The following is a 72,089-nucleotide window of genomic DNA, read 5'->3' as shown; positions in this document are numbered from 1 at the left end:
ATACTCTTTTAATTTGATTTTGGACAAATAGAGAATACTGACCAAAAATATATATGTTGGACTTAGGGAAATTGTTGCACTTATACTGGTTGGATAGGGATAGGAGACTCAAGTAGTGACATAGAGAATTAATGTTCTATACATCGTCTAACCCTGCTTACGTTGGCGGACTAGGAATAGAAAGCTCATGTTAATGGTTAGTGAGTTATTTCGCGAGGGACCGGCTATATTGTTAATTTGCTGTGAGGTTATAACGATTAGATAATTCACACATGGCATCAAATATCAACAAGAGGGGGATAAGGGATTCTACACATAACCTGGTTGCTTTTATGACATTGTTTACTCGTTATTTACTTTTCGCACTGAAACTTGAAAATCCCCTTTTTTACTAATTTTTAAAAATTGCACACATTTTATCTTGCTAAGAGGCAGTCCCAATGGACTCGATCTTTTTATTACTTCGACAGTATCGATACACTTTCCTTGAAGTCATAAATGACTCAAGAGATTTTAGAAAAATATTTAAAAAGATGTTGGGGGAATAAAAGATTTTGGACTTAAGGGTAAAGAATCGTGGTGGTTGAATGAAATTATTTAGAGTAAAGTTTGAGTAAAAAATGAATGTTTTAAAGAATGATATAGGTGTAAAAATGTCAAAATTTGATAAACATGTAAGAAAGCTAAGAAGGAGACTAATTAGACGGTGAGTGAAGCAATAGTTTAATCTTTTGACAGAATATATCAATATTTAGGAACCAATGAGGGAGAAAACTCTATATATAGGCTTCCCAAGAAAAGAGAAAGAAATGAAAGATATTTTTATTAGTGAAGAGTGTAAAAGATGAAAAAGGCAAAGTATTGGTTCTGGAAGAGGATATAAAAGATATAGAAAAGATATATTTATATAATTTATTTAATGAAGGATATGATATCTCACCGAACACTAATAAATTTGACATTAGATAAGAGGATCAAAATTATAATTATTATGGTTGGATTCAAAAAGAGATAAAAGATGCGTTGAAAAGGATGAGTAATTGTAAGACAGTTGGGGCAAACAACATACGTGTTGAAGTAGGGGCATTTAGTGGCTCACCAAACTCTTTAACAAAATTATGAGGTTAAAGGAAACTTCAGATGAATGGAGAAGAAGCATTTTAGTTTCAATATATAAGAATAAGGGGGATATACAAATTTGTGTAAATTATAAGAGGATTAAAGTTATTAGTCATTCAAAGAAGTTATGGGAAATAGTGATTAAACAAAGACTAAGAAAAGAGACTAAAGTTATTGAGAATCAATTTGGTTTTATCCCTAAGAGGTCGACCATGAATACAATCTATCTACTACGATGTGTGATGGAACAATATCTAATTGACCAATAAGACTTACACTTGATTTTAATTGACTTGGAGAATGTGTATGATACGGTGTCTAAAGAGTTTTTTTGCAAAGCCCTGGAGAAAAAAGGGTTTAGGATTACCTATATTTGATTTATTCAAGATATGTATGAAGGAGTATCGACTAGCGCGCAGACACAAGGCGGAAAGACATATGATTTTCCCCATTACAATATGATTGCACCAAAGTTTAACCCAAACCTCTACCTTTTTACTTTAATTGTGTATGTAATCACATAACACATCCAAGAGCTAGAACTAAGATGTATGCTTTTTGAAGATGATATAGTTCTACTTGAAGAGTCAAAAAGAGGATTTAAATGAGAGGATGTAGACTTGGATATGATTCAAAACACATGGTATTGATATAGTTCTACTCTAAAAATAGATGAAGATATAGCAAAAAATATAAGAAAAACTATTTGAAAAGATCTCAAAAAAATGAATTAGATATGGATATGGTATTAAATAGACCATTATGGCGAAATTTGAACATGTAGTTGACCCCCACTTAATGAGATAAAACTTGGCTGTTATTGTTGTTGTTGTTGTTGTTGTTGTTGTTGTTGGTTACAAGATTACTCAATGAAGGAATCAAAATTGAAAAATTAAACATAGAAAATAGAAATTCAAGTAGTGTTTGTTGCTAGAATGTGACTATTGTTATATATTACACTTACTTGATGTACACGTTTCTTATTTTTCTATTTTAGATAGCTCATTAGTTTGTTAGGAAGTTGGTTAGTTTGTTAGTAAACTAACTTCCTTTGATCTCTTTATATAAGGAAGATCATTATTATAATCTTGTATGCAATGACCATTCATTCATCAATAATGATGAGTTTCTTCATTTCCAAGTTATTGCGTTAACGTGGTATCACGAACATATTCCGCCTCTTTTCTTCATATATGATCTCTTATTCTTCCTTCTTGCTTATTCCTCCAATGGATCTCGTTAACTATGGATATTTTTGACCAATTCCTCTAACCCTTATTATCTTCACCCTAACTAAAGTCGCTCTCTCATTCTTGTTTCACCACCATTGGATACCAAGAATTATCACCCTTGGGCTCGCTCAATGCACACACTACTACAAATAATATATTTTATGACAAAGCTTTCACTTCGCGCAACCAAAAATCGAGGTAAAATGTCAAGGCGCTCCATTTTTTAAAAAATAAATACCATATATTCTCTCGGTTTCGTAATATAACCGAGGAGGAATATAATTCAGGACATGCTTTGATTTCCAACAACAACAAATTATGTTTTTATTTCTTTAAAAGTGACATCTTTCTTTATTTTTTTAATTAATGATCCATTCCTTTGGTTATATTTAATAACCGATGAATTAAATTATCATATTTTAGTATAAAAGCACTCATTAATCAAATTTTACCCTAAACCTAACTTATATGTAGCCACTCCAAAGTCTTACACATCATTCTTTGGGATGAATTGTAAAACAGGAAAAATATTTAATGTTCTTCAATCTTGAACAAAATTTTTTCCGCCCTAGCAATCTATCTCCCATAATGATGTTGATGTTGATGTTGTTATTGTATTTTTGTAATAACCTTCCTATGTTGTCAATCAAAGAAAACATTGAGAAATTTATTGTTTTCCTCGATTTACAACATTGAAAAATTTATTCCTAAACACAATCATCCATTTCTCTTTCATGTTCTCTTTCATGTGAAAGCATTTGCCATGAAAATATATGCTCAAGATAATGAAATCTCTCTGGGATGGATTGCAAATATAATTTTTTTTTTCTTATTTGGAACAGACAACTTATCGGAAATTTAAAAATATATGTTGTTCTCCAAGAATCCATTGTCACCATCTTGATTTTTTAAAATAAATTATTTTAATATTTTGCGTAAACAATGTAAATATATATAAAAAAATATTTTTCCCCTCGGGTTTTAACTGAAACCGAGAGATTTGTGTGGCTTGGGGTGGAATATATTTTATTGTATTTTTTTATCTAAAAAAAGACATTTTACCTCGGTTTTAATTAATAACCGAGATAAAATTTAAGCATGTTTATTCAGTTTCTTAATCGTTCTTAAACAAATCGTTGTCGTTCATTTAATGAGTATCAATGCTCAAGACATTGCCATGAGTGATCCTCGTGAAACCTAAAACACTCATTATAAAAGCATTATGAATATTAAATATTGACAATGAAACATTTGACATGAAAACTTTGAAACTTAAAAAAACATCCTTAACATTGTTTGGGAAAAGTTCTCAATAATGGATTGCAAAAGCAACAAATTATTTGGATTCAAGGTTTGTGTTCTTAAATAATCATATAACTGGACATTTATTTTATTTATCTAAATTTTTTTTGTTTTATATCAAAAACAAATAAACTCAAAAGTCGTAGAGTATATTCAACATCCAACATTTGTTCTTCCTCGAGATCAATGAAATAAGGATTTCCAATATTTGCTCTTCTCGAAGATATCCAACATTTATTCTTCACCGACAGCGATGATGATGAAGAACAAATGTAATATAATGTGTAAATAATGTAATACTCTATTTAAACAATGTAGTTTATAAACAAATTAATTTATTAATATTCTATGTAAACAATGTAATGAATATGAAAAAATACATATATTTCCCCTCGATTTTGTTATTAAATCAAGAGAAATATGGTGCTAGTTTGGAAATATAAAAAAAGTTATTGTCGGGGATCAAACCCATGACCATTTCAACTAACCCCTAAGTTATTATTAAACTGAAGGGTAAAGTGGCAGCTTTTCATGACGCCCTTAGTTACCTTGCCTCTTTAACCGAGGTTAAATCAACTTTGCGTCTGAGGTTACATGTATTTTTTATAGTAGTGACATTGTATTAATATCCAATAATAAGGAAAAGTTCATAGATGGGACTCTCCCTAAACCCAATGTATTTGATTATCGTATGCACCATGGATACGTTGCAACACCATGGTTCTTGTGTGGCTTCGTCGTTCCATTGGTGACTCTATAGAAATATCAGTTATCTAAATTGAATCTACAGCTGGAGTTTGGTTAAACCTCAAGAATCATTTCTCTCAAAGTGACATCTTTCTCATATCAGACATTCAGGAAGAACTCTATAAGCTTCGACAAGATACTATAGACATTTCAAATTATTTCACCAAGATGAAGGTCATTTGGGATGAGTTGGAGAATTATCATTTAATTCCTCATTTGAAATGCTCGATTTAGTGCAGCTACAACGTTATTGGTTCGTTGCAGGTTTATCGAGATAAAGATTATGCCATTTGTCAACTTAAAGGTCTTAATGAGAAATTTAGGGCCACTAAATCTCAGATAATGTTGATGACTCCTTTACAAGGAATTGACACATATTTCTCAATGGTCATCCAACAAGAATAAGAACTCTCTCTTCCTCTTCTTGATCTTCCTCCTCCTGATGCGTCTGACTAATCTTCCACCTTTACATCGTTATTGGTCAATAATTACCAAGTTAATCCTAAATGGAAATGATTAGGTCCCCTTCGAGACACTAATCGAGTTTGTACTCATTGTGGAAGGACAAATCACATTGTTGATACTTGTTTTGTGAAGCATGGATACCCTGCATGAGTCAAGAACAAAGGTAAGGTTTCTCAATCAAATGGTTTTGACCATTCCAAGGGCAACAATGACACATCTGATGCAGGTTCTTCAAACTCCAAGTCTTTTTATTTTACTCAAGATAATATTACAGTCTCCTTGGCTTGTTACAACAATCTCAAACCAATTCCAACCCCAAAGCCAATGATGTCTTTAGCGTTCATCTTTCCTTGAACTCCAAGTCCTCTACACCTATTGGTAAGCACCCTAACTTTTGAATCTTTGACACAAGTGCCACCAATCATACAACTTTCACTATCACTTCTTTTTTGTCTTATCACACCATAAAACCAATTTTAGTTCATTACCTAATGGTACAATTGAAATCACTCACATCTTTGGATTTTGACTCTTTCTCCAACCCTTACATTGCATCATGTCTTATATATTCCTTCTTTTCATGTTAATCTCATTTCCATTCCTAAACTTGTATTGTCTAATAATTGTTTTGTACAATTTACTTATGACTCTTGTCATATCTTCCAGACCTATACCAATGCACTGATTGGTATAGCTAGAATGCACAAGGGATTATATGTTATTGACAATGCAAATATTAGGTCTGACTCATCTATTTGTAATTTTTTTCATAATGCAAATTCTACTGTATGACATTATATGTTAGGTCACACCTCTAATAATGGTTTGCATGCCATTTCTAAGTTTTTTTCCTTTGTATCTACTAAGAATACTTGGTCTCCTTGTGACTTTTTCAATTATGATAAACAAAATAAATTATCTTTTCCTCTAAGTACTTCTATTTCTCATGCCCCATTTGATTTATTACATGGTGATCTTTGTGGGGCCTTTTCAACTATATCTCTCTTAGGCCACAAATACTTTCTAACTTTGGTAGATGACTTTAGCCGATATACTTGGATAATTATCCTCAAAATAAAAGATGAGACTAGGACCAACATCATTATCTTTATCTCCTACATAGAAAACCACTTTTTCACCACTTTAAAATGTTTTAGAACTGATAATGATTCTAAAATTTCAATGGATTCCTTTTTTCAATCCAAAGGTATCATTCACCAAAGGTCATGTGTTGAGACTCCACAACAAAATCGTGTGATGGAGAGAAAACATCAATACATCCTTAACATGGCTAGATCTTTTTCTTTCCAATTCAACATACCCTTCACCACGTGGAATTTTAGCACTCGACATGTTATTCACATCATATATAAACTCCCTACTCCCCTTCTCAAATACAAAAGCCCATATGAAATTCTTTATAATGAACCACCCTCTATTAAACATCTCAAAAGTCTTTGGATGTCTATGTTATGCAACTTCCCTTCAAGCTCATAAAATCAAATTTGATGCTAGAGCTAGAAATACTATATTTATTGGTTTTAAATATGGCACCAAAGGATACATCTTATATGACCTTACCTCAACATTTATGTTTCAAGACATGTCATCTTTTATGAAACACATTTTACCTTTCAAAAAATATACAAATGTCACATCCTCTCTACCTTCTGACCAAATTTCATCTCAAACTCCTACACATTTAGACCATCATCTTGAACCTTTGGCCAATCACCCTGAACTTATACCTACTCACCCATCTGACCAGGCAAATTCTTCTTATCACACATCTGCGGACCTTGACTAAATCCCTACTCTACCTGACCCTTCTCCTTCTGTCATATCTACTATGTCTTCTTTAGATAATTCTAGCAATGACTTACATGCTTCATCTTTTCCTTTGAAAAAGTCCACCAGATTAGTCAAACAACCTACATATTTACAATACTTTCATTGTAATTTTTTTTACGTACTAATCATGTTGCACATAATCATATTGCATATCCATTATCATATGTTATTTCTTATCAGCATTGTGCACCTTCATATCAGGATTTTTGTTTTTCCATTTCCACTAACACTGAACCAAAAACCTATAAACAAGCCTCACAATTTGATAGTTGGAAACAAGCCATGGAAACTGGGTTACTTGCTCTTAATCAAAATCATACTTGGTCCTTTGTTGGTCTTCCACTAGGTAAAAGTATTGTTGGTTGTAGGTGGATTCAAAAAATCAAACACAAAGCTTATGACACCATTGAAAGGCATAAAGTAAGACTAGTAGCCAAAGGCTACACACACTTGGAAGGAGTAGACTACTTTGAAACTTTCTTTCATGTTGCTAACCTTATAATAGCTACTGTTCTTCTTGCATTAGTCGTAATTAATCATTGGCATCTTGAATAATTAGATGTCAACAATGTCAGTTCTTCTTACACATTTGGAAGACGTGACATGTGAATTAGGTAATCTTAATTATAAGAGACGTCAAATTTGATCATTAAATTGTCATATTGATTGTCTTTGCGAAGAATATCAATTTTGAGACAACTATTTTCACATGATTTATAATTGATATATTGAATCAAAATAGCATATTTGTGATACTTATTGATGAGAGTCTCAACAAAGTTGTTGTGGAGGAATGTTGTAATAAATTGAGTCATTGATACTCATGTCTTTAACAATTGAATGTCCTTGTGGATGAAATAGAATTATGCCAATAGAATATATGATATTCCTCGTATGTATTTAGAATATCGTCCTAATTAAGCACCAAAGGAGTTATCAAAATAAATTACTCCTTCCGATCTTTTTTATAAGAAATATTTCACTTTTTAGATTCATTGAAAAACTAATATATATATATATATATATATATATATATATATATATATATATATATATATATATATATATATATATATATATATATATATATATATATATATAGATCAAATACATTAAATATTCAATAAATTTAAAAATTAAATTGTCTCTTATAAAAAGAAATGAAGGTTGTATTAAATTTGATATGTCTAGATCTAACAAAAATATAAGTGTGAAGAGCAAAAATTTCCAATTCTAACTTTATAAAATCATAATGAGAGTGTTTTGGTAAGCAAAAATAATGAACTCATTATGCATGAGACATTAAGTAAGAGGTGATACATATTATTATTATTCTTTAATGAATTGATTATCTTTAGAATAAAATTATTGATTTATAAATATTAACCACTTATTTATATTAACATAAATATAAATGAATATTCGACATCAAAGATTTAACTATAAATCAATCATTTATACTTATTTAATTCAACTAACACATACCAATTGAATTATCTCATCCAACCTAATAAATATAATATCTTCATCTCATAATAAAAAGATTAATTTTTTGAACTAAAGTGAACTAAAATAAATGATAAAAAAAAAATTCAAAAGATTTAACTCAGTTGCATTTCGATATTTCATAAGTAGACAAATTATATATTATACACAACATTAATTATACAATAATCCAAACATAAATTGAAAGAAAAAACATTTTTTATAAATATATTTAAACATAAATTATTTGTTAATCATTTTCAACCAATACAAATTTTGTAAAATCAATTCAATCAATGAAGAATAGCACAAAGTTGGAAGTAGTTTCTATGAGTTAAAAACAATGAACATAGTTATTGAGGTCTCAACCCCACAAAATTTGGGTAAGTAGCCTTTGTTTCCAAAGACAGTGAGAGTAGGTAAATAGTACTAGTAAGTATAAAAAAAGGCCTTGAAATTGATGGTCAAAAACAGCCCAAAAACCATGCAATCACACCCCTTCACCAAACATCACATAAATGTAATGAAAATGACAACAAATACAAGAAAGACAAAAGTCACTGTTTGAAGAGATTCATTCCCATATCCAAAATAAGACACAACAATTTTTTTTCTTCTTCTTATGAAGTGGGGATGAATCCTCCTCCAAAGTCATAACCAACCATTATAGAACATGTATGTAATGTAGTTTCAAACATTCCTTGTCCAACAAAAGATGAAACAAAAATAATTGTAAAAAAACATTACTATATGTCTAGAAGAAGTAGCACTTTATCTTTTTTCCATAGTTGAAGTGCTTTTTGGTTTGATTGGAAGACAAAAACTGTAAGAAAAATACAGCTATTGGATCCCTTAGTATTCTACACTGTACAGGTAGATCTTTACTCACTTTGCTGATTATAGGGGCAGCCTTTGTTTATCTGACCTAAACAATTTATGTTCAGAGACTTTAAAGCTAAACAACCTGCCCGTTGCCCCTTGCATGCAACCATCAATTTGATTGATCGAAATTCATTTAAGAAAAGAAACCATGTCCCTCCATTTTAAAGTCTAAATTTGTTACTAATACTTTGTTAATGTTATTATGTCCTTAGTATCTAATGTTTGGAAGTAAACCACATCATTTTCATACATACAATACAGTTACCAACATGTTTTTTAAATTTAGTTTAAATTGAGAGGAATCTCATAAAATAGTTTATTATATTTGATCTGAATTTGATTATCAACCTCTCTCTATCTAGCATCACTTTATTCTGTTGAAATTAGATACTTTGCTGTTGTCTCAGAGAACGAGGACCTATGTTTCAAAGAGAGAGAGACAAAGACACACTTGTTCAAAGTTGAAAGTTGAAACCATCTCTCTCTTTTTCTTTGCTTCTCACAATGTCTTGTTCTAGGACTACTACTACTACTTCACTATCTCACCTCATTTCCAACCATTATTAATTCCTCTCTCCCTCAACAACAACAACATATTCTTGTTTTTCTCTTCTCAATTAACACAAACTTCAAAAGCTGCATGAAGTAGAACAAGATTAACAATGACCGATGTGTATACAAACAAAACCAAGGTTTTTACTTCTTCTTCTTCTCAAACATCTCTATTACAATTTTTCTATTTTTTTCTCAATTCAACTTTTTAAATGTTTTTCTGTGTTTGGTTTTTCTATATACTTACTTAATGAAGCTCTCATGGTCAAAGAGAATGGTCAGAAAATTCTTCAACATCAAATGCAAAACTCAACAAGACACTGCTCATCCAACGGATGCTTTTGCTTCTCGAGGTTTCTATCTTTTTTTTCACTTTCTTTATGCAAATTGAAAGGGTGGTGTTTTCATTTTTTTTATTCTACCTACTTTGGTTTCGGAGGAACCGAGGGAATTAAATTAAACCTAGTTTGGTTCCTTGGTTTTTGTTTCATTTTGTGTCTCAATTTTTGTATTCACTCATTCTGTTTCTGACTAACTCTGTGAATTTGAATTTGATGTATTCAAACATGTTTTTCTTGGTCAGGAGGTCATGGATTAGAATACAGAAGCAGAAGCAGCTTATCTGAGAGAGAGCCATGCACAATCAAGAAAAGCAAAACAGGTACATCCACACTTTTTTACCAATTGAAATTCATTATTTTCTTTTTGAAAACGATGAAATTGATTTATACAAAATCTTTATAACCCTTCATTGTAATGTACAGAGAAATTTAGCAGAAGTTCAGATCATGTTAGGCGAGCGAGAATGAACCTTGACCATCCTAGAATTATAGATGTTCACAACTATAGGTATGTTGTTTCTTTGATCTTGTTAAAATCTTGTTTTTTTCTGTGTTTAACTTCTCATGAATGCTTCTTTTTTTGTCTTTGAGTAGCGTTTTTGTTGCTACTTGGAATGTGGCTGGAAGATCGCCACCGACTAATTTGAGCATCAATGATTGGCTTCAAGCTTCGCCGCCCGCAGATATTTATGTTCTCGGGTAGGATTTCATTCTTGTTAACATCTTTTAAAACAAACACAATATCTGATTGAAATGGTTTATTTGAGTTTATCTACTTACATATAAGTACTTCTAAGACTGTTTGAGGAAGCTTATGAAAGTAGCTTATGACATGTTCATAAGCTGTTTTCAGCTTTTTTCCATAAGTTCTCTAAGATAGGCTGTGAAAGTATCTTCTGTTATAGAAATAGCTTATATATAAGTACTTATGCTATAAACGCTTAATTAAGTTGTTTATCCAAACAAGGCTTAGTAGTATTTGTACTGAGAACATATTTCTATCTTTGAATTGCAGATTTCAAGAGATAGTTCCCTTGAATGCTGGTAATATCTTAGGGGCAGAAGACAATGGCCCTGCTAAAAAATGGCTGGCTCTCATTGGAAATACTTTAAACAACCTTCCTGGAACTAGTGGAGGTAACGGATACTACACGCCTTCTCCTATTCCTCAGCCAGTGGTAGAATTGAATGCAGATTTTGAGGGATCGGCTAGGCAGAACAATTCGTCATTCTTCCACCGGCGATCCTTCCAAACAACTTCTAGCAGCTGGGGAATGGACAATGATCCTTCAACCGTGCAACCGCGACTAGACCGAAGATTCAGCGTCTGTGATCGTGTGATTTTTGGTAACAGAAAAAGTGACTTTGATCCTAGTTTTAGATGGGGTTATAGGCCTAGTGACTATTCAAGAGCAAGTGACTACTCTCGAACGAGTGACTATTATTCAAGGGCGAGTGACTACTCTCGACCGAGTGACTATTCAAGATGGGGTTCATCTGATGACGACAATGGCCTCGGAGATTCTCCGAGTACAGTCTTGTTTTCGCCGATGTCATATGGAGGACCTGCTGCCTCCGGCGAAGATGGATATGGCCTGCCAGGGCGATCGAAATACTGTGTGGTTGCAAGTAAGCAAATGGTCGGAATCTTTCTTACTGTTTGGGTGAGAAGTGAATTGAAGGATCATGTTAAAAACATGAAAGTATCATGTGTTGGTAGAGGATTGATGGGTTATCTTGGAAATAAGGTAAATTTTAAGCCAATCATATGATATTATTCATTGTCCTCTTGTTTCAGTTTTTCTTCGAAAAATATTCATGGCGAAAATGTCGATTACTTGACATTGGCTTGAGTGAGAGAGTTATTCTGCTTCTATTGTATTTGTAGGGATCCATCTCAATCAGCATGTCTCTGCATGAAACAAGCTTCTGCTTCATTTGTAGCCATTTAACCTCAGGACAGAAAGAGGGTGATGAACTAAGAAGAAACTCTGATGTAATGGAGATTCTTAAAAAGACAAGGTTTCCGCGCGTTCACGGTTCTGACAATGAGAAGTCTCCAGAGACAATCCTTGAGCACGAGTAAGAATTTCTTAATTCATCTTCGCCTAATTGTCTAGTCTTATCAGGTAGAATGGTCACATTAACAAATTTGAATGAACCGTCCTAATTTTGAATTCGTTTCTTCAGTCGAATCATATGGCTTGGAGATTTAAATTATCGAATAGCCCTCAACTACCGTTCTGCTAAGGCACTTGTTGAGATGCAAAACTGGAGAGCATTGTTAGAGAATGATCAGGTACTTGTAACTAAGTAATGAGGGAGTGCTTTCAACTATATTCATGTAAAACAAAAACAATCAATACGAATGAGTGCTTATGTATATCGACGTTTTTGCTGGCAGTTGCGAATAGAGCAAAAGAGAGGTCGCGCATTTTCTGGATGGAAAGAAGGGAAGATCTATTTCCCTCCAACATATAAGTATTCAACAAACTCAGATAGATATGCTGGCGACGATATGCATCCGAAAGAGAAAAGGCGAACACCTGCTTGGTAAGATCATCGGCCACTTAACCATAACTAATACAAATTTAGCAGTAAAAAAGAGGCTACTTTTGTTGAAATGTTGAAACTTATTATGGCAATGTAAATATAGGTGCGACCGGATTTTGTGGTATGGAGAAGGCCTGCATCAATTATCTTACGTACGCGGAGAATCAAGATTTTCAGACCACAGACCAGTTTATGGCATGTTTTGGGCTGAGGTTGAGTCGAATCACGGAAAATTGAAGAAAAGTATTAGCTGTTCGCGCTCCAGAATCCAGGTCGAGGAACTCTTGCCGTATTCCCACGGATACACCGAGTTAAACTTTTTCTGAGGACTATATATGCGATTTGCGCAACCTTATTCAAGTAAGCTCTCTATCCTTACAGTAGATTCAACTTTGAAGCCATATTTTCTATAGCAACAGTTTATGTTTCTTTTTACCTCTGGATTACAAAACTTACAATTTTCATCACTACTATTCAGCAAGCGGGAGTTCCTTTGAACATTCATGACAGAGACAAAGCATTTCCCAAATACCAAGAAAGGTTAACTTACATTCATTTTTTTTCCACTCTTTCATACTTTTTTACTTGCTTCTGCTTTTGGTCACAATCTCTTATCTCTATTGTCTAATTTCAACTTTACCTTTTCTCTTTTTCATCTCAGGCACTAATATGTAATTTTACCCAACAACAACACATGTTCAGTAGATTCCATCAAACACCAAACATCATCATCATAATGTTGTTACGTTATAGCTATAACTCATGCCAGCTTCATACTTTGATAACCAATTAACAAACACAAAACTTTACATTGTCTCTTCCTGCAAAATCATTATTAGACAGGTACTTTAATATTCTTCTAACATTAATGTTATACTATTTATTTACCTTAAATTACTCGTGACATATACATACATAAAATGTCACATATATGCACGCTGCACGCATACTCATGATCAATTTTTTAATTATTGTTGTGCAGGAGTGTGAAAGAAGATGAAGATATTATTTTATTCATGATTCTTTAATTATTTTTGGAGAATATTCATGATGACTGAATGAAAGTGATGCATTGTCAAAATCATCATTTGGAGGAGTTCAAACTTTTATATTACTTTTTTGGTTTCTAATGATAAGAAAATGTGAATTTTGATGTATACTGATTGTAACAGTGATGAAAAAAGAAATTGTACAAAAGAAAGAGAATGAAAATTTATAGTTAATTAATGATAGAATTTTCATAGGTTGTAGTGGTTCTCTGTATGATTAGTGAGTTTGCTGATAAAGGTGGTTTTGTCATTATTATAAGTAGCATGCTCTTCTTTTTATTACTGAGTTACTGTATTAACAAACTATAGTGACCAAAGTCCAAGATATTCTTCAGTTCAGAAACTCAAACATGTGTTTGAAACATGTGAATTTTTATTCTCTTTACAATTATTTGATTGAACTTGAAAGTATGAATCGAACATCACAGCCACTGGGCCACTTCATGCATTGTCATAATGTGGAAAGGTATACAATGTATATCTTGTCACGGATTTCCTGGAAGTGGGGCAAATAGCATCATGTTAGCAGTGACATAATAAAATAAACCTGTACCAGGGACAGATTCTAAATATTGCAGCATACTGATAAAAAAAATGAACCATTTTGAGATTAGAAATATATTGACTAAGTTGTTGGACAACAAAAGTTATATCCGGTCACAATGGTAATCATTTAGGTAGCTTGGAGGTCGGGTGGTCCTGGTGGATTGCCGTAACGGAATAGGTGGAGGTGTTGGTGGGGAAGTGTTACGAGGTATGGAAGTATCAAAGGCAGAAGAAGAAAGGGATGTAGGAGGGGCATGTGGTGGTATATATGGCGTAATGGGTTCTGAAAGTTGAAATGATATCTGGCTCATAAGTTTCATGAGGGAGGTGTGGGGAATTGGTCTTCAGAGTGGTTGGTGTGTTAAATGGGAAAACATTTTCATAAAAAACTGCATTTCTAGAAACATAGAATTCATACGATTGTAAGTCATATAATAAGTACCCTTTTGTGTCATGCTTATATCTTACAAAAAAACACTTTTTTAGTACCACGAGCATGAATAGTGCCTTGGTTGATGACCTTATAGATCAGTTGGTTGGAGTTTGTGTGTTTAGCAAGATTGATTTGAGATTGGGTTATCATCAGATTCGGGTGAAGTCAAAAAATATTCTGAAGACTGCATTTAGAATTTGTTATAGTCATTATGAGTATTCGGTAATGTCGTTCGGTGTCTAATGCGCCATGAGTATTCATGTAGTACATGAAGAGGATTCTTCACCCTTTATTTGGTCAACTTGTTGTGGTATTCATAGATGATATTTTTGTGTATTCAAAGTCAGACGATGAGCATGCATGACATCTGTGAGTTATGTTGAATACCTTACGAGATAAGAAGTTGTATGCTAAGTTGCCCAAGTGTGAGTTCTAGTTGAGAGAAGTAAGTTTCCTTAGTCATGTAATCTCTAGTGGTGGAATAGCAATTGATCTGTCTAAGTTAGATGCAGTGTTGCAGTGGGAGACTCCTAAGTCGGTTACTAAGATCATAAGTTTTCTGGGTTTGGTTGGATACTATAGATAATTTGTCACATTCATAGATGATTTTAGTTGAAAACTGTGGACTTACCCGATCAATAAGAAAAATGAAGTGATTGAGGTATTTTCCAATTTTAAATCTATGGTCGATAGCCAAAGTGGTCGAAAGCTCAAGATTTTGAGGACTGATGGTGGTGGAGAATATGTGTTGAAAGATTTTGACACATTATGTAAGAAATAAGGGATTGATCTTGAGGTGGTGTCACTCTACACTCCACAACAAAATAGAAATACTGAAAGGAAGAATAGAACCATCATGAATATGGTGAGAAGCATGTTGAAAGGAAAGCACATACCTAAATAATTATGGGGAGAAGTTATGTCGACTGCAACATACATTTTGAACAGATATCCGACGAAAAAGTTAGAAGGAATTACGCCATAAGAATGTTGGTATGGTGTCAAGTCTTGCTTAAGTCATCTGAAACTATTTGGATCTATAGCCCATAGAAATGTTCATGATCAGTTGAGAAGAAAACTTGATGATAAGTTGAGTCAAATGATTCTAATAGGATATCATTCGAATGGTGGATACAAATTGTTCGACCCAATGAACAAGAAACTAGTGATCAACAAGGACATGATCATATATGAGCTTAAGGAATGGGATTGGACTGAAAATGTAAAGAAAGATTTAGTGAGAATCTTATGTGAAGATCCAGCAAATGAAGTCGAAAGAGATGTTCGACATGAAGAAGTTAGAGGTCAAGCAAGCATAAGTAGACCTCAAAGAACAAGGCACATGCCAACAAGGTTGTAAGAATGTATTATTACATATAATGATATGGTCAATGATGAAGGTGAGCTAGTACATTGTGCTTTCTATGCATATGTAGAACCAGCCAATGCAATTGAGACATTGAAGGATTTGACGTGGATGAAAGCAAAGAATGAGGAACTGAAGTCCATCGAAGTCAACAACACTTCGTCACTTGTCAAATTGCCTCAAGGCAAAAAGGAAATTGATGTGAAGTGGGTATACAAGGTGAAGTTAAATCCCAAAGAAGAAGTAACTCGACACAAGGCAAGTTGTGGCGAAAGGATTTCTTTAGAAAGAAGGAATCGACTTCGACGAAGTCTTTTCACTTGTTGCTAGAATCAAAACAACCAGGATGGTTATTTGTATAGCAAACATGAACAATTGGCATATGAGTCAGATGGATGTGAAATGTGCATTCCTTAATGGCCCCTTAGATGAAGAAATTTATGTTGCACAATCAGTTGGGTTTGTGAAACAAGGTCAAGAAAGAAAAGTATACAAGCTGCATAAAGCCCTGTATGGACTCAAACAAGCTCCAAGAGCTTGGAATAAGAAGATAGATAGTTTCCTAAGGAATAAAAAATTTGTGAAGTGCACAACTGAGAATGGAGTATATGTAAGAAGAAGAAAGAGTGAATTGCTTATATTGTGTCTCTATGTCGATGACTTATTAATAACAGGAAGCTGCAAGAAAGAGATCGAAGACTTCAAAGGTGATCTTAACAAGGAGTTTGAAATGTATGATCTGGGCAACATTTCATACTTTCTTAGTATTGAATTCTACAAGAGTAGTGGAGGTTTGATGATGCGTCAAAGAAGATATGAAAATGAAATACTCAAAAGATTTGAGAGGGAAGACTAGAATGTGACTTCGACATCGGCTAAACTAAGATTGCAACTGCCAAAAACTCAGATGAAGATGATGTCGATCGAACATAGTACAAAAGACTTATTGGGTCATTAAGATTCTTTTGTCACACAAGGCCTAATCTAGCATACAGTGTAGGTATGATGAGTAGATTCATGCATAAGTCAAAGATATCACATCTAGCAACGACGAATAGGATACTAAGGTATCTCAAAGGAACTCTCGACTATGGAATTTTGTTTCCTGCATCTGATGAAGGAAAAGAATGCAAGTTAGTGAGTTACACTGACTCAAGTTAGTGCAGTGATGTTGAGGATAGAAAATCGACAACTGGTTATGTGTTTATGCTAGGTGGTGCATCAGTTGTTTGGAGCTCAAGAAAAGAACCAATAATAGCAATGCCATCGTGTGAAGCAGAGTACATAGATGCTTCCCTTTGTGTGTGTCAAGCAACATGGATGGTGAATTTGGTCAAAGAAATTACAGGGAAGAATCATGGAGAAATTATCATGAATATCGATAACATGTCTACTATCAATCTAACAAAGAATTTGTTAGCACATGGAAGAAGCAAACACATCAAAATGAGGATCCATTATCTTTGAGAGCAAGTAGAAAATGAGAAGATGAACTTGGAACACTGTAGAACTGAGAATCAGAATGTAGACATCATGACTAAAGTATGCAGGTCGAAGTGTTCAAAAGACTAAGAACAATGATGAATGTAGATAGCTTAGACACTATTGAAATAAGCGAGACTAAGAGACATTTAAATTAAACCGTGTGTTTTAAAAATTACTACGGAGACATTATTATATAGAGAGATATTACAACTAATTACATGATATAGTCAATGTGAGACCATTCTCAGACCGGCCCCGTGGGGGTGCGAAGAGTGCTATCACACAAGGCCTCCGACTTTTTAGGGCCTCAAATTTGATAGATGAGATCAATATAAATATAACACTAACTAATATATATACTAATTCCCTTTTTAATATATTGTTGTAGTGTAGCCGAGCGGTGGTTATACTATTTTGGTAGTAATACAGCCTGGATTCAATTCCTTATTCTTATATTTTGTGTATATTTTTACTTCTATTTTGTGTATATTCCTACAATCTAAATAAATTATATTTAAATTTATTTAAAATTTAATATTGCAGTTAACTTAATAAAAAAAATTCTTTATTAATATATTTTATAGATCTAAAAAAAATTTAAGACTTAACTTTATTTTGTGTTTTTAGTAATAATGTAGTTGCATAGAGTAAAGATTGAATAAACTTCCGTTTGAAAGCAAAGAGAAACTAATCAGAAATATTATCCCCCATCCCCTTTTCTCTCAAACTCTAATTTTTTTTTCTTCCTCAATTCATTTTATCTTTTCTTCTCAGATTTTTGTTCAGCGGAATCATCTTGCACCCAAGATGTGGTTGATTCACTCGAGTGAAGTGTAAAGTACAAAAGGCAAAATCAATCACAAAAATTGAGTCTTATTCATCAAGATTGATTCAAAATTCTTCAAGTTTTGGTGAAATTCCAACATCAAGAATTCATCGAAATTTCAACCTTGATTAACGTTTTGAGTTTAAGTTTGCCGTTCACAATTAATTTTAATAATAATTTAGTGCACACCAACCAATATATAATATCAGGTGTCAAAGTTTATTTTGACACCAGATCATATCTCTTCATTTTTTTTTAATTTTAAGATTCATTTTTATTCTTTTAACATTTAACTTTTCTATTTCATTAATACAATTTACTTACTTTTATAAAGTCAAATACAGTTTTGTTTTTACTAATTTTATAATCATAAATTTATGTTTTTAAATGAAAATCGTTATAAATTGCTTAATGAAGGAAAGTTTTTTCTTCTTGATCATGGTATATATAATATTGAAAGATTATTGTTTTACAAAAGATAATATTTGACCATTATTTTACAAAAGATTGTTATTTTTAGTATAGTATATACCTCAAAAAATCATATAAATATATTTTAAAAAATTAATATACTACTTTGATCTGATTCATTATATATTTTAATATATTTTGAATGGGTTTTAATATATTTTCTATTCCTCAAAACTCTTTATTATTTTCAGATTTATTATTATTATTATTATTATTATTATTATTATTATTATTATTATTATTATTATAAAAGTCAATAGTACAGTGATAGGTATTTTAATAATGAAGTTGGAAAATAACTGTTAGATAAAAATAGTTGTTTAAGATATTTATATTACACATTAATAAGACAAGGATTGAATATTATGTTTTTCCCAATAAAAAATAAAATAAGATCAAATTTTATTATTGTTAATATTTTATTATAATAATAATAATAATTATTATTATTATTATTATTATTATTATGTCAATAGTTTGTTGATGATTGTTTTCTTGAAATTTTTGAAAAAAATATTCAATTTTTTATTTTGTAAAAATAATATTTCTTTACTATTATAAATACCTTAACCAAGTAAAACAAAGTCACTTCATAATGCAAATTTAAATATTTTTGTTTTAAAATATGAATTTATAATTATAAAATGAGTAAAATTGTAATATAAATTTAATCTCTAAATATCCGAAAAAATGAGAGAAAAAGAGAGAGAGTGAGAGTGTCTTAAAAAGAATTGTGCTTGATATGAAAAAATGAAATAAAATATATTGATTAAATAGAATAATCTCAAAGTTAAATGAATAAATATGAGCCTTTATATTAAAAAAATGAAAGGGAAGTTTTACTTTGATCTCTCTCTCTCTCTCTCTCTCTCTCTCTCTCTCTCTCTCTCTCTCTCTCTCTCTCTCTCTCTCTCTCTCTCTCTCTCTCTCTCTCTCTCTCTCTCTCTCTCTCTCTCTCTCTCTCTCTCTCTCTCTCTCTCTTCTCTCTCTCTCTCTCTCTCTCCTCTCTCTCTCTCTCTCTCTCTCTCTCTTCTCTCTCTCTCTCTCTCTCTCTCTCTCTCTCTCTCTCTCTCTCTCTCTCTCTCTCTCTCTCTCTCTCTCTCTCTCTCTCTCTCTCTCTCTCTCTCTCTCTCTCTCTCTCTCTCTCTCTCTCTCTCTCTCTCTCTCTCTCTCTCTCTCTCTCTCTCTCTCTCTCTCTCTCTCTCTCTCTCTCTCTCTCTCTCTCTCTCTCTCTCTCTCTCTCTCTCTCTCTCTCTCTCTCTCACACATTGCATATAATATCTATTTTTTAATAAAAATTAATAAAAGTTTAAGGTGGCCATGGCTATCCCTGTCCCAATGTGACTTCACCATTAATGATAATTATATTTAATATCGATAATGTTTCAAATAAGACTAATATCGATATGATAAGAGTTTGATTATGTAACTTTTAAGAATATAGTTCAAATCTCATAAGAAACACTTATATATTTTATTTATTTATTTAAAACTTTGGTATTTGCATTACATAAAACCGATAAAATACTTTTCAATTATTAATTAATATCATTATTACTATTATATATTTTTATGGATTCAAAAATACTGAAAATATGAGTAATATTTAATTCGTTTTTATCTACTATTATAAGAAGTCACACTCATCTCCATTAATTTGATGTATCCTTAGAATACTTTAGTCCAATCTTTAAAATATCATGTTTGATGAACATACACTTTTCTAAAATTCTAACATTTTTCCAAAACACGTAAAAAAAATTGAAACCCAATGACCAAATGTACCATTAAATTGAGTACAAACACAAATAGATCCAACATGAAACATACATATGTCAAATAAAAACTTGTAAATCAACCAAACAATTCAATTATTCTCAAATGAAACCACGAAAATAACAACAATAGAAAGGGAAATTTAACAGTCAGAACAAAGTTTTGTTAACTATCTTTGCAATTATTATGAAATGAACTTGCAAAATAATCAAATTTGTCACAACTTTGCTTTATTCCAAAACTAAAGAAAAACCATGCATTGCTTCACTTTTTGTTAATATCATCAGTTTCCTCTTTTGCAGAATCTGATTTTTTAGAACACATGTCAACTGTATAATTTTCAGATATCATCTGATTTTGTCGACATTTGGGAGAGCAAAATGCCGAAAAGATGCTGAAATATAAATAAAAATAATTAATTAATTAATGTAACATTCAATAAAAAATAATTATAACACTCACACACTAACTATACCACAATCCATCACGAACTACTGCCCTAATGTATTATCATGAAAAGATATACTTACTAAAGCTATACGACATTAAAAGATTTGCTAAAGAAAATCAATAGATACAAAAATCTATATGTTTAGACATTCTTTAAACTTCCCATATATGTTATTGTATGGGAATATAATATTTTCGAATCGGAAACTTTCTTATGAAGATACATTTCAAATTTACATGAATGAGTTACAATATTACCTAGAATTAACTAAGATATGTGGTGTATGATTATTAAATCATGTAATCACATGTATTAATTCAAAATAACCAATAAATGTGATGTTAGATTATACAACTTTTTGTAATTTACACATATATGTGTCATGGATATTGATTAAGTGATGATGTCAATGAATTTTCTCATAGTTATGGAAGGCTGATTGTATTGAAAAAAAAATCATCTATCATATAGAATAAATAAAGTCTAACTAAAGTTTAGTGTTTATAAAGAGTTATATTCATTATCTTGTAAATCAATTTTATAAATATTAAACTTTATATAATTCAAACATTATAATTAGAGAGAAAACATCAAATGACTTGAATTCAAAAGATTTAAATAAGGAATCCTCTAACTCCTTTCCTTTTTGTTTTAGTGATCGAATGTCTTAGTGATCTAGTTATTAAAGTTGAGGATATTGATCTTTACTTAGAATTTAAGGTGGGCACATCTAGGCTGGTGGTGTTTCATCTTTTAAGGTGGGCACATCTAGGCTGGTGGTGTTTCATCGTCAGTATACTGACGACACTTTCTTGGTGATTGATCCTACTTTAGAAAATTTGTGGATCATTAAGATTATTCTTAGAAATTTTAAGCGAACTTTAAAGTTTTGAATGAATTTTTTCAAGAGTAATCTTATATGGGTTAATTTTAACTCTAACTTTGTTTCCCTTGTCAGATATTTCCTCCACTATGAGATTGACTATCTTCGTTTCAAGTATCTTGGATTGTCAGGGCGGGCTAATCCTCGGCTTGATACCCCTTGGATTCCTTTAGTTAACTTGTTGGAAAAGAGGCTTAATGATATCCTCATATTCCTTTAGTTTAGGGGGTAGAGTGGTTCACCTTAATTTTATGCTTAATGATATCCTCATATTCTTCATGTCTTTTTTAAAAAATTTAAGGTTTGGAAAAAGTTTGTTAAGTTACAAAGAATGTTCTTTTAGGGGGACTAAAGGTGCTTCAAAGATATCCTAGATTAAGTGCGAAGATGTGTGCAAGTCTAAGAAAAAATGAGGTTCAGAGTGAGGGATCTTCAGTTGGTTAATCTTTCCCTTTTGAAAAAGTAGAGATGGAGGTTGCTAACATGATATTTGGGTCCCTACAGGGATATTCTTGTAGCTAGATATGGAGCTCCGTTGGTTTCATCTCTTTGTGGAAGGAGGATTGAGGGTTTTCGCTCTACTTCTTTCTAGTGGAAAGGTGTGTCTTTTCTTGTGTTTAAAGAGGAGGATAATTGAATTTGGTTTGTTGATGGTGTCATTAGAAAAGTATGGTCGGACACCCAAACTTCTTTTTGGAAGGACCTTTGGTTATGGTCCTTTCCCCTAAACACAAAGTTCTCTGATTAGTTCTGTAACTATTTTTGATATGATGGATTGGTATGAGAGATTAGTTTGATAGTTAATGGGGTCTTGATTTGGAATATTAGGTGGTGGAGACATTTCTTTCTTAGAGAGTTATATGTGTTTAAGGAGCTTTTTTCTATGCTTCGAGATATCACCATAGAGACAAGTGGATCTGAAAGCATGAGAGAGAATGATACTTTTTCACTTGCATCCGCCTATCTTGTTAATATGGTCAGTTTGAATTCTTCTTTTATTCCTCTTCTAACGTGAGTCGGATCCCCCGCCCTTTATCTAGATCAGTTGAGCTTGTTTAAAGATCTTGATTTTCTCTTGACAACTTTTGCAAGATAGACTTGCGTCTAGAGAAAACTTGTCTAAGAGAGGTGTGGTTTATGATCTTAAGAGGATTATTTGTCCATTTTGTAATTTTTCGGTCGAGTCGGTCTCTCATCTCTTTGTTTCTTGTGAGTTTGTCTTGTCTGTATGGTATAGAATCTTTAAGTGGTTGGGGTGACAAATGGTAATTCCTAATGATCCTATGGTGCTTTTTGAATCTTTTCTTTTATTAGGGGTAAGTTTAAGTATAGGTGTGGTTATCTCTTGGTTCAGCATAATGTGGTTTGGTCCATCTGAAAAGTTCGTAATGATGTAATTTTAAGGAAATCGCAAAAATCAATGAAATATGTAGAAGAAAAGAGTATTTTTTGGACTGAAAATGATTTATTGGTAGATAGGGGTGAACTCTTGCACTTTCTCTTAATGACTTCAGAACTATATCTTCTACTTACAAATATAGGGAACCGAGGGTTTACCTTGATTCATAGGTAGGTGTTGAATTTTGATTTTTTATTGTTCTTTTAATGAGATGTGGTCTGTTGGTGGTGGACTTGGCAGTTTGAGGCCTAACTTTTTGTCAGCATAGTGGTTTTTGTTAGTATCTTAAACCTTTTATCCGTAGGAACATGGGTAACAAAATGGATTCGGTCCGTTGGACAATGCCTGTTTTGCCCACAGTTTAATGCGGGACATACCAAGGGTTTAGGCCCCCACCCTCTAATGTGTATGCACCCTCCCACCCCATTTTTTTGCGGGCACATGCATTTGCATATATTATTATGTTTTTAGGCTTAAAAGGTGCAGTGTCTGCAGACTTTCTCCGCCTCGCCCTCACTTTTTTGCAGGACGGACCTAGATTTTATGTCTGCATCCTCAACTATATTTACCCATTCCACCATGTTCTTTTACGGGCTTTTGCATGACGAGCCTTAACGGGGTGGACATGTTCGTTTGCCTCCCCTACGTAGGAACCTTTTGATCTATAGTTTTGATTAATTGTATTTGTATGTCTCTAAATTCTTTTGTTCAAAATATGATCAATTATACGAAAGAGAATATGGGGAAAAAATCTAAAACCTACTTTTCTATACAAATAATAATAATTTTTATAAGATAATGATTATGATTTGATAGGATTCATATAAAATGATTCAACAAATCCGGTAATTACACATTCATGAACGGTCTAATTTAAATTATTTATTTTAAAATTATAAAATAAAAAATATTGTATTCTATTAAATATCAAACAATAATAATGTTTTGACTGCATGTAAAAAATAATTAAATAAAAACCAGTTTCAAACATTTACAATCTATTAGACAATGAACCTAGACGATTGTTTTTCCTCTTTAATGATTTATTTTTGTTATTGTCCTAGTGGTCAATATATATTCAAATAAATATTTGTAGATAGAGAAAAATATAGTGATTCAACAAATCCCACAATCACATTGTCACACATAAGTTATTGACCAACTTATATTAATTAAATTATGCAATCACACAGTCACGCATATATATATGTCCAATTTATATTTATCATTTTTTCAATTCCAAAAAAAAAATTAAATCTATTTTCTATTCATCCTATCAAATAGTACTTTGATTGTGTGATTGCGTTGTAAATGGTAATTGAAGCAAAATCAATGTCAAAGATTTACTCTCTAATGTTTTTTTATATTGTCCTATATTCTCTAGTCATTATTATAAATAAATTTTTTTATTATTATTATATGTGATAGTTAATATATTTAGACCATACATGGACTAGATATATTAATTGTTAAATATAATAAAAAAAAATAAATTTATTTATAATAATGACCAAAGAATATAATAGTATCGCAAATAAAAAAAATAGTGATATTCATTCGAGTTTGCAATTTTGCATAAAATATCATTATAATTAAATCCTTAGACTTTAAAAATAAAGACGAAAATAGATGTTTGAATGAATGACTAGAACATGAAAAAAAATGTAGTCTATGTAATTAACATATTAGTATCCCTAGATGAAAATTATAGTTGGAAATTTTTAATTCAAATTTCAAACAAGATGTTAGATGTAGCTAATAATATTGTCAATTGAGTTTGATATTGATAAAGTTCACTTCATCTTTATTGTTCACTTCTCATAATTAATGCTGAAATATTTGAAAAGAATAGAAAAATGAGAGAAAGGAGAAACAATACTTACCCATACATATAGATCTCTTCTTCAATCGTGTTCTTGCACCATCGACAAGCTTTTAGAAATTCTCCAAACATCATTTGAGATGTCTTTTTGGTGGCAACATTTGAAGCAGACGAAGGAACCGTAAGTTGTTTACCTTTTAGCACCATAACATTATCCGATGTTGGATTTTGAATGATATTTTGATCATCAACAATTTGATCACAAGCAACTACAACAGTCGATGAATCATCTAAAGAAGTGAGTGAAAATGATGAACCAAAACGACGTCTTTTAGGATTGGGATCCATTAGAGTCTTAGAAGAATGAAGTTAGAGTTTGGTGTTTGTGATAGTATAACAAAGAGTTTTTTTTTCTTAAAGTTTAAAATTCATTTGACTATTATTCTTTTTACATTTCCAATGCACAAGAAATATAATAGTGTAAATACATTTTATTTTTTTAAGTCAAAAAATATATTATAGTGCACAAGTCAAATTAAAATAATTTAGTGAGTTTTAAGTTGAAATTAAAGTATTGTTTATTGTGTCATAATATAATATTGGTGCAATAAAATAATTAAATTTAGAAGAAATAATTATTAATTCAAAATATATTATAGTGCACAAGTTAAATTTAAATAATTAAGTGAATTTTAAATTGAAATTAAAGTATTATTTATTGTGTCATAATATAATATTGTTATATAATTAAATTATTAAAAAAATATATTACCTCCATTCTTTTTATAAAAGACAAATTCAATTTTTAGATTTATTAAATAATCAATATAATTAGTCAATAAATTAATCAAATATATTAGTTATTCGATAAAATTTAAAAAGTAATTTGTCTCTCATAAAAAGAATCAAATAGTATTAAATTTGATTTGTAAAATGAGTTACATTTGGATAGTCTAAAAAAATTGATATTGACTTACTGGCCAGCACATACTCAAAAATGGTGATCCAAATTTAATTTTTAAATTCTACATAAAATATCTTCGAAACAAAATTAATGAGTTATAAAGAAAGAGGTCAATTATAATCTGCAATTTATTTTTTAAATAATATTAAACTGAGTCTACATTTTTTAAGAAAAAATGGGAAGGGAGAGTGAGTAAATACATACATAAGTAGATATTTAATTATTTTCTTAATATTTATAAAAAATATAATTATAATAATTAATTTAATTGGTTTAAACTGTGAATATATAGTTTAAACTTAGAATAATTTTGAAGAAAGCACAACAAATCATATAGAATCAATATCAAATAATAAAACAATGGAAACTATAATTATATTGGGGGAGTTTAAGAGAGTTTGAGAGTACTAATAAGATTAATACTCTAGAACCAAAAGACAGATATATTACATCTCAATCCAAAATTTTAAGATGTTAGATAAATAAGTAATCTTTCTTATAAATTCAACATTTAACTCATTCATAAGTAATATAAAATTTTAACACTCAAATTTACACCCAACATTCTCCTTGTGATTCTCCATAACTCTAAATATAATTATAAAAAACGAATTTTTTACAAAAATAACCCATTTTTTAAGAAAATTTCCAAAATACCCCTGATTTCAAAAAAAATCTCAAACTACCCCACTTTTAGGAGGAGACACCAATTTAATTGGCGACTCCTCTTAAAAATTGAATGCAGGCGCCAATTGGATTGGCTAGGGCACCTGCCCTAGCCAATTAATTGGATTGGCGCCCCTGTGTATAAGTTGATATGAGGCGCCAATTGGATTGACGCCTCAGTGTAAAATGCATTTTTTGTTATAAATAGATGCGTTATGTGAGTCATTGTTCCACATCTCAATTAATCATTTGGCAATCATGTTTAGTGTTCGTCGCCGATACGGAAAGGTGATTTATGCGAGAGACAAACCTCAGATGTTGATGTTGTTCTGGAACATCACTACGTTCGATCAATTGAAGAGGGAGCTGGTTCGTTGGTTAGATGGGAAAATACCAGAAGGGGAAAATTTAGAAGTATTGAGAGACTCGACAGTATCTTTGGTTGGGTGCGAATGAAGACTGATAAGGATGTTAGGGAAATGATGTTCGATTGAGATGACATCAATTTGATTGTTGTAATCAGTTAGAAATATTTATGTTTTCAGATAGCTTATTTTGTACTGATGTTTGTTGTGAAGCTCGTTGTAACAAAAACTTTATGTTATATAATGATTGAAGGTTACAAAAATACAATTTTACAAAAAACTTATGACCCAAATGATGCTCCTCGATTGGGACAATTGTTCTTGTTGTGTCCTGGTTGACGACAGATACTACATAATCTTATCATTTTATATGTGGAATCCATTTCTGTCCTGATACGTGTGATGTTTGGCATTCCTTTTTTCTTTCTACGCATCTCGTCGTTGTGCCAAACTATATCACCTTCATATGGAGGCCAGTATTCCTCCATTGGTAGTACCGAGAAGCTTTAATTATATACATTCATGACAGTGACGGTCTTGTACACATCAAATAAATGGTTGTAAGCGTCTTGGCGAGTATAAGCGCATGCTGCAATGACATGGGAGCAAGGAATGCGGAAGGCCTGGAATTTTGCATAGTCGCACAAACTTCTATTTAGTCTAACAACAGAGGCTAAATTTGGTCTCCCCTCGTTGTGGTCCATTGTTTCCTGGACGCTGAAATTTTTCCTATGACGGTCAAAGACTGTTACAACGTGTGTGCTAGCTTTGATGCTCTCCTCTTTCATGACTTTCATGCAACACTCACTGAATACTTGCCCGAACATTAACATCACACTCCATCTTTCACCTCTGGTTGTGAACGTAGAAGCCAACCTATAATAGGTCGATCTTACCAAGGCGGTTATTGGCAGATTTCTAATTCCTTTGAATACCCCGTTCATGTATTCCACAAGGTTTGTTGTCATGTGACCCCATCGACAACCTCTGTCAAATGCCCTTGTCCACACGCTCTACTGGTATGTTATTTAGCTATCTCCCTGCGTCTTTATTAGACAATCTAATTCCATCACGATAATATTGAAATGACGGCTGAGTTAGAGCATACCCAGCATTCACCACCTTCTTGTGAAGATTCTTATCTTTTATTGCACGCATGAAGTTTTGTGCAATATGTATAATGCAATAGACATGGGTAGAAGGAGGATCATGTCATCCGTTGTCATGGTTGCTGTAGGCACTCTCAATGGAAGCATGTCTATCAGAAATTAAATAGAGATTGACTTGTGGAGCCACATGCATTCTGAGATGTCGAAGAAAGAAACCCCATCCACCAGCCGTTTCACCTTCAACCAGAGCAAAGGCAATGGGAAAGACATTGTTATTGCCGTCTTGTGCAACCGCCATAAGCAAAGTACCATTGTATTTATCGTATAACCAAGTGCCATTAATTTGAATAATAGGTTTGTAGAATGCGAAACCTTTGATGCATGGGTCAAACGCCCAAAAGAGACGGTGAAAGATTCTATTACCTATAACACAGGTTCCTTCTGGCATCATTGCTGGCAATGTCTCCATAATTGCCACAGTTCCTGGGACATATGATTTTAGTGCCCATAAAAACCGTGGCAATTCTTTGTATGAATCATCCCAGTTGCTGAATACCTGCTCAACAACCTTTGTCCTCACAATCCAGGCTTTCTTGTAAGATGGAGTATAGTTATATGTTATTCTGATATGGGATATAATTATACTCACCTTCACTGATGGGTCTTTATTAACCAACGGCAGAATGTCTTGACATATCAATGCAACGCTTAGTTTACGGTGATCTTGTTCAACGTTAGTTGCAATGCAACTGTGAGGTGAGTCTATTAAAGAGATCTCCCAAGATTCGTTTTTCTTTTTGTAAGATGCAACCAACCGAAACTTACAAAGGATGTTATGATATTTGATGACATACCTTCTCGAATCAGTGTGTTTCACTGTAAAACCAGCAGAGTTGTTCATGTGGAATTTTGTGATAGCTCGCACACATTCTTCTTTGGTATGAAACATGTCTCCCACATTTAATTCACCTTCTGATCGTGGATACGGGTTATAGAAAACAATGTTGGATGTTTCATCATCATGCAGATCCATCTTTATCATGTGTTAAGGCGGATTGTAGACATGACTAAGAGGTATTGCCGGCGGTTGATCATCATCTTCAATGTCGTTGTTCAGCATGTGATCAACATGTATCTCGGTCTCCTCTTCTTCTTTATCAACGACGTCCACTTCTGCTTCTGCTTCTGGGTTGACGTCATCTGACCATTGTGGATCAAATTCACCAGATTCATCCTGACTGGTTATTTGAGACTGCTGAGGTGGTATGCATGGTTGAAGAGTAATATACAACTCAATACAGTTGCAGTCTGAATGTTCATGACTAACAAACATGTATTCAACATCTTCATCGTCCCGTACAGTGGGAAAAACTTGCATTGACTGTTCTAAAAAATATTGGATTTTGATACGTGATCTTTGACACAATACCCGATCCTATACAGGATTGTATTCTTTTTTTCAAATGCAAGAAGGTTGCATTTCTCTTGATCGTAAATCTAATGGTATCGGTGTTTCGAAAACAAAAACCGTATAACTCAGACTCGTATGTTTCACCATTGTAGTGAACGTTGACATTGTATTTTGGTGAAGATGATATTGTGCGGATGAAAACTATTTTCTTGCTGCAGATGGATGTGGGTTGAGTCTTGGATCTTGATAGTAAGACACTTAAATAGGTGAGTGATGTGTCTCACATGCAAGCTAGTTCGAAGTGATATGTCGCACATGCAAGCTAGTCTGAAATGATGTGTCAACCATGCAAGCTACTCAGAAGTGACATGTCCAGCATGCAAGAGAGAGGACAGCCACGTGTCACACATGCAGACACACACTCCAATTGAATTGGTGCCCCCATTCGTTCCTTGTACATGGGTGTTAATCCATTTGGCGACATCTTGTCTTGCATGCATGCAGACCTAGAAACCAAGCAATCACACCTAGGTGTGTCATGCATGTCCCTATGGAGGCGCCAATTTGAATGGCGACACCATGTACAAAATGCACATGGGCGCCAATTCAATTGGAGACCACATGCAAACACAACTTTTCATGCTCCAATTCATTTGCCTATAAATACATCCACATCATTAACACTTCTTCCACCCCATCACTCACTACTTCTTCTATAATTTCATTTGCAACAACTTCTTATAGTTTCATCTGCACCAACCTCTTTCGTCCCCGACAAAATGTCTATCCTCACAATGGGCGAATCGCATAGAGGAACGGTTGCAAACATAACAACTTATGTAAGAGTTTTATTGTTTTGTTATTTGTTTTAATAGAGTCCCTTTTAATAACATACCAACTTAGTAAAGTTTTTTGTTATTTGTTTTATAGGATGTTTCAAGGTTCCGGACTTGGGTCCACGAATATGTCCATATGGACCCGATGATTACACCTTATGTTGAACTCGTCGGTTTTGGTCATATAAGCAAGATCTTGTCTTGGTCGGTAGATAACAAATTCATTCTTGCTTTATGCGAAAGATGGCGTACCGAGACACACACATTCTGGTTCCCAACAGGTGAGTGTACCGTGACGTTAGAAAATGTCTACATGCTTTTGGGACTGCCCATTGAAGGTGAGGCTATAAATGGTAAAACCAACTATACAAATTCAATTTGCATGGACCTCTTGGAGACTGATTTGTTATATGACAACTCAAGAGGTCAGGGTATACTTCTTTCACGCCTTAAGTCATACTATAACAGTTTATACTTAGATGAGCATTCTACCGAAGATGCTCGAATAATAAAAATTAGGTGTTACATTATGCTTTTAATTGGTTCTTTTTTATTTCCCGAAGGTAGTGGTTCTAGTATGCATATTATGTATTTACCTTTACTCAGACATGTAGATAGAATAGGAAGTTACAATTGGGAATCTGCTTGTCTAGCCTATCTCTATAGCTCCTTGTGCAAAAACTCACACCACTACGCCAAATAAGGGAAAAGAGGGCGCTTATTTTGGCCTATAACAGCACTTTTAAGCGCCCTCTAAAGTGGCGCTGGCATAGGTAAAGACAGCGTTTTGTTTTCCTGGAGAAAGTGTTGTCTAAAGTGGCCCTTTAAGGGCCACATTCTAGTGCGCTTTCAGAAATAAGCGCCCTCTGGAGTGGTCCATAAAGGGCCACCTTAGAGGGCGCTTTCTGGATAAAGCGCCCTCTAAAGTTGTCAATGTAAAGCCACCTTAGAGGGCGCTTTCTGGACAAAGCGCCCTCTAAAGTTGTCAATGTAAAGCCACCTTAGAGGGCGCTTTCTGGACAAAGCGCCCTCTAAAGTTGTCAATGTAAAGTGTTTAGAGGGCGCTTCCTACAGGAAGCGCCCTCTAAAGTGTTAGTTATTTTAAAAAAAATTGTTTGAAAAACAGTGGGTATTTAATTGGGAACCTGTTCGCATGCTGCAAAAGTGTAAAATTCATATTGATTTCATCCTTTAATCCAATGTTATACACCATTAATCCATTGATATATACAACATGAATCCATTTATATACAACATTAATCCTCCATATATACAACATTAATATATGATTCTTTGATCAACAATATACAACAACATATTCATGATTTAGTAAAACTAGTACAACAACAATATACAACATATATACAACAACAACATACAACAACAACATTCCATACATATATGTACAACAATATACAACCTAGCTATATGATTCTTTGATCAATAATGAATTGACACAATTCATCCTTTATTTCATCCAAATGAGCTCTTGAGTAAGATTTGTATTCGTCAAAGTACTACAATTAAGAGAATAAAACATATTCAAGATTTAGTAACAAATTAGATGAAATATCCGATAATATTAAAATAAATCCTAAGTTATTATTCCATACCATTTTTGGGATGTCTATACGATTCAACGCAATGATATCTCTCATAAATCTCAATACAAAAAATCCGCAATCGACCGAATTGTTTTGCTGAGGACACTACACAGAAAAACAAACAATATATATATAGTTAATTTCTTACAAACACTATTATAAGCAAAAAATAAACACTATTATAATTAAGCAAAAATAAGATACTTAATATATACCTCAACTCTGACCCAGGTAATGTCCTTCCTATTACGATAATTCTTTTTCGATCTAAATTTTAGTATTGCCCTAACAAAATAAAAACGTATATTGAGATCAATCTGACAGACATAATTAAATATACAAATACACACGAATATTTAGGGAATTTCACTTACGCGTCAACCGTCTTCTTCATACTCGGATATTTACTCCAATCACCCGATAACGAATCGAGATAATACACTATTAGTCTCGAAAGATCCATAGCAACCAACACCCAGTGACCACTGTAAAATAAAACAAAAATTTAGATGAATGAAAATTTTCTACGTAAAAGATATACATAGATTAGAATAAAATTATTAGAAAGAAAATCTAACCCGTTGCCAGAATTAAACGGTAAAAAATACAAACTGGGTGTAGTATTATCGCCAGCCGCCATGAATCTATCGACTAGATCATTCTTTACGGATGTTGGATTTTTCGTTATTAACGTTGTGTTGATACGGGAAGCAGCAATAAAATTGAAACGGTTACACAATTCAGTTCCCCGCATCAATGTGTCATACATATACCTTAAATAGAAACATAATAAACATTAGACTACTCATTGAAATGTGTAAATAAATTATTCAACTAAGTAAATTATAGATTGATCGGAGTATCATATGTATGTATGAATGACAGCGATGCCCAATTCGTCGTGTTCAAAAAGTTGTTGCATGTCCTCCTTTGCAATTATTTCGGAATGAGCAATTCCGAAAACACCTTCATCAAAATCTACACTACGAATGGCGCCGTGCATAATATCGGACTCTTCCACCATTTTCTCAAGACGCATCATAATTTGAGATTTTGTCCCGGACGTCGTTGGAATATCCTTACCAGCGCTTTTCAACTTTCGACCGGGAACCTAAAAATTCATATAAAATAAATCATGACTTTTTGTGATGCAACAGAATCGTTGCGTATATAATTCAATGGGTATATATATTTGTACCTCTTTTTGAGATGCAACCGACTCGATGCGTCTTGAAATCCCTTTACCAGCTTTATGTGTGGGTCTTGTAGGAGTCTAACATTACCATGTAATAAGGATTGATTAAATATCATAATTGTAGCTGAATTGAAATGTGAATACTAAATATTCATAATCATTTAGAACATATATACCTCGGCATCTGGGAAAATTAGATCTGACGGCCAACCAACAAAGGATCCGACTGCATCTCGCATCAACGTTGTCTCTGAAACAACGTCAGGTAATGGTAGAAGCGCGTCCTGTAACACCCTTCTAAAATACCCCAAATATTTAATTAAAATAGCAATATATCAATCAGAGTAATTATGCAATTAAGGGTGTCACACAATCATTTCACACCATTCACCAAATAACTGTCATGCTCTTTTATTAATTCAAAACATAAAGCATTTGCACAATACGCAGCGGATAGAAATCAAATCAATCATACAAAACATGTAGCCTATTACATGTAAACTGAGTCACAACCAACAATAAAACATTTAAAACATCTCATCCCGATGTTACATCTACCAGAGCATGACCCACTAAGGAACTACACTAGACTTCAAGCACTAGCTCCTACTCAATCACTGCTCGTTACCTGAAAAATAGTTGTAAGGGTGAGTTCCTCAATCAATATAATAAGCATTATAAAATATCATGAAATGCTAAGTAATTTAACACATATCATCACCCTAATCAGATCACACATATTCAGCAACGACAATATCAACTCATAATCATCATCATCATCATACTCAAACTCAACACAACCATAAAACATACGTATAATATTGGAATACATCCATTCATATTATACGCCATACATACATGCATACATTATGCAATGAGACTCCATGCATGCGGTACCGACTATTCGTGAACATATAGTTCAACCTCACCGATCAAATCCAGATACGGCTACCAAGCTCACTAGTCCCACTCATTTGAGACCTAGTGACTCACTCACTAATTCCTCACCATGGGAATTAGCTACCACCCCAAGGGCTATGATATGCACGCTAATCACCTAGCATGCAAACATCAACAATCATCCACAATGATTCACTCACTAATTCCTCACCATGAGAATTAGCTACCACCATAAAGGCCACAATATGCAAGCTAAATCACTTAGTCATGCAAACATCAACAATCATCCACAATGGACATATGCTCACACTCTAAGCCATAAACAGTCCATTCATAATTTCATACATGATAGATACATTCACCACATTATGCATATCATCATACATCATCACATATTCACCACATAATCATATCATGTCATACCACATAATCAATCACAACATTAACACACTCTACTAATACCTATACTACTCAAACCAACGGGAAATGATCCCTACTCTATCATACATCAGCTAAATTACATTACTCAGCTGAACAACCAAAAACTGCACAACAACAGCACAGAAAAATCACAATCCTGCCCATACGCGTATTGCCTAGTCCCATACGCGTATGGCCCAATTCTCAGCCAATCCCATACGCGTACCACCTATCTCATACGCGTATGCTACGCGTACCACTTCCCCATACGCGTACCAACAGAGACCAAACCACGTTCAAAACATCATCTTTCTCATCCATACGCGTAATGCCTAGTGCCATACGCGTATGACCAGAAACCAGATTTCCAGATCTGCAATGGGTTTTCTCTGCTACGAGATTCCCCCAATTCCAACCTTCCACAGTCCAATTTTACACAATAATCGTTCATATCATCTAACACGAATCATACCCTATTCGATTTCACAAATGCTAACATTTTACATCTAATTCCTACGAATTCCCTTCAATTATAATCCAATTTTCGTTCATCCAATATTTCACAATTTCATCATGCATTATTCTAATCAGAGTCAAATCCATGGTTTATCACTACCCACTACATGTTATCCCATAATACCCATTAATCGACGATAAACCCCCCTTACCTGAGTTAATCCGGCAATCCTTTAGCCTCAAGCTCTTCTCTTCTCCAACCTTCTTCCTCTTGCTCTGCCTCTTTGCCCTTTTCCTCTTTTTGAGCCGCTTCTCTGTTTTCACGTGAAAACTCTTTTTACCAAAATGGAACTCTTTTTCCTTATTTCCAACTTATATATTTTCCAATAATTATTATTCCAATAATAATAATAATAAATAATAATCCAAAAATTCCAATTATTTAATTAAATTAATAAATATAATATTAACTTAAATTAAATAATTATCTTATTTTTATCGGGGTGTTACAACTCTCCCCCACTAAAAGAGTTTTCGTCCTCGAAAACATACCTCAAGCGAATAACTCTGGATAAGACTCCTTCATCTGACTCTCAAGTTCCCAAGTCACATTGCCACCTGCTGGTCCTCCCCAAGCTACCTTCACCAAAGCAATCTCTTTACCCCGCAACTGCTTCAACTCTCGATCCTCTATCCTCATAGGTGATGTTTCAACAGTCAGGTTATCTCTCACCTGGACATCATCTACTTGGACCACATGCGACGGATCATGAATGTACCTCCTCAACTGAGACACATGAAAAACCTCATGTAGATTCGCAAGTGACGGCGGTAAAGCGATACGATAGGCTACCTCTCCTATCCTCTCCAAAATCTGATAAGGACCAATAAATCGAGGTGTCAACTTCTTCGACTTCAAAGCTCGACCAACCCCAGTTATCGGAGTAACACGAAGAAACACATGGTCTCCCTCTTGAAACTCAAGTGACTTCCTCCTCTTGTCGTGATAACTCTTCTGACGACTCTGAGCAATCCTCATCTTCTCTTGAATCATCTTAATCTTTTCCGTAGTTTGTTGAACAATCTCCGGTCCAATCACAGCATTCTCACCGGACTCATACCAACAAAAAGGTGTCCGATATCTCCTACCATACAAAGCTTCAAACGGTGCCATACCAATGCTCGAATGAAAACTATTGTTGTAGGTAAACTCAATCAAAGGTAAATAACTATCCCAAGCACCTCCCTTTTCCAAAACACAAGCCCTCAAAAGATCCTCTAGTGACTGAATCGTCCTCTCAGTCTGACCATCAGTCTGCGGATGATATGCAGAACTCAATCTCAGCTTAGTTCCCAAAGCCCTCTGCAAACCTTCCCAGAACTTCGATGTAAATCTAGGATCTCTGTCCGAAACAATACTCGACGGAATACCATGCAAACTTACAATTTTCTCAATATACAATTCAGCTAATCTCTCTAACGGATAATCCATCCTGATCGGAATGAAATGAGCCAATTTCGTCAATCTATCAACAATCACCCAAATAGCTTCAAAATTCTTACTTGTCCTCGGTAAACCAGAAACAAAATCCATACTGATACTATCCCACTTCCACTCTGGAATAGCCAACGGTTGCATTAGCCCAGACGGCTTCTGATGCTCAATCTTTGACTTCTGACAAGTCAAACAAGAATAAACAAAACTTGCAATTTCTCTTTTCATTCCCGACCACCAAAATAACTTTTTCAAATCATGATACATCTTCGTAGCTCCAGGATGAATACTCAGGCCACTACGATGTCCTTCCTCAAGAATACTCTTCTTAAGTTCGGTAACATCCGGAATACACACCCGATTACCAAATTTCAAAACACCATTCTCATCAACTCTGAATTCACCACCTTGACATTGATTCACTAGAGTCAACTTATCAACCAAAAGCACATCGGATTTCTGACCCTCTCTAATCTCATCCAGAATACCATTCGTTAACTTCAACATTCCCAATTTAACACTATTGTGAGTACTCTCACACACCAAACTCAAGTCTCTAAACTGCTCAATTAAATCCAATTCCTTAACCATTAACATAGACATATGCAATGATTTCCGACTCAATGCATCAGCCACTACGTTTGCTTTACCCGGATGGTAATTCAAACCAAAGTCATAATCCTTCAGAAACTCTAACCATCTCCTCTGCCTCATATTCAGCTCTTTCTGATCAAACAAATACCGTAAACTTTTATGGTCACTGAAAACCTCAAATCTTGACCCGTACAAGTAATGCCTCCATAACTTCAGAACAAACACCACAGCTGCCAACTCTAAATCGTGTGTCGGATAGTTCCTCTCGTGAACCTTCAGTTGTCTCGAAGCATAAGCTACAACCTGCTTATTCTGCATCAAAACACCACCTAAACCCAACAATGAAGCATCACAGTAAACCTCAAATAGTTCCGATGGACTTGGTAATATCATAATAGGAGCAGTAGTTAACCTCCTCTTTAACTCTTGGAAACCTTCTTCACACTTTGAGTCCCAAACAAACGCTTGCCCCTTTCTAGTCAACATCGTCAATGGTAACACCAACTTAGAAAATCCCTCAATGAATTTCCTATAATAACCTGCAAGTCCAAGAAAACTCCTTATCTCAGAAACTGACTTCGGAGCTTCCCACTTAGATACCGCTTCTATCTTAGAAGGATCAACATCAACACCACCTCTTGAAATCACATGACCAAGAAAACTAACCTCTTCTAACCAAAATTCACACTTAGATAGTTTAGCAAATAACTTCTTTTCTCGTAGAACTTCTAAAACCACTCTCAAATGCTCAGCATGCTCTTCTTCAGATTTCGAATATACCAAAATATCGTCAATAAACACCACAACAAACTTGTCTAGGTACGGATGGAAAATCCTATTCATATACTCCATAAACACTCCAGGCGCATTAGTCACACCAAAAGGCATTACAGAATACTCATAATGTCCATACCTTGTTCTAAAAGCAGTCTTCTGAATATCCTCAGTTTTCACACGTATCTGATGATACCCAGATCTCAAATCTATTTTACTGAACACACTCGCACCAACCAACTGATCCATTAAATCATCAATCCTCGGCAAAGGATACCGATTCTTGATCGTCACTTTATTCAGTTGCCTGTAGTCCACACATAACCTCATAGTACCTTCTTTCTTCTTAACCAATAACACTGGTGCACCCCACGGCGACACACTCGGACGAATAAATTTCTTATCCAACAGATCTTCCAACTGACTCTTCAATTCAGTTAACTCAACAGCAGACATACGATACGGAGCCATCGATATCGGCCTAGTACCAGGTACCAAATCAATCGAGAACTCAACTTCACGCTCTGGCGGCAATTCATTCACTTCTTCAGGAAACACATCAGGAAAATCACACACCATGGCTAGATCGCAAATCACCAGTTTATCTTTAGCCTCCAAGGTCGCTAACAGCATAAACAACTCTGCCCCATCTGCTACTTCCTCATTCACCTGCCTTGCTGATAGAAACAAACTCTTTCCTTCCTCAATCTCAGGAAAGATCACAGTCTTATCAAAACAGTTGATATAAAGTCGGTTAAACACCAACCAGTTCATACCCAGGATAACATCAATCTGCACTAGTGGAAGACACACAAGGTCCATCCCAAAGTCTCTACCAAAAATACTCAAAGGACAATTCGAACAAACTGAAGTAGTAGTCACTGAACCCTTCGCAGGAGTATCAATCACCATACTACCATGCATCTCAGATATCTCTAACTTAAGTTTCACAGCACAATCCAAAGATATAAAGGAATGAGTCGCACCTGTGTCAATAATAGCTACAAGAGGAAAGCCATTAATATAACACGTACCTCGGATCAAACGATCATCTGCAGGAGTCTCAGAACCCGATAAAGTAAAGACCTTGCCTCCTGACTGGTTCTCTCTCTTCGGTTTAGGACACTGTGGACTGATATGACCCACCTCTCCACAGTTGAAACAAGTCACAGTCTTCAACCGGCACTCTGCGGCCAAGTGACCACCCTTGCCACACTTAAAACACTTCTTCTCATTACTGGTACACTCATGGACACGATGTCCAGCCTGACCACATCTGTAACACTTAGCAGGGGCACTGGAGTCTCCCCCACTAGGCCTCTTCATCCCACTCTGTCTCTGGAAACCTTTGCCAGCTGCATACGGTTTCCCACGATCATTCTGATTCTTGCCTTTCCTATCAACCCTTTGCTGATAGCTCTCCGCTCTGGCCTTGGTATCCTGTTCAAAAATCCTGCAACAGTCAACCAAATCAGAAAACACTCTGATCCGCTGATATCCAATAGCCTGCTTGATCTCGGGACGTAACCCGTTCTCAAACTTCACACACTTTGAAAATTCCCCAGTAGCCTCATTATAGGGAGTGTAATACTTCGACAGCTCTGTGAACTTAGCAGCATACTCAGTAACAGACCGGTTGCCCTGCTTCAATTCTAAGAACTCTATCTCTTTCTTTCCTCTGACATCCTCTGGAAAGTACTTCCTCAGGAATCTCTCTCTGAACACAGCCCAAGTGATCTCAGCATTCCCAGCAGATTCCAACTTAGTGCGGGTAGCAACCCACCAATCATCTGCTTCCTCTGACAGCATATGCGTACCGAACCTGACCTTCTGGTTATCGGCACACTCAGTCACTCGGAAGATCCTCTCGATCTCTTTCAACCACTTCTGAGCACCATCTGGATCGTATGCTCCCTTGAACATTGGAGGATTGTTCTTCTGGAACTCACTCAGTTGACGAGCAGCTCCCATTCCCACAACATTCGGATTCCCTCCAAGTACTCCAGCTAGCATACCCAGAGCCTCAGCAATCGCAGCATCGTCTCTACCTCTTCCAGCCATCTCTATTCTTAAAACCCAACAAGCTAAACAATAAGTACTGATAGGGTTACACAACACCTATCCCGTACAGGGGAAACAGAATAATTACGACTCGACTCGACCGACTATGCTCTGATACCACTAATGTAACACCCTTCTAAAATACCCCAAATATTTAATTAAAATAGCAATATATCAATCAGAGTAATTATGCAATTAAGGGTGTCACACAATCATTTCACACCATTCACCAAATAACTGTCATGCTCTTTTATTAATTCAAAACATAAAGCATTTGCACAATACGCAGCGGATAGAAATCAAATCAATCATACAAAACATGTAGCCTATTACATGTAAACTGGGTCACAACCAACAATAAAACATTTAAAACATCCCATCCCGATGTTACATCTACCAGAGCATGACCCACTAAGGAACTACACTAGACTTCAAGCACTAGCTCCTACTCAATCACTGCTCGTTACCTGAAAAATAGTTGTAAGGGTGAGTTCCTCAATCAATATAATAAGCATTATAAAATATCATGAAATGCTAAGTAATTTAACACATATCATCACCCTAATCAGATCACACATATTCAGCAACGACAATATCAACTCATAATCATCATCATCATACTCAAACTCAACACAACCATAAAACATACGTATAATATTGGAATACATCCATTCATATTATACGCCATACATACATGCATACATTATGCAATGAGACTCCATGCATGCGGTACCGACTATTCGTGAACATATAGTTCAACCTCACCGATCAAATCCAGATACGGCTACCAAGCTCACTAGTCCCACTCATTTGAGACCTAGTGACTCACTCACTAATTCCTCACCATGGGAATTAGCTACCACCCCAAGGGCTATGATATGCACGCTAATCACCTAGCATGCAAACATCAACAATCATCCACAATGATTCACTCACTAATTCCTCACCATGGGAATTAGCTACCACCATAAAGGCCACAATATGCAAGCTAAATCACTTAGTCATGCAAACATCAACAATCATCCACAATGGACATATGCTCACACTCTAAGCCATAAACAGTCCATTCATAATTTCATACATGATAGATACATTCACCACATTATGCATATCATCATACATCATCACATATTCACCACATAATCATATCATGTCATACCACATAATCAATCACAGCATTAGCACACTCTACTAATACCTATACTACTCAAACCAACGGGAAATGATCCCTACTCTATCATACATCAGCTAAATTACATTACTCAGCTGAACAACCAAAAACTGCATAACAACAGCACAGAAAAATCACAATCCTGCCCATACGCGTATTGCCTAGTCCCATACGCGTATGGCCCAATTCTCAGCCAATCCCATACGCGTACCACCTATCTCATACGCGTATGCTACGCGTACCACTTCCCCATACGCGTACCAACAGAGACCAAACCACGTTCAAAACATCATCTTCCTCATCCATACGCGTAATGCCTAGTGCCATACGCGTATGACCAGAAACCAGATTTCCAGATCTGCAATGGGTTTTCTCTGCTACGAGATTCCCCCAATTCCAACCTTCCACAGTCCAATTTTACACAATAATCGTTCATATCATCTAACACGAATCATACCCTATTCGATTTCACAAATGCTAACATTTTACATCTAATTCCTACGAATTCCCTTCAATTATAATCCAATTTTCGTTCATCCAATATTTCACAATTTCATCATGCATTATTCTAATCAGAGTCAAATCCATGGTTTATCACTACCCACTACATGTTATCCCATAATACCCATTAATCGACGATAAACCCCCTTACCTGAGTTAATCCGGCAATCCTTTAGCCTCAAGCTCTTCTCTTCTCCAACCTTCTTCCTCTTGCTCTGCCTCTTTGCCCTTTTCCTCTTTTTGAGTCGCTTCTCTGTTTTCACGTGAAAACTCTTTTTACCAAAATGGAACTCTTTTTCCTTATTTCCAACTTATATATTTTCCAATAATTATTATTCCAATAATAATAATAATAATAATCCAAAATTTCCAATTATTTAATTAAATTAATAAATATAATATTAACTTAAATTAAATAATTATCTTATTTTTATCGGGGTGTTACACGTCCGTATCTAATACAAGGTCAACCGAAACTTTCATATATCCCACCGGGAGGGGATTATGGTGAAGTAATTCACCCGAAGTATTGTGCACTTTTCCCTTGCCAACTATGCGATAAGTTGGTGACGATAGATACAGCTGACAAGGTGTAATGCCCTAAACCAATAATAAATGTTATTGTTAACGTGTATATGTGTCAAGTAAAAAAGTGCTATTTTAATTTCATAATAACATATATAATTACCTCGGGAAATTTCGGTTGACAATTGATACTAGCTCGGTCACTAGTATCTTTTGCCTCGGAACCACACCTTTCCTCTCTATACCTTGCATTCTCGTTTTGCAGTTGGAGTACTTGTGCCCTTAACTCCACCAAGGTCTTCATCACCTCTTTGTTGGTAGGATTTTTTGTTTTTGGTTTTTTATAAAATGACGACGGAGTCACACCAAAACCCTTACCCCTCACACGACCGGAATACTCAGGAACATTTAGTACTCGACTAAGTACGCTCCTGCAATCCTGGACCTCGGTTGAAGGTAAGGTTTGGGATAAAGTCTCCTGAAATATTATTAGAGGAGATTAAAAATGAATTATATGTCTAACAAAATTTTCGATATAATTAAAGAAATAATGTTACATATACTTACACATTCGTCATAAACATTTTGGACCGCTTCAACGACAGCCCCATCCTTCCCAACTCGAGCAGCCTTCCATAATACGTGCTCCGGAAGAGATGTTGCGTCACTTTTCTCCTCGGCTAGCTACACATTGAATTAGATTATAAGATCATCAATTATAACATATTGTGACAATGTATAAGCTCATAGCATTTGAATATACTCACAATTCTTTGTTGTAACCGTGCATATCCCGTACGCCCTTTTTTGTACGGATACGCGGATTTTGATGCCCTTTTCTGATTTTTGTCGCTTACTTCCTGGATAAAAAAGTTTAAGGCATATTAGAACCAAGTAACTTAACAATTGTATAATACCATAATTAATAGACATTACATGGAATTTTTCGTTTCTTCGTTTGGCGACAAAGTTATCCCATTCATCGGCTGAAATAATCTCGGCATACTTCATTGGCCGTTCTGCTTCAACAAATTTTCCTTCCTCATCCTTGAGAAATTTGTTGGACAAAAAGGATCGAAATCCTCGGAGTCTTTTTCCGGCCAATTGAATACAATATTTTTGTCGGCTTTCATCGATGTGAAAGGATCTCTAAAAAACATACACATGGAGTGTGTTATTATAAGTAATATTATAACAATATATGGTCAACAAATAGTCAACAAAAAAAACATATAACAATATATGGTAAGTACCTGTATCTCGGACCATATTTTTTCTTTGCCAACCTTCAATTCCGGACTTCTCCAATTATCACATGTAATCGGAATATGTTGTCGAACAAGGAAACCAATGTAACTTGCCAACATTGAACCGTTAGGCTCAATTAGTTGGTCTTCAGCACTCCAATGTACTTCAAATTTTACACCCTTGTCTCTTGCACGAATGATTGACTTCATAACAGTCAATCCTCGTTTGATTTCTTTTTCAACATTGTTACGTGATCCATTCGCGTCATGGGTATCGTCTTGGTTAGCCATTTTATCTGTAATATAGAAATGATTCAATAAGACCCAAGTAAGACGATGACCATATTCGTGAAGCTACACAAAAAACACATTCATATACCTTCCATTTCTCTCATGTTACAACAATCTAAACTCTTTTTTTTTTATCATTATTGAATACAAACTCACACACACCTACTGCATACAAAAGACCAATGCAAACTTATGGTGTTTGGAACATGAACAAACTTGCATCCATAATCATCAAACTTCCAAGCACAAGCTCAAACACACTTCAAATGATATCAGTTTTCAATCAGAAATAAAAAACTCAGTTTGCCCTAAACAACATTAATCAACATAATGCACAAAATGTAAAACTCAGTTTAGAAAATGCCCTAATCAAACACATGAAGAAAGTGAACAGTAACGATGGAGAAGAGAAATACCTTCAAGGTGACGGTAACGATGGAGAAGAAAGTGAACAGTGACGGTGGACGCAGATAACTCAGTGAACGTGAACGCAGTAGCAGAAAAAGGCGACGGCGGCGACGACAGTGAGGGAGGGAGAACGAACGGAGGACGAGAGTAATCGCAGTAGAGAGTAATCGCAGTAGAGAGAAAACCCAGTTACGTAAACGAAATAGCTTATAGAGAGGGAAAATAAAGAGACATGCAGTATATGTTATAATTTTAATGTTAACTAAAGGGGACCTTAGAGGGCGCTTTTGTAAAAAAAGCGCCCTCTAAAGGGGGCCTAAGAGGGCGCTTCTGAAAGCGCTCTCTAAGGCTTTCCAAAAGCGCCTTATAAACTGGAAATGTACATGGACTTAGAGAGCGCTTTTTTAAAAGCCCCCTCTAAGGGTAACCTTAGAGGGCGCTTTCATTAAAGCGTCCTCTATTGGTGTCCCTCAATTTCCTCATTATTTTTTTTTTGGCTTCACTTTAGAGGGCGCTTTGTTACAAAAGCGCCCTCTAAAGGGGGCCTAAGAGGGGGCTTCTAAAAGCGCTCTCTAAGGCTTTCCAAAAGCGCCTTATAAACTGGAAACGTACATGGACTTAGAGAGCGCTTTTTTAAAAGCGTCCTCTAAGGTTACCCTTAGAGGGCGCTTTCAATAAAGCGTCCTCTATTGGTGTCCCTCCATTTCCTCATTATTTTTTTGCTTCACTTTAGAGTGCACTTTGTTACAAAAGCGCCCTCTAAAGTGCGCTATCTATTCCAGTAGTATGCTCCTTATTTTTTCTCTTCACTTTAGAGTGCGCTTTTGTAATGAAGCGCCCTCTAAGGGGCGCTGTCTATTCCAGTTTTTGCCGTAGTGCACAAAGACACATCTACATTTTCTGGATGTGTTGTTTTTCTCCAAGCATGGGATTGGTTAAAACTATCGTCCCTAACACCCGTCAACAACAACCCTTTCACATTCCCGTATGCACAAATGTAAGTTGTTTAAATTGCTATATATTTACTTACTTCTTTAAAGATTATTACCTATAACTAATACTTTTACCTTTTTGGTGTAGATGGTCTGCACGTGGTATGAGTTATAACAGATGTCTTAGACACTGTATTACTCAGTATATTTACGTAAGGATAATAACCTCATCATTTTGTTATAATTTGTTAACTTCTTCTACCTAGATTATAATTCTATTTTCTTTCAAATTTCAGTTCATTTGGCGTCCATACCTTAATTCGGATCATGACTATTAGGTCAACGCTGAAGACGCGGCCGTATGGACTGCATGAACACCGATAATACGATTCACAACTATGGATATGCACAACAGTGATCGTGTGAAGTTGCAGTTCGGTATGCTCCAAAACATCCCAGATCCCCCAGCAAGCCTAGGAGAATGGCATATGCGTAAAGTTAACGACCAATGGAACTTCAATCCATGGCAAAGCTTCGCAAGATCAGAGTGTCGCAAATGGAAGCACCGCCATGACCATGTCTTAACTGACGCAGTCATGCCAAATGAAGAAAAACCAAGTCGTACTTATATGGCTTGGTACATATCGGTTGGTTTCCAGTTCATCGTCGAGGATATGTACCTGTACGACCCACACCAACAAACTTACACACCAGACACCTCAACATCAAACCCCCAACAACATTGTCAGACCGGATACACATAACCCCATGTCCGTCAAACATTCCGTTCAACCAACACACAAACATACAACCAAAACATGTCATACACCCAACCTCAATACCAAGAGTATACCCCATACCACCAACAACAAATTGATCATCAACTTGAGACCCAACATCGCTTCGCACCAAACACATCACCCTACCAAAGCCTCCTTAGCTAGAACACCCAACGATCATTCAACATCAACCGCCCCTCCTCCTACCATAGCCAAGAAGCTCGAACCTCACAAAACCAAAACCTCCAACAACCCTATCTCTACCAAACACCCCAACAACCTTTTCAACCTTTCCTCGACGCATCATTCACACCCATGTCTCCCTTCAACCGTCCCGGTCTCCCACCAATGAGTCAAACACAACCCAACTACTCTGGTATTGGTCATGAACTCAGCTACGGCGGTACACCCTCGATGCATACTAAAGACTATGTCGACTTGTCTGACTACCTCAACAGGCCATCTCCTGTAGTTGGTAGTGACGCTCCTGGCCCCTCAGATGCTCAAAGACCAGTAGTGAATCATCAACATGGATTAGGGCCACGGGTTAGGGTAGCTAGGGGGTGTGGGACCGGAGGTCGGTTAGGTGATCCCGGTCATCACCATTAGGCTTTTTTGTATAAGCGGAAAATTTTATTAATATCAATTGGTACTATTTCAAAATTATGTATCATGTAGACCATTTAGCAAAAAAAAATACATTTTACACTGAGGTGTCGATCTAATTGGCGCCTCGTTTGTAAAAATACACATGGGCGCCAGTTGGATTGGCTAGGGCATGTGCCCTAGCCAATCAAATTGGCGCCTCCATTCAATTTTTAAGAGGAATCTTCAATTGAATTAGCGTCTCCTCCTAAAAATGGGGTAGTTTGGGAATTTTTTTGAGACCAAGGATATTTTGGGAATTTCCTTGAAAATTGGGTTATTTTGGTAAAAAAATCCACCTTTCCATATCTTTCGAGGTTGCAATGTAGTTTAGTTAAATGTGAGATAGTTTTAGCCAGTAGACTTTTACTACTTGAAGTTAGGTAAACTATCTTTTGATTATCCACTTTTATTTAATCACTTGATGGAGTTCCCGAAGTAGTATCATAATTCTAAAAACTTAACTTTTATTTTATTTCACAAGAATATCATGCTTCTTTTAATATATATGTTTTTTTACCGATGAATTACTTTTCTTTCACTTTTTCAAAGTTTATATAATTGTATTGAGGATAACCACAATCCCAAACTTCAAAGACCGATATCCTATGAGCAACCCTAAATTTATAACTTTTTTTTCCAGAATGGATGAATTATTTTCTACAAAACTTAAAGTAAGGTGGTTAAATTTTATTTAGATAATGTGTATGTTTATAATTTGAATGTAAATACACAAATAAGTGGATACAACCTAAAAATGGGTTAGCAAAAGAGAATTATAATTCAAGGGCACTCTTATACTCGTACCTCGCAATCTTGGAAACTATGAGGGGTACTTGTACATACTCCTACACTTAAGACAGTGATTGTCAAAGATGAGAGGTATAAATTGTTAAGGAAATTTTTGTGTGTACCAGAGTATATGTTTGTTGCCCTTTTTATAGGGGTTCTCCTAGAGTTTTTACTGACCATCATTCTTTAATTTTCATCCATATCGGTCATAGTACTAAATGGTGATATATAATTCCTCATCTTATCTGATGAACCTTATTTTTCCCTTTTGCTTAAATCAAGTGTTTTCTTTAGGGTAGACCCAAAACTCCTCGTTAAGTCATAGAACATTCTAATGGATGAGAGATATTTATCCCCTAACGTCAACAAGGAAGTTGCACCATAATGTTTCAACCTGATTTTCGACATGGAAAATTCTTGAAGTGGTTTAGCTCCAAGTGAAGTATATGCTTCTTTAGGTAGAGTATGACAATTTTTTAAAACTATGATTGTCGGTGAATAGGATGTAAAAATTCTTGGAGTGGTTTATCTTCAAGTGAAATTTATTCTTCATGATAAAATATATAATTGTCGGTATGACAATGTGGAATTTTTGAAGTGGTTTATCTTCAAGTGAAATATATTTTTCATGAGAGAGAATGATAGTTTTTAAAACTATGATTGTCGGTGAATACAATGTGAAATTTTTTGGAGTGGTGTAACTTCAAGTGACTATACTCTTTATGGTGGAGTATGATTGTCGATGAAGACAATGAAAGTTTATGTATTAATTTTAATCAAGGTGAAGATTGTTGGGGTTGGTTGAAAATATACATATTGAAAAAGTTCCACATTGCTTAGTTTTGTGAATGAAGAGAGAGTCCAAGTCTATATATAGGATACAAGTTCTTTGAAGTACCACATCACTTAATTTTATGAAGGAATAAGGGGTCCAAGGCTATGTATAGGATTCAAGTTTTTCATTCAAAGATGCATTAGTCAAAAACACTTTAAACTTATATTTGACTTTCTTTGTTCTCTTATACTTTTGTATTAGAGTGTTGTAAGTTGTAGTTAAATATTTGTTTTGGAGGGCGTGGATGTACTAGAGTTTGAGTTAGTTGAGGGCATATTATTTGTTGTAATGATTTTCACATAGTGTTATTCTCTGGTTGTCTATTGACAACGGCCATGGTTTTTTCTCCGGTTTTGGAGTTTCCACGTTATGTTCTTGTGTTGTAATTGTTTTCCTCTTATTTATCTATGCTTGCTTTGTTCCTCTTATATGGATCATGAAAGATATGGATAGTGCCCTAAGGCAGGAGAGAAATAAATAGGAATGTGCTCGCCAAGGATTTGCATCCTCGTGCCTACATATTTTCACTGTGCAAAGAGAAAGTTAGAGCATTTGTAGTTTGTGGAACCACGAAAACAAAGGAAGGGATTGAAAGTGATGACAAATATAACCTGTACCAAAAGAAAATTGTATCAAGGGAACCCATAAAGGTAAATGAACTTTGAACCAAAGAATAAACAAGCATATTATCCAAAAAAGAAGTGATAAAATGTTTGCTTTAACAACCAAATAACTCTTGGTTCACAAGGTGGACTCCAATTAAATCGTCCTAAAAGGATATATATGGGGCCCCCAAGAAAATGTTGTTTGGTACAAGGAACAATATATCACTGTATGGAATAAACGATTTTGAAACCAAAGAAGAATGGTATATTGGATCCATGAAGGAATAAACTTTGAACCAAAGAGTAAACTGGCGCTAACCAATATGTGGGTAGTCGGAGCGTTCGCCACTATATGGTATGGTCGAAAACAAAGAGAATTAAGTATTTGGTTTTGTAGTCAAACAACTTTAGGTTCACAAAGCGGACTTCGGCTAAATCGTCCTAAAAGGATGAACATGGAATCCAAGAAAACTGTATATGATCTCAAGAAGATGGTATTAATTGATGAATGGAGAAATAATAAATAAGGTAGCTCGCGGAGAATCTGAATCCTCGTGCCTACGTATTCTTACTATGCAATGAGAAAGTCAGAGCTTTCGTATTTCAGCCCACGGCGAACAAAACAAAGACAGCAAGAGACTGGGGCAAGAGAAATGATGTATGATAGTGGAAGATGAAGAAGACTTGGCAATCATTTGATATGAACCATACTAAAGTCTATGAGTAAATGTGAATACGATGAGAAACTGGCTCACTCGTCCCGTACCCAAAGATATTCAGAATGAGTTAATAGAATTCTCCATTTTAATTCATTCTTTACTACTTAAGGCTCGTGGCATGTGATTCTCGTTATAACTTTCAAGTTGCTGAAGAATAATCCTTGTTGCTCCTTATAATGATGAAGACTTTATCAATCATTTAATTCTAATTACACTAAAGTCTATGAACAAAGGCGAATACCTTGAGCAACTGGGTTATTCGTCCCGTACCCAAGGATACCCTAGACAAGGATATGAATTCTCCACTCTCATCATTCTTTGTTACTTAAGGCTTATGACATACAACCTGAATCATGATTGATAAGTTCTTGAAGAAACACATTTTATGTGCCTTGCATAATAGTCCACTGTTTGATTTGTCTAGGATGTCTTGACTAGAAGTCTGAACTTGAGGCCTTGAGATCCACGATATTATAGAAATAGTCTTATCAAGTGATCAAGGGACTTTTGATCACTTGAATAGATTGTGGGATCATACACAAATCAAAGGATTTAATTAATCAAAATTTCTTTTGATCAACTTTAATCAAATGGATTGAATTAAAGGTTAATTATGTACAAATTATCTTAAGGTTAAATGATATTCACAAATCCTAAACTAAAGGATCATGCAATATTAGAATCAAGTTAATCATTAAGCATCAAATGTCACATGAAAATTAATTATTAAAAGATCAATTAATCTAAATCAAACTCTACTCTAAGGGATCATGCAATTCTATGATTAAATCCTAGGGTTAAAATAGTAAATTCTCATGGATGTTTAATTAGAAAGTTAGTTCTAAAGTTAAAATCTAATTAATATTAATTATCTTAATTACCTAATTTTCTAACTAAGCAATTAATTCTAATCATATTGATATCGTAATTCTAATATTCCTTAAATTCTAATCAAGTTAAATCCTAATTAAAATTCTCTAATTAGCCTAATTAAAAATATTAAAAGGCTAAAAATCAATTAACGACAAGATAAAAAAACAACTAATAAAAATGGGCTCAAACAATGGGGGTACAAGTCCTGTACAGGGTATGCAAAGCAGAATGGCGCATGGGCTTTGGTTGGTAGGCCCACCTGAAAATGGCTTCAAGAAAGGGATGTGAAATGATAACTGAGATGTTATTTAGTAAAACAAAGGTTAAGCCCATTTATTAGGCCCATTTAGAAACAAGTTATTGAATAAATTCACCATGTGGTTAATTGAATTTAAAATGGAATGAAGTTACGCACCAGACAAAGTCCCTCAGCACAGGTTAACGTTCTTCACTTTCTCCACCGTGGACCACTGCGTCGGAAGTCGCTCTCGGTGATTGGTGTCCACTAGAAATGGAAAATCCCACCACCATCAGCTTCGTCTCATCCTTCTGCTCATTAACATGTTAATGATTATTTCCAATTCCTTGTCTACATCCAAAACCTAACTCAAATATCCAAGAACCCTAGAAATCCCAACCTAAATTAAACCCTGTAAACGAGTATTCAAAGCCCCGGGGTTTGGGGATTTAAACCTCCTCTCCGTCTTCTACATCTCAGTAGTTAGAATTGAAGAAATAGAAGGTTTTGGAACTTACCGTGGCCGAAGGAGGATGAAGATGATGATGAACACCGGTGAAATACTATTTCCAAGTAATGATTCTAACTCTTTCCTCTTCCTCAGAATCCTTTTTTTCTCTCTTTTTCTTCTTTCTCTGTGATTGTGTGTGAATCTGGTAGAGAGTTCTTGCTTGAATTGAGACTAGAGAAAGAGTATAGCTCATGCACATCGAAGCTTCGATGTGAAGATTCAATGGATGCTTAAGAGGAGATTTGAGTGAGTGTAATGGAGAAAAGTTGCAGAGAGATTCTGAGAGAAGCTTGAGAGAAATGATTGGTGTGTCAGTCGTTATTGACTAAGGGTGAAGAAGAGATTATATATATAGAGGGTTTGAAAGGAGCCAGCTTAGGGATAAGCTTCGGAGTTAGTTATTCTGGTTAGGAATTTGAATTGAAGTTAGGCTAGGGTGGAATGACTAGGATCAGAGTTAGTTAGTTTCCACTCACTGAGTTGAATCCCTAACTCAGCTAGTTAGTAACAACTAAATTAGTTAGTTGTTAGTTGTCCAATAATGAAATCTGATGGTTGCGAAGTGTGAGTTAGTTTCAGACATTTGATTAGGTTAGTGTTAAAACTGAGTTTTTATTCCCTATTATTCAAAATGAGTTGTTAAGTGGATTGCTCGATTTGTGAAATTGCCCTACTATGATTGATTGTTTGCATTGCCTTAAGTCTGCTACAGGACAACATGGAATGACGTGTTGCTCATGGTCTGCATACATAGCTAGGCTTGTGATAACAGAAGTGAATTCCTACAGGTGTAGTTCTACATGATGGTCTATTGCAGGGTTTGCATTTGGCTTTTGCTAGCAAGACTAGGCTTTGTTTTTTACTCATGTTTCATGGTAAGCTGACATGGTTCTGCAGATTTTTGCAAGGTGCAATGCTTTATCAATTGTAGATTAGTATTGGCCTATGGTGTAACATGACCATACGGGTTCTGCAAGTTTTCATTTTGATCCTTGTATGGTGCTGCTTTGGCTTATGTCCATGTCGTGCATGTGTATTCTGCAGGTGTGGTTCTGACTTGCTTTTGCAGCATGCCATTGCAGAATGATTCATGGTTTTACTGCATTGTGGTTTGTGGCTTACTGACTCAAACTTATGGTTTGCAACATGTGTGTATTATGCATTATTTGCTCATGGTTCTGATTTTGGTATGCTAGGTTTCTTTCCTTCATTCTGAATTTTTTATGCATTGCCTTGGTTTTGTTTGCAGCATGATATGGCATTGCATATTGTTGTTGCAAGTCAGGTTTGTATTGTGCATCATGCTCTGAACATGGTATGCAACAGGTCATGTGCAACTTGGTGTAGCTTGGCATGTTCTACAATGTTGTTGCAAGGTAAGATTCATTCATATTTATTTGCAAATTCTGACTTGTGATTCATCATGCCTTGAATTCTGATTTGTGATTTCATTTTGGCATGTTTATGCATTAGGTTTTCATGTGATCTAGCTTTTGCCTCATGTTGGGTTTTGACTTTGCTCAATTCTGACCTTGTAATACTAAGTTTCTTGATCATGGTTTGATGTCCTTCTTGTAGGTCACATGCACATGGAGGTTGGTTAAACAAGGCAACATGACATCAAAGTTGGAATTTTGAAGCAACATGCATAAATGCAAACCAAAGGACCATGATGGATTTTGAATGATTAGGAAAGAAGTTTAGGTTTTAGGATGGGAATTTAGGGGTTTTTTAGGATTGGGTTGACTTTGGTCAAAGTTGGTCAAAAAGTCAACGGGTGACCAAAGTCAATATTTGGTCAACATATCTTTTTTTGTGTGTAATCTTTCATGTATGAACATTTCATGAATATGTAATGAATAAAATTGATATATTTTTTAACGAAATGTATTGTTTTCTACTTGATCTTATACACAGACATGATACTTGAATGAACTTGAATTTGCTATGATGAACTTCGACATGTATGACTTGAATTAACTATGATCATGACTTGGACAAAAGTGAACCAAAGACCCCACAAACGAAACATGAAAGAATGGAACAAGAACATTTGAATGAAACATGGAAGAATAGCACAAAATGGGATATGACCAAACACTAAGCAATGGCAATGACATGAAGTTGCATTGACCAGATGAAATAGACACAAACAAAGCATGATCTTAGGCTAGTCATAAGGATGACCAGATGAAATGGGCCTAGGAAAGCTATGAATTAGGCACTAGGTATGAGGGTGACCCAGATGAAATACCATGGATGGAAGCCTATAAGGATGGTGGGACCAAAACCTTGACCTCAAACCAATGGACATAAGCACGAGATGAAAGGAATCAACACCAAGAAACCAACATGAATGGCCATGAACAATGGAATATTAGGTGAAGCCTTAGGACTATGTCCTCCATGATTAGGTTTTCAATGAGGCATACCCTTAAAAAAGGCCTTTGAATGACTTAATATGCTTCACAAGCAAATCTTCAATGTATGAGCCCTCCATTAGGGTTTCACTTCCCCTATGAACAGATGAAGAGCCAAGTCGTACCTTTAAGGAGTTTGATTCATAAGAAAATCATAACTTTACCAACCACAAGGTTTTAATTTATGATGATCAATTATCAAGTGTAAATCATGAATGAATGATGCACATGAATGAAACATGAATGTATACAGATGGATCTCGAGTCGAAGGTTGGATGAAAAAATGAAAAAGGGAGGGAAAATTTTGGGGTATGAAACTTTGCATCCGGAATCAACAAGAGAAAATAAAGGCAGAGTGAAGTGGTTCGACAACAAAGGTAGAGGAGACTACAACATTTCGACTAGTCGAAATCACCAAAAAAGAGGATAGTCGATTAAGAGAAAACCCTCATACCAAAGCAACCAAATAGGTGGTGTTACAGGTAGAGGAAGAGGTGGTGGTCGAAAACCTGACAAAAGTCACATTCAATGTTTCAACTTGTAAGACCCTAATTTTGACCCTAAGATCCCTCATGGCATCATATCATTGCTCAGTGCATTGCCTCAAGGATCCTAGCATGTTTGACTCTTTAACCCTAGGGTTGAGACTTGGATGAGTGGTTTGAGACCACCAAGCATGCTTGTATTGTATATTATTACTCTTCTTATTTTGATCATTAACCTAAAAAGCACAAAAATATGTCACTAACTCTTTTTGTTTTGAAGCTTAATTGATCATGTGCCCCATGCTCCTAGGAGGCTCCTAAGCTCAATGAAATGGCTAGATGAAGATGAGAAAATCATGACAATGGTCCACAAAGCTCTTAAACATCATATATGTCTCCCAAGTATCTCAATTTGCCAATTTGATTAAGATAACCCAAAGGGCTTGAGGATTGTTTCCCAAGGAAACCCTAATTCAACTATGCTTTAACTATGCCTTGCTCATGAAGCAACCTTAACCTATGATCAAATTTTATCAAGGTAAGTTCTTTAATTCATCATTTTATGCATATATGATCCTATTTGAGGATCCTCAATCATTTATTCATCAAGGTTGGAAGTTTGGCCTTGAAAAGTTGACCAGTTAAGTCATCTAACTAAGCTAAGCACCATTGAAATATAACTTTTGATGTGTTTGTCAAATGAAGATGACCCCAAGAGAAAAAAAATGTTCTTAAGAACCATATGAACAACTTTCATGTTCATCAAAAATCCATTTGGAACTTGGAAAGTCATCTTTCATTTCAAAACATTATAGGTCATTTTGACTGAAATCCTAATTTTGGGTCAACTTCCCAAGGACCTAACTTCCTTAATTTTTATGATTTTTAGATGAGACCAAATTCATTGGAAATATTAAGATGTCTAATTCAAATGTTATGTTGGACAAAATTTCATAATCCTAAAAGAAATACATGTGATAATACAAAACATTATAGGTCACCTTGGACCTAGGTCATTGAATTTGAAAAAGTACCCAACTTCAAATGCCCATAACTTTTTCATGAAAATCCAAATGATGCAAAATTTGATTCTAAATTTATCATCTTGAAAAGATCTACAACTTTAATGTTGGAGGTTTTTCTATTTGAAGCTTGCATCATGCAAACAGAAGGGCTTGAAGAGGCTTGCTTTTGGTAAAAAAATTCAAGGGTGACTTAGACATGTTTTGTGTCCAAACTTTCACAGCCAATTTTCACTAATTTCCAGGGATTCTCGCTCAATCATCGTCAACCGAAGCGTCAAATACAGCGAATTCAGAGTTGGTGGAGAAACGATCATTATGTTCAATGTAGCCTTTTTCCATGTATATCACCAATTTCAAATTTTGTAAAGATCCATGGAGTCTCGCCATTTGCGGGCTACCATCCCATTAAATAAATTTGAGCCTTTATCCAATTCTTGGCACTCTTATTTGTTTCTATTTAACAGATGTTTGCATGTTTTAATTGATAAATATAATTGTTTTAAACAAATAAAATATTATAAATTGTTTTAAACAAAATGAACATTCACAATGACTAAAAGGATAAATGGAATATCCTCAGTGCTTTCCCAAGGATAGTACGATTTCCAAAAGGTAAGACATTTGTTCACATTCTGGCATGTTTATATCCTCGTCATCAGCTTTCATGATGTCTCTTCAGCAGGAAGTTGTCTAGAGCGGATTGGCGAAGGGTCTGTTTCTTTTTCCATCCCCGGCATGCCACGTGTTGACGAAGGATTCATTTCTGATTCCCTCAGCCAAGGCAGTTTCCTTTGAGGGTTGCCTACATTTTATCCCCTGCAGGATTGCCTGACTCGAGTTTGATAATTTGTATCCCCTCCATGTTTGAAGATTTCTTCTAAGTATTGAGAGATGTTGAGGAAGATGTGTTGCTTCCTTCCCCAGCGGAGCAAATTGTTCTTTCTCCCCTTAGCAGAGATGTCTCTCCAGCAGTTAGAAGGGAGTGTTTTGATTGATGAGTATCTGTTTGGAGTTTGTTCCCCGCGGAACTTTACATCATTCCTTAATAAGTTCCCCCAGTAGAGTTTCTTCTACGACAGATCTTATTGATATTTCAGCCACCTGTTCCCGAGAATTGGTGAGAAGTCCCTGGCAGTTGGAAGTTGTGACCTTGCCTATCCCCAGCGGTGATCGATGTCTTCCCATATTTGATGCATCCTCACCAGAGCTGAATTCTCCAGTAGGCTTTGCCCTTCTTGTTGAGATGTTGCACCGGATGTCCGTTCGTGATTCTTGGACCTGTTTGTGTTAGATATGTCTGTCTGTCAACATTAATCATACACAGATCATGCATATACATGCATAATCATATCATTCAGATATCCATGATTTGCATTCTTTGTCATATATCTTTGCTTGTTATCTCCTGCTATTGGTGAAATATTCTTCCCCAAGCAGATGTCTGTGTCTGATCTCGCTATATATAGTCAACCCCATAAGCAGAAAGTGTTTATCTTTCCTTCTTTCTTCCCCACTGAGTTATGTCCTCGTGGATGATTATTGTTTAAGTTTCCTCCCCAGTTGCGTATCGGGATGGAATTACTCCCCTGAGTTATATCCTCATTGGGTTGAGTCTTGTTTAATTGTGTCTTTCTAGTTTGTTCCTAGAGTGACTCCTTTCTTGTTATCCTCTGCAGTTTCCTGTGGTTTAGTTGTTCAATTGCTCAGTAACCAGTAATTGTTCATCCTTTTCCCTAGTGGATCTCGCGGCCTTCTACCCAGTAACTGGTAGTTGTAAGTCATATTTATGTGGTTTTCTACCCAGTAACCGGTAGATGTAATCCCCTCTTTGTTGGTTATCTTTACCCGGTAACCGATATTGATATTCCTTTGTTTTTTAGTATACCACCCAGTAACCGGTGATATATCTCTTGGATAATTGCTTTTGTCAGGCAATTTATCCCTAGCGAGTCATCTTTCAGTTACCCTTGTTTGGTGATGATTGTTTCTCCTTCTGATTGGTCATCTTTTTATACCCAATAACCGGTATCCCGATGTCCTTTCTTTTCGGTCGATTTATCCTATTTTAACCCAGTAACCGGTTGTGGATAATCTTTCATGCGAGTATGTTATCTACGTTATGACGGTGATAGATAATATATCTCATGCGTTCTTCAGTCGAAGTCTTTGCTCTTCCCCAGTCGAGTAAGATTCGTATTTCCTTGTGGAATCGAATGTCCATCCTATAAGTTGAGTTTGCTTTTTCAACCCTCTTTTCGGATGATGAGTGTCTTGGATATGTTCCCAATTCACGCCTGGTTGGTCACCTATTATATGCCTAATAACCGGTATCCCTGGTGTTCCTTCCTTCTGCTCCCTATTATGACTTTTTGTCCCCTATGGAGTCAGATTTTCCTGAGTTGAGATGTGCCTTTTGGGTCCTCCTCAGATGTTTTGGATGATTGATATCTTTCTCCCTGAGCGTGTTGTTCTTTCACCCAATAACCAGTGTTTTGATGACACATCTCTCTTTGAGTTTATTACCCAGTAACCGGTAATATCTCATTGTTTCTTTATTAGTTGAGTCCTTTGTGGACATCCCTGTCTGAGTCCAGATCTTTATCCGATGTGTCCTTTGTAGACAGTTTTGATGTATTGGCTTATTCCCCAATACATGCATCTTTGCGTCATCTCGAGTCTTTCCATCGATTCATTTTCGGGGAGTCCTTTCGTGTCTCCTAGCAAGTTTTTCAAGTCGTGGCCTGCTCACGCATTTTTACTTTTCCCTAGAGTCTCTATCTCCCTAGTGAATGCGTTACTCTTATGGATTTTTCAGTTCCTTCTGATTTCTTTTCCTTCGTGGCAATCATTCACCATGGAGATTTTTATTTCGCATGCATACATTTGCATCATGAGGTCTCTTAGGGACCAAAATTCGTCTCTTTGTTATTATTTAAGCCCATTCTATCTCGTCGAGACGAAGATTTTAACCTTCATATCTCCGGCTAGAATGACCTTAAATAGGGGCATCTGTAAGACCCTAATTTTGACCCTAAGATCCCTCATGGCATCATATCATTGCTCAGTGCATTACCTCAAGGATCCTAGCATGTTTGACTCTTTAACCCTAGGGTTGCGACTTGTGTGAGTGGTTTGAGACCACCAAGCATGCTTGTATTGTATATTATTGCTCTTATTATTTTGATCATTAACCCAAAAAACACAAAAATATGTCACTAACTCTTTTTGTTTTGAAGCTCAATTGATCATGTGCCCCATGCTCCTAGGAGGCTCCTAAGCTCAATGAAACGGCTAGATGAAGATGAGAAAAGCATGAAAATGGTCCACAAAGATCTTAAACATCATATTTGTCTCCCAAGTATCTCAATTTGCCAATTTGATCAAGATAACCCAAAGGGCTTGAGGATTGTTTCCCAAGGAAACCCTAATTCAATTATGCTTCAACTGTGCCTTACTCATGAAGCAACCTCAACCTATGATCAAATTTAATCAAGGTAAGTTCTTTCATTCATAATTTTATGCATATATGAGCCTATTCAAGGATCCTCAATTATTTATTCATCAAGGTTAGAAGTTTGGCCTTGAAAAGTTTACCAGTCAAGTCATCTGACTAAGCTGAGCACCATTGAAATATAACTTTTGATGTGTTTGTCAAATTAAGATGACCCCAAGAGAAAAAATGTTCTTAATAACCATATGAACAACTTTCATGCTCCTCAAAAATCCATTTGGAACTTGTAAGGTCATCATTAATTTCAAAACATTATAGGTCATTTTAACTGAAACCCTAACTTTGGGTTAACTTCCCAAGGACCTAACTTCCTTAATTTTTATGATTTTGAGATGAGACCAAATGCATAGGAAAGCTTACGATGTCTAATTAAAATGTTATGTTGGACAAAATTTCATAATCCTAAAATAGATACATGTGATAATACAAAACATTATAGGTCACCTTGGACCTAGGTCACTGAATTTGAAAAAGTGTCCAACTTCAAATGCCCATAACATTTTCATGAAAAATTGAAATGATGCAAAATTTGAGTCTAAATTGATCATCTTGAAATTATATACAACTTTTATTTTGGAGGTGTTTCCATTTGAAGCTTTTATCATGCAAACAGAAGGGCTTGAAGAGGCTTGCTTTTGGTGAAAATTTTCAAGGGTGACTTAGACATGTTTTGTGTCCAAATTTTCACAGCCAATTTTCACTAATTTCCAAATGCCAAATGAATTTTTACCCAACATGACTTTTGTTCCTTATTCCAAGGGCTTTCCAACCATTACTCACATTATTTTTTTGGACTATCCATGTGTGAGTTTCGAAGAGCTTTCTCTTTATGTTCATTTTTGCATTTCATGTTGAAACTTCATGTGCAAGCCAATTCCACTTTAATTACATGTCCAATTCAATTCCAGTTGATCTCAGCATGGTTTATCACCCATCATTGGGCCTTACATGCGCCTGTACAGGCCCATGCAAGGAAGATTCAAATCCCATGCACACGAGGGAAGCATGATCTCAGCCACATTTCAGCTATAAATAGAGATTCAAGCTCATTCATTGAACGACCAAGTGGAGACCTGAAGTGCTGCAGAATTGAAATCCCAATCCTTACCAAAGGAATTTTTAGATTTTTCTCTCTTTTTCAAGCTTGAAATTCAACATCATTAGTTGACTTTCAAAGCTTAATTCCTTAACCTATCATCTCCATCACACTTCCAGAGCAAAAGCAGATCAAGATCTTGAAGAATTTGTGGCCATAGAAGTTCCATTTCAGAGGTAGAACCTCAAACTTTTTGGATCTAGATCTTGCAATTCAATGTGATTTTCTTTGGTTTATGTGGTTTTCTGAAGTCCTCACACTTGAGGCAGGCCAGTGGTGGTCTCAATTGTTCATTTCGTGCATTTCCAGTTGACATGCCATGATCTTCCATCTCACATTTCTCTCTAAATAGAAAGAGTGAGGATGATCCATGGATACAGTGGTGATGTACATCACCTAAGCTTCATTTTGATGTCCTTACTTTTTATTTTCATTACAAATTTTTTCCCTGCACGTGGTGGCCGGAATCTGGTATCTCAGCGGAGAAGATGGTGGTTTCCACCACCATCCCCACGTGTTTGCTTCACAGCCTTTGGATCGTGTCCAAATGTTATAATTTTGACCATCCAATGTGATTACTTGATTTAATGCATTATGCTGCGCGCTTGACTTAAGTCTACCTTGCATCCGCGCCTCTGAGCCATTGACCATGCCACGTCAATTAATGAATTTGATCTAGTGGCTGCGCTTTTTTCTATTTATCCTATTTTCTTTTAATTTTAGTTAATTCCATTTATTTTCAAAAATTCATAAAAAATCTATTTGAAGTCACATAAATATGAGACCAATTCCAAAAAATTTCTTGAAAAATCTAGTTTTTTATTTTGATTTTTAATTAATTTTGTGACTTCATTTAATATTTTTTGTGAATTATTTGATTTTTAATAGTTTTAATTCATTTTAATTACTTTCTGATATTGAAAAAATCCAAAAATATTTTCCTAACACCTATGGATCATGATAAGTCAATGAAAAATAGTCTCATCAATTTCTTATTTGATTTGAGATTTATTTGAGATTTTAATTCATATTGTGTTATTTTCCCTTGTTTTTAATTGTTTTTAAATAGTTTATGATTTCCAAAATTGTTGAGAAAATTTGTCTAAGTTTGTTTGACCATGTTAGACCTATGAGAATTTGATTGGACTTGTTGAAGTTGATTTGAATTAAATTTGAGGTTTGACCATATTTTGATTATTTTATTTTGCATTTATTTTTAATTCAAAAAATACCAAAAAAATATGGTTGACTTGTTGACTTGTAATCTTCATTTCTTTTCTGTTTGGCATTGATTGATGATGACTTGGTTCACATTTGATCAATTGAAAACCATACTTGAATTCTCTTTCCCTCCATTTCATCTTCATCCCATTTCTTTCCATAATTTGGCCAATGAGTTAATGTCTTATGGTTGGTCTTGACAAATGAGAGGTTTAACCTTCTTTGAACCAAACCAAACTCAACTTGATCTAAGATCAAGTGAGTTGTTTTGTGTCAAGATAGGTTGCTTCTTGGTCAAGCAAAAAAACTAAAGTCCATACAAGGCCTTTCCCCTTTTGTTTTGACATGGCAAGTTTATGGAGTTTGGCTTACTAATCATGATCTCTAACTTGTATTTATTTGTCTATAGTTTTATTGACCGACCTCAGATAGGTGTGACTACTACATTAGTCCACTTACGATTGCTTAACATAGCACTACATTGTCTTATGACAAACTAACATAACTTCACTAATTACTAACTTTAATTTAAGCATTTAATTTCTCGCCCCTTTACTTTAATCGAATTCATTTCTTACTCATTTATTCATATTGCTTTTCACTTTGCTCACTTGAGCACATATTTTATGTTTATGTCATTTTTCTTTTGCTCACTTGAGCACATTATTGTATATAAATATATTGTTGTCTTGTGATTGTTTTATCTTTGTTTTGTGTGAACCCAGTGCAAAAAGGAGAAAGGACTTAGAATTAGGACTTACCTATGCTTAAAGGAGTTCAAGAGCAACTAGGCCTCATGCCTTTAGAATGCTAAGTTTGTTGAAGAGCAACTAGGCCTCATGCCTTTAGAATTCTAAAGTCCAAAGTAGATCTTAAAGGACTTCATATCCAAACTTTTCTTTGTCCATTCCTCTTATTGTGTTGTGAACTTTTTGATGTTTGCTCTTGTGTGATAGGGATCCTACCTTGAGAGTATGAAAATAGGATCATTGTCATGAGTAGCCAAGTTAAGGGAGACAAGCCAAATGGGGATCCTAGGAGCTTGAATTCAATTGTGTGATTGCTTGTTTATGTGCTAAGTCCAAAGGAAAGGAGCATCTTAAGTCATCTCTAGACTTCAAGAAAAGGAACTCCAAGGGTTTATCTTTCCCCTCTTTTATCTTTGTATGCTTTAGGACTAGCCCTTCTCTTCTTCTCCCCACTCTAACCCAAGCCAAATATCTTTTCTTCAAACTTTGACTTCGTTTTAAATTAGAAACCTAGGCCTTATGCCTTTGACTTTTCAAATCTTTTCAATAATACTCATTGTGAATAAACTTTAATCCAACTTTGACTTCATTTTGTAAATAAACCTAACTTGTAAATATAACTCACTTCAAGTTGTTTTGTGGTTCCAATGGCCATCTTGTTAAAACCTTTTCAAAAACATTAGTCATAGGTTTGAGTTATCATAGTGGTTGATGTAAATCTCACCTCATCCTTAGTGATTGAATTATAAGTCTTCCATGCTTATTATAGGGTTAACCCCTCACTAGCATGTTGAAGCCTTCCTCACATGGTGGATTGTTGGTTTAGGTTGAGTTTTCTCCCTTTGATAACAAAAGATCTTAAAGCTTTCGATTAAAATCAATTCACCGATCTTTGACATTTTTACCCCGAACTACGAGGTTTTGATCCTACCTTTGTGATGGTACGTAGGCAATGGGTTCATCCATTCAAACAACAAATTTGTAAATATAATCTATTTCTCTTCTCATCCCTTCAATCTTTTGCACAAATCTTTTCACAAATACCAACCTACAACACATATTTGCAAAAAGGGTTCCCTTAGAGTACTAAGGATATTTTGGGTGCGTAAAACCTTCCCATTTCATAACCAACCCCCTTACCCAGATCTCTGACATTTTTATTAGTTTTTTATTTGAAAAACTTCTTACCTTGACTTTTGTTCGCTTTTTAGCCTTTCCTTTGGACAAATAAAAGTGCGGTGACGACTTGAATTATATGTTTACTTTTGGTTTAATCAATAAACCTAAAGGTAACGAAAATCCCGCTACACAACTATCAGAAGTATGGTCATTACTCTAATGATTGTCCTGAAAAACAAAAGAATCAAGATAATGATGCAAAGTTTGCAAAGCATAAAGAAGAAGAAATGTTGTTAATGGTCATAACAAGAGATGAAGAAAGATTTCAGGACCAATGTACTTTGACTCAGGATGCTCATCACACATGATTGGTAGGAAAGATTTGTTTATCAACATGAAAACCTCAATGGAGAACGTGGTAAAATTTTCAAATTACAATACTTTAGCAGCTAAAGGTATTGGAGATATTCTGATTATGAGGAAAGATGGCAAAAGGTCATAAATTTCCAATGTATTGCACATACCAGGCATGAAAAGAAATTTGCTCAACATAGGATAGTTAGTCAAAAAGAACTACAAAGTATCGATCAAAGACAAGATGACGAGAGTTCTGGACTCAGGTGGATGGTTAATCTTGAAGGCACGTATGTCTTGGAATAGAACTTTCAGCATTGAACTTAATATGATAGAGTATAAGTGCCTTACAACTGCAGCTAGCAGGGATGAATGAATATGTCACTATAGACTTTTCCATCTCAATATCAAAGACATCAGAGATATGAAGAGAATAAATATGGTTTTAGGGTTACCAGAAATCAACATTCCAAAGTAAGCGTGTGAGGGATGTGTGTAGGTGAAGCAATACAAGAACAACTTTAACAAGGATGCAAGAATCAAGTCGAAGGCATTTCTTGAAGTCGTATACTCTGATGTGTGTGGTCCTATCCAGGTGGATTCGATTGGAGGTAACAAATACTTTGTCACATTCATAGATGATTTCAGTTTAAAACTATGGACTTACCTGATCAAGAAGAAAAGTGAAGTGATCGAGATATTTTCCAAGTTTAAATCTATGGTTGAAAGACAAAGTGGTCCAAAGCTCAATATTTTAAGGAATGATGGTGGTGGAGAATATATGTCAAAAGACTTTGACATGTTATGCTAGAAAGAAGAGATTATGCATGAGGTGGTGCCACCCTACCCTCCACATCAGAATGAAACTGTAGAAATGAAGAATAGAACCATCATGAATATGGTGAGAAGTGCGTTGAAAGGAAAACATCTACCCAAAGAATTATGGGGAGAAGATGTGTCGACAGAAATATATATTTTGAACAAATGTTTGACGAATAAGATAGATGGAATAATGCCAAAAGAATGTTGGTCTGGTGTTAATCCTATCTTGAGTCATCTGAAAGTATTTGTATCTATAACACATAAATATGTGTATGGTTAATTAAGAAGAAAACTTGATGACAAGTCGAGTCAGATGATCCTAATAGGATATCATTCGACTAAAGGTTACAAGTTGTTCGACCCAGTGGACAAGCAAGTTGTGATCAACAGGTACGTAATCATAGATGAGCTTAAGGAATGTGATTAGACTAAAAATATCAAGAAAGATTTAGTGAGAATCTTACGGGAAGAACCAACAAGTGAAGTCAAAAGAGAAGTTCGACAAGAAGAAGTTAGAGCACAAGTAAACCTCAAAGAACAAGACACATACTGACAAGGTTGCAAGAATGTGTGATTACATCAGAGGTCGATGATGAAGGTGAGCTGGTACACTATGTTTTCTATGCAAATGTCGAACCAGTCAATGCAGTTGAAGCATTGAAGGATCCAAAGTGGGTGAAAGAAATGAATGAGGAACCGAAGTCCATTGAAATCAACAACACATGGTCACTTGTCGAATTACCTCAAGTAAAAAACAAAATCGATGTGAAGTGGGTATACAAGATTAAGTTGAATCCCAAAGGCAAAGTAACTCGACATAAATCAAGGCTTATGGAGAAAGGATTTCTTCAGAAGGAGGGAATTAACTTCGATGAAGTTTTCACACATGTTGCTAGAATCGAAACAATCAGGTTGGTTGTTGGTCTAGCAAACATGAAAAACTGGCACATATGCAAGATGGATGTGAAATGTGCATCCCTGAATGGCCCCTTAGATGAAGAAGTTTATGTTTCACAACCAGTTCGGTTTGTGAAACATGGCAAAGAAAACAAGGTATATAGGCTGCATAAAGCTTTGTATGGACTTCAGCAAGCTTCAAGAGCTTGGAAAAAGAAGATAGACAGTTCCTAAGGGAGGAGGAATTTTTGAAATACACTATTGAGCATAGAGTACATGTAAGAAGAAGCAATAATGAATTTATTATACTATGTCTCTATGTCGATGGCCTATTGATAACAGGAAGTTGCAAGAAAGAGATCAAAGATTTCAAACATGACCTAAGTGAGAAGTTTGAAATGTCAAACTTGGGAAATCTCCCATATTTCCTTTGCACCGATTTCTACAGGAGTAGTAGAGGCTTGATGACGCACCAAAGAAGATATGCAGATGAAATACTCAATAGATTTGAGATGAAAGATTGCAACCCAACTTCGATTCCAACTGAGCCCAGATTGCAACTGTCGAAAGACACAAATGAAGATGATGTCGATCTAATGCAGTATAGAAGACTAATTGGATCACTTTGATACATTTGTCACATAAGGCCTGGTCTAGAATACAATGTAGTTATGGTGAATAGATTCATGTATAAGCCAAAGATATTACACCTAGCAGCGACAAAGAGGATACTAAGGTATCTGAAAGGAACTCTCGACTATGGAATTTTGTTTCCTGCAATTGATAAAGGAAAATAATGCAAGCTAGTGGCATACACCGGCTCAAGTTGGTGTAATGATGCTGAGGATAGAAAATCCAGAGTTGATTATGTGTTTATGCTAGGTGGTGTACCAGTTGCTTGAAGTTCAAGAAAGGAACAAGTAGTAGCATTGTCTTCATGTGAAGCAAAGTATATAGTTGTTTCTCTTTGTGCATGTCAAGCAACATGGATGACGAATTTGGTCGAAGAGATTATAGGGAAGAATCATGGAGAGATTACCAAGAAGATCAATAGCATGTATGTTATTAATCCGACGAAGAACCCGATGGCGCATAGACGAAGCAAGCACACCGAAATGAGGTTCCATTATCTTCGAGAGCAAGTAGTAGAAGCGAAACCGATCTTGGAACACTGCAGAACTGAGAATCAGATTGCAGACATCATGATAAAAGAAGTGCAGGTTGAAGTGTTCAAGAAGTGAATTTCTATAATGAATATAATAACTTAAATGCAATGAATTAGGTGGCGTATTGGATTGTAATTCCTTATGTCGAAGCAAATTGCTCGACCGAAGCAAGGAAGTGTTGAATCACCTAGGTGTCTAAATATATAGTATGTCAGAGTGTATCTTAAAAAAGTTGTTTAGACTTGGTTTTATTTGTGTTTTAGCTGAGTTAGTTCGTTTGTGAAGAGATTGTTTGAGTTGCAAGTAATTCCTTATGTCGAAGCAAATTGCTCGACCGAAGCAAGGAAGTGTTGAATCACCTAGGTGTCTAAATATATAGTATGTCAGAGTGTATCTTAAAAAAGTTGTTTAGACTTGGTTTTATTTGTGTTTTAGCTGAGTTAGTTCGTTTGTGAAGAGATTGTTTGAGTTGCAAGCAATCTCAATCTATTAATAGGGAGGTATCATATTATTGATTCTAATAACTTAAAAGTGAATAATTGCAGTTTGCAAAGTTTGAGAGCAGAGAGAAACTCTGCAAAATTTCTCAAGTTTTTATTCTTCCTTCACTTGATAAAAGCTTAGTTCCTTTCTTTCCCCAATTCAGTTTTTCTTCCTTCAATTATCATTGTACAAACAGTGAAATCTTGCAACCAAAATATGGGGTGAAGAGTGAAAAAGAAGAGGAGTAATCAATCAGAAAGATTGAATCCTGTTCATCAAGATTTGGTTAGGAATTCCTCAAGTTTTGGTGAATTTCTTGAAGGGAAATTGGAGAGTTTCCAACAAATGGTATCATGAGCCTTTGGTTCAAATAAAGGGACTGACTTACTTGTATCGAAATATCTAGGAAGAGTTGTCATGTTGAATCGAAATGCTCATGAAGAGGTGTATCAAAATGCCCAGAAAGAGGTGTCAACGGCGGTACAAGTGTGTGGACAAAAGAGTTTCTACTTGAGGGGGTGCATTGTGGACTCACATTTGAGGGAGAGTGTTAAGAATAATAAGTCAAGTGTGAGTTAGAGTCCCACATTGGTTATAAATGTGGATACTTGAGCATTTATAAGTGGGATAACCCACACACATATCACCTTAAGGTTCTGAGTGAATATGTGGTGTCTCTCTCACTTGTGTGTTGCTCTTAATCCAATATTGATGCTCCTACTCATGATCCAACAAAGGTAAAAGAAATACTCGTCTCATATTAACTTTCTGGAAGCAACCCTTCGAAAATGTTAATAAAACTAGTATTTATGATATGATATGGAAAATAAGATGAAAATAATAATGAAGAAAATAATAGTAACAACAATCTATCCATTTTGCAAGGACCACCGATAAAATCAGAATGAAACTTAACAAATTCAATGTTTATTTCATCATCTTCTTCATCTTGATTGTCATCATGGTCGTTGAAGGGTTTCGGTAGGTAGTGAAATGAAGGTATTGAAAATGGGGTATGGTTCGATTACGATTGGGAAATCTGGTGATGATGGTTTGAGGTTATATACAAATGGATGTATATAATTATCAAGATTGAATTATGGTTCAGATGACAAAAGATTTAACTCTTTTCATTAAGAGCATGATTTCAATCCCCACTGCTTAAAAAAAACGTTAGACTTCCCAGAATTATTGCCTAATTATATATTAACACATGACACGTAATAATTAATTAATAAATAATATTTAATTTATTAATTATATTAAAAAATATTTTTAAATTAATTAGTTTTTAATGTAACGTGACAAAAATGTGTGTAAAATGGTATCGCCACTTTTATAAATTTGAAGAGGACCAAAAAATCCAAAATATATTCAATAGAGATAAAAAAAAATTACATATTTTTAAATAAAGACTAAAAAATAAAAAAGTTCAATTTAGAGAAACAAAGTGTATTTAAACCTAAAAAAATAAAATACCCTTAATAAGTAAGATTTATAACCATTCTCCTCAAATCTCAAAATAATTGAAAAAGTAGGCTATTTTGTAATTTGGGGGACTTTGTAGCAAATATTATAATTTTAGGTTGGAGCAATATAACTTGGTTATACGACCCTTCTTCATTCTTTCAACATAAACAACAAGTTCTGTATTCATTCATCAGAAGAAGAAACCCTCACAGATCGATTGAGTGAGAAAGAAGAAAAGAACCATGGAGTGCGTTTTCGGATTAGTCGGTAATGGCTTCGCTATTGTCGTGGCCGATACATCGGCAGTTCATAGCATCCTCGTTCACAAGTCCAACGAGGACAAGATCATGCTCCTCGATTCACACAAACTTGTCGCAGCTAGTGGCGAACCCGGTGACAGGTTTCACAATTTCTAACCTAGTTTTCATTTTCATTTTCATTTTGATTCTGATTCTGATTTTGAATTTTATTCATCCCCTTTCACTTTCAGGGTTCAATTTACCGAGTATATTCAGAAGAACGTCGCTTTGTATCAGTTCCGTAATGGGATCCCTCTCACCACCGCTGCCGCCGCTAATTTCACTCGTGGTGAGCTCGCCACAGCTCTCCGCAAGGTATGTGAATTCTAAATACTTTTTTTTTTTGTTATTTACTTGTTTTTTCTTTAAACCCTAATAATTAGTACTATGAGTAATTGCGTTTTTTTTTGTTCTCATACTGCTTTAATCGGTTGATCTAATGCTAAAGTTTAATATCTTGATTTAGTTAGTTTATATCAATTGGGATTTTATTTTGTACCCAAAAAGTGTGTATTATTATTATTATTTAGACTATTCTATAGTTGAATCTATTTCTTCATGGCAAGAGGTAGAAATATAAATATGTAACCCAAAACTATGACTATTGTAATGGATAGAAATATTGCTACCTTGGTTTTTGTGTTTCTTGCTAGTGTATATAATTTGGGTCTAGATGATGAGATGAAGATGAACTTGTAAGTTGTAGTTTTTTCTTATGACTTGTGAGAACTGCTATTAAGACACAATATTGTGGACACTGTATGAAGGAACTGGTTTTCTCAAAGTCTAAGGGTCTTTTTGGATTGGCTTTATCTTATGCTATAAGTTTTGTGACACTGTTTGGAAGAGCTTATTAAAACAATTTATAGCATTATTCATAAACATTTTTGAGTTTATTTTTATAAGTTCTCAAAGATAACTTATGAAAATAATTTAAATGTATTTATCTTTTGTTAGAAAAATAACTTATGCAAGCTTTTTCATAAGTGTTTATTTTGATAAGCACTTGTGTTATAAGCTCCAAATAAGCTGTTTATCCAAACAGGCCCTAAATTGTTTGTATCCTTGTATTATGCTACATTACATTTGGTGTCAGTATTGCTGTCGGATCATGTGTCCAGATAGCATTTCATTTTTTATAAGCGAATGTTAGTTTATTAGTTATTATGTTAGCATTTTTCTCCTTCATGGAGATTTGAGCCTTGTACTTTAACTCCTTTAATCCTTAGTTCAAACCGCGTGAGCTACCCAAAATTGTAAATTGTAGTTGCTATACATCTCTTGGTCGTTTATGGTTGGCTTATCGCTCAATGAACTCCCTACATATATGTCTGACTTTTTTGGTTGAGGGAAGTTTTTTTCTCATGTTCTGCTCAGGAATCTTAAAGGAATTTCAGGATTATCATATCATTAGCTTTTTACAATACATATTAATGTGAAGGATAGGGGTCAATTGAGTGAAAGGGAAAGAAACAAACATTTAGTAAAAGTTGATGGAGTGATTAAATTTGTTGCTTTAGTTCAAATGTATAGAGATATGGGTATTTGGATTGGCCGCAGATGAAGGAGATTTATCACTTATAGATTGCTGAGAGGATAATTGGAACTGCTGAGTTTGTGTTTTTGTTGCCATGGAATGGTAGTGGCAAGTTGGGTAATAGCTCTGTGTGCTACTGTCGTCATGGAATGGTTGTTGAAATTATTCTATGGACCAGTGGTGTCTCAACCCATTGGTATAGTATATTGATGTGGAGAATGTTGATTTTATTAATCGCGTGGTAATATTTCCTGGTCATGCTTGATGTAAGTGTGAGAGCCTGAGTTGTTTTATCATAAGTGGTGATATCCTAATAATTTAGGTAATGGCTTATCGAGTTCCAGTCACACACAGAAAAAACATGTCCTCCCACCATGGGTGATTCAACACTTACGAATCCTGATATTGGTCCATAGAAATGTAGAAAGAGTTAAAAGCTTTTATAAATTCAGCTATCTATATGAATAGATTTATGTTGTTTGGCTGCAATTAATTAGCCATGTTGCATTGTGATTAATGAGTAATGAGTTCATTTATACTTGAATTTGGTTTTCTTCAGAATCCCTACTCTGTGAACATCCTTCTTGCTGGTTATGACAAAGAAACAGGGCCGTCACTATACTACATTGACTACATTGCAACACTTCACAAGCTTGAAAAGGGTGCTTTTGGTTATGGTTCCTATTTTTCACTCTCAATGATGGACAGACACTACCACAGTGGAATGTCTGTGGAAGAAGCAATTGATCTTGTTGATAAGTGCATTGTGGAAATCAGATCAAGGTTGGTTGTGGCACCTCCAAACTTTGTTATTAAAATTGTTGACAAGGACGGTGCAAGAGAGTATGCATGGCGCCAATCAGTCCAGGACACACCTGTTCCTTCAGCTTGAGTTAATCTTGTTCCTTGTCTTGATTGGACTTATTTTCTTATGCATGTGCTTTTAATATTTCACTCTCTTAATGATTTTGAGATATCTCTGAAAATCATGGTCTCTAAATAGTGAAAAGTTAGACATTTTGTTGTTTGAATTAATATGTATGACTAATTCTACTCAGATTTGTGACAATGCATGAGATTAGCTTAAATTTTTAATTTGAAAAATGTTAATACGTGCCTTAAGACACATGTTAATGAACCAATTCTAGCAAACAAGAAAAGAAGTCACAAGCATTTATTACGTGACATGAACACATCAATTCAAGTAATAGAAACAAAAGATCATCTAGACACTAATACTACAAGGAAAATTGATTGACAAAGCCAAGTGAAAAAACATATTCCATCGGTCTAAAATCATCAATTGTTTACCCTTTCCGTCTTTTATTATAGGTTGCTTTGAGAAAAATATTTGTATTAAATTATGAGTCATTTTATAATTTTGACGAATTATTATTATTATTTTTTATTATATCTTTAAATATTTATTATTTTTTCTTCTATTTTAGCAAACGCTATGGTATTTCATGAGTTTTATTAGGTCCATATCCATCATTTTATTATCAAATGCATTGTCATTTTTTTTTTCTGATAGTTTATTTTAAATTAAAATTTTAAATAAATTTTAATTAAAGGTACCAGTCTCTAAAAAAATTCATGATTTTTAAGAATTTATTTAATTTATTTTCTTATATATTGATAAAAAATATTGTCAAATGATTTTTAATGAAAAATGGGGGAGGTTGCTATTTTTGTATGTATAACTTTGTAATATTAAATTTTGAAAATATTAATTATTGTAAATGACAAGTTAAGCTTATATACAAACATTATCTTTTATAAGACCACTTTCCTTTTTGCTGCAAATTGATGTTAAAGGCATTAATCACCCCTCTCAGTTCAGATTCTTCAACATCTTGTCTTTTCATCATGATTGCAAAAGACTTGTGATGGATAGCTGCAACACAAATGTTGTAGGATGTCCTATGTGTATCCTAAACAGAAAATAAATATCCTTAAAAAAAATCTTAAAGCTTGAAACAAGACTGTTTTTAGAAACATATATGAAAATCTTAATAAGTCTGAGACCAATGTGGATGGAGTGCAGATTCTTATTGACACCAATGGTCACTCTGACTTGCTTGTGAGCTAAGAAAAACAAGCTTAATTGGAACTGCAGCAAACTTTTACTTATGAAGAGTTTTTTTGGAAAGAAAAATCTAAGGACCAAATGGGCCTTTGAAGGAGACAGAAACACTTGTTACTTTCATAAGCTTGCAAAAATCAACACCGCCACCAAAAACACTACTACCTGATGGGTTTGGAGGCCTCTATTTCTAAAAATAATCGGGACATCATTAAAGAGGAAGTGATTCAAGAAGTGCTAGATTTTTTCACATCCAACTAAATCTTGTTAAACTTTAACTCTAATTCCATAGTGCTCATATTTAAAAAGGACAATGTTGACATTGTAGATCAATAAAGGCCCATCCATAGCCATGGATAATTTCAAATTCAAAGTCATTTTCAAAATCCT

General features: G+C 34.8%; 5 protein-coding genes across 12 annotated transcripts; 3 read left to right on the top strand and 2 right to left on the bottom strand.

Annotated features, from left to right (window-relative positions):
- The first annotated feature begins 9,055 nt into the window (after positions 1 to 9,055).
- On the top strand, positions 9,056 to 13,840 carry LOC127120932 (type IV inositol polyphosphate 5-phosphatase 7). Its single transcript, XM_051051550.1, has 14 exons — positions 9,056 to 9,074; positions 9,491 to 9,775; positions 9,892 to 9,988; positions 10,219 to 10,296; positions 10,400 to 10,484; positions 10,571 to 10,675; positions 10,992 to 11,724; positions 11,865 to 12,058; positions 12,167 to 12,275; positions 12,381 to 12,529; positions 12,633 to 12,889; positions 13,008 to 13,069; positions 13,191 to 13,372; positions 13,512 to 13,840. Exons 2-11 carry the CDS (start codon positions 9,746 to 9,748, stop codon positions 12,853 to 12,855), a joined length of 1,803 nt encoding a protein of 600 aa, XP_050907507.1. The 5' UTR covers positions 9,056 to 9,074; positions 9,491 to 9,745; the 3' UTR covers positions 12,856 to 12,889; positions 13,008 to 13,069; positions 13,191 to 13,372; positions 13,512 to 13,840.
- Positions 13,841 to 20,705: 6,865 nt separating this feature from the next.
- Positions 20,706 to 25,399, bottom strand: LOC127120931 (uncharacterized). The gene is made up of 2 exons (XM_051051549.1): positions 25,098 to 25,399; positions 20,706 to 20,875 (listed from the first exon to the last, which is right to left on the bottom strand). Exons 1-2 carry the CDS (start codon positions 25,382 to 25,384, stop codon positions 20,746 to 20,748), a joined length of 417 nt encoding a protein of 138 aa, XP_050907506.1. The 5' UTR covers positions 25,385 to 25,399; the 3' UTR covers positions 20,706 to 20,745.
- Positions 25,400 to 42,047: 16,648 nt separating this feature from the next.
- Positions 42,048 to 43,621, bottom strand: LOC127120930 (uncharacterized). The gene is made up of 5 exons (XM_051051548.1): positions 43,337 to 43,621; positions 43,020 to 43,232; positions 42,851 to 42,943; positions 42,247 to 42,767; positions 42,048 to 42,158 (listed from the first exon to the last, which is right to left on the bottom strand). Exons 1-4 carry the CDS (start codon positions 43,619 to 43,621, stop codon positions 42,594 to 42,596), a joined length of 765 nt encoding a protein of 254 aa, XP_050907505.1. The 3' UTR covers positions 42,048 to 42,158; positions 42,247 to 42,593.
- Positions 43,622 to 50,595: 6,974 nt separating this feature from the next.
- On the top strand, positions 50,596 to 52,844 carry LOC127120928 (uncharacterized). 8 transcript variants are annotated; one of them, XM_051051543.1, is made up of 5 exons: positions 50,596 to 51,020; positions 51,747 to 51,833; positions 52,003 to 52,067; positions 52,208 to 52,334; positions 52,537 to 52,844. In XM_051051543.1, the coding sequence occupies exons 1-5, from the start codon at positions 50,981 to 50,983 to the stop codon at positions 52,560 to 52,562; spliced, it is 345 nt and encodes a 114-aa protein (XP_050907500.1). In that variant the 5' UTR covers positions 50,596 to 50,980; the 3' UTR covers positions 52,563 to 52,844. The 8 variants fall into 8 exon arrangements, 7 of the variants coding, with proteins under 7 accessions (XP_050907500.1, XP_050907498.1, XP_050907499.1 ...); XM_051051541.1 differs by having other exon boundaries at positions 52,003 to 52,106; XM_051051542.1 differs by having other exon boundaries at positions 51,747 to 51,866.
- A 14,998-nt stretch (positions 52,845 to 67,842) lies between these two features.
- Positions 67,843 to 70,708, top strand: LOC127120927 (proteasome subunit beta type-2-B). Its single transcript, XM_051051539.1, has 3 exons — positions 67,843 to 68,177; positions 68,268 to 68,391; positions 70,173 to 70,708. The coding sequence occupies exons 1-3, from the start codon at positions 68,020 to 68,022 to the stop codon at positions 70,503 to 70,505; spliced, it is 615 nt and encodes a 204-aa protein (XP_050907496.1). The 5' UTR covers positions 67,843 to 68,019; the 3' UTR covers positions 70,506 to 70,708.
- Positions 70,709 to 72,089: the final 1,381 nt, after the last annotated feature.

The sequence above is a fragment of the Lathyrus oleraceus genome, chromosome 2 (genome assembly GCF_024323335.1).
Source record: "Lathyrus oleraceus cultivar Zhongwan6 chromosome 2, CAAS_Psat_ZW6_1.0, whole genome shotgun sequence".
Classification (NCBI taxonomy): Eukaryota; Viridiplantae; Streptophyta; class Magnoliopsida; order Fabales; family Fabaceae; genus Lathyrus; species Lathyrus oleraceus.
The sequence above is the reverse complement of the archived record's forward strand: the minus strand, read 5'-3'. Positions and strand labels throughout refer to the sequence as shown.

Excerpts from the sequence above, each read along its gene's own strand:
- LOC127120930 (XM_051051548.1), bottom strand. The coding sequence starts at position 43,621 with ATGGCTAACCAAGACGATACCCATGACGCGAATGGATCACGTAACAAT. Across the intron at positions 42,944-43,019 it reads GAAGAAACGAAAAATTCCAT|GAAGTAAGCGACAAAAATCA; the intron begins GTAATGTCTATT and ends TTTTTTATCCAG. Across the intron at positions 42,768-42,850 it reads CACGGTTACAACAAAGAATT|CTAGCCGAGGAGAAAAGTGA; the intron begins GTGAGTATATTC and ends TTCAATGTGTAG.
- LOC127120927 (XM_051051539.1), top strand. The coding sequence starts at position 68,020 with ATGGAGTGCGTTTTCGGATTAGTCGGTAATGGCTTCGCTATTGTCGTG. Across the intron at positions 68,178-68,267 it reads AGTGGCGAACCCGGTGACAG|GGTTCAATTTACCGAGTATA; the intron begins GTTTCACAATTT and ends TTTCACTTTCAG. Across the intron at positions 68,392-70,172 it reads TCGCCACAGCTCTCCGCAAG|AATCCCTACTCTGTGAACAT; the intron begins GTATGTGAATTC and ends GGTTTTCTTCAG.
- LOC127120932 (XM_051051550.1), top strand. The coding sequence starts at position 9,746 with ATGACCGATGTGTATACAAACAAAACCAAG. Across the intron at positions 12,059-12,166 it reads GAGACAATCCTTGAGCACGA|TCGAATCATATGGCTTGGAG; the intron begins GTAAGAATTTCT and ends TCGTTTCTTCAG. Across the intron at positions 12,276-12,380 it reads CATTGTTAGAGAATGATCAG|TTGCGAATAGAGCAAAAGAG; the intron begins GTACTTGTAACT and ends TTTTGCTGGCAG.
- LOC127120928 (XM_051051540.1), top strand. The coding sequence starts at position 50,981 with ATGAAGATGATGATGAACACCGGTGAAATACTATTTCCAA. Across the intron at positions 51,021-51,746 it reads CGGTGAAATACTATTTCCAA|GTGTAGTTCTACATGATGGT; the intron begins GTAATGATTCTA and ends GAATTCCTACAG. Across the intron at positions 51,867-52,002 it reads GTTCTGCAGATTTTTGCAAG|GTGTGGTTCTGACTTGCTTT; the intron begins GTGCAATGCTTT and ends TGTATTCTGCAG.
- LOC127120931 (XM_051051549.1), bottom strand. The coding sequence starts at position 25,384 with ATGGATCCCAATCCTAAAAGACGTCGTTTTGGTTCATCATTTTCACTC. Across the intron at positions 20,876-25,097 it reads GAAGAGATCTATATGTATGG|CATCTTTTCGGCATTTTGCT; the intron begins GTAAGTATTGTT and ends TTTATATTTCAG.